A 72,089-nucleotide genomic window follows, 5' to 3' on the forward strand; every position below is an offset into this window, starting at 1 on the left:
CTGAAAAAAATAAATGAAAAATCACAAACGTCGGACGATTGCTCCCACAACGAAAGTGCCAGCCAGTCAAGCTCTTGCTGCTCCTCACCAGACTTTGGCAGTGCATCTACAGCACCACAGACATTGGGGTTCTGCGCTTTCCCTGAACAACAGGGCTTCGACGTTTACCACCAGCTGAACCTGGGTGCCCACTGAAAAAAAAACCCCAAAAATCACAAATGTCGGACGATTCCTGTCACACCTTAAATGCCAGCCTGTCAATCTCTTGCTGCTCCTCACCCGCCATTGGAGGCGCATCTACAGCACCACAGACATCGGGGCTCCGGGCTTTCCCTGACCAACAGGGCTTCAAAGTTTACCACCAGCTGCACCTGGGCGCCCACTGAAAAAAATAAACGAAAAATCACGAACATCGCACGATTGCTCCCACACCGAAAGTGCCAGCAACTCAAGCTCTTGCTGCTACTCACCTCCCATTCCCAGCGCATCTACAGCACCACAGACATCGGGGCTCCGGGCTTTCCCTGACGAACAGGGCTTCGACGTTTACCACCCGCTGCACCTGGGCTCCCACTGAAAAGAACACCGAAAAATCACAAACGTCGGACGATTGCTCCCACACCGAAAGTGCCAGCCAGTCAAGCTCTTGCTGCTCCTCACCGCCCATTGGCAGCGCATCTACAGCACCACAGACATCGGAGCTCCGGGCTTTCCATGACGAACCAGGCTTCGACATTTACCACCAGCTGCACCTGGGCTCCCACTGAAAAGAACCCCCGAAAAATCACGAACATCGGACGATTGCTCCCACACCGAAAGTGCCAGCAACACAAGCTCTTGCTGCTCCTCACCGGCCGTTCCCAGCACATCTACAGCACCACAGACATCGGGGCTCCGGGCTTTCCCTGACCAACAGGGCTTCGACGTTTACCACCAGCTGAACCTGGGCGCCCACTGAAAAAAATAAACGAAAAATCACGAAGATCAGACGATTGATCCCACAACGAAAGTGCCAGCCAGTCAAGCTCTTGCTGCTCCTCACCGCCCATTCCCAGCGCATCTACAGCACCACAGACATCGGGGCTCCGGGCTTTCCCTGACCAACAGGGCTTCGACATTTACCACCAGCTGAACCTGGGCGCACACTGAAATAAAACCCCGAAAAATCACGAACGTCGGACGATTGCTCCCACAACGAAAGTGCCAGGAACTCAAGCTCTTGCTGCTACTCACCGCCCATTGGCAGCGCATCTACAGCACCACAGACATCGGGGCTCCGGGCTTTCCCTGACCAACAGGGCTTCGACGTTTACCACCAGCTGCACCTGGGCGCCCACTGAAAAAAACCCCGAGAACTCACGAACGTCGGACGATTCCTCCCACACCGAAAGTGCCAGCATGTCAGCCTCTTGCTGCTTCTCACCGGCCATTCCCAGCGCATCTACAGCACCACAGACATCGGGGCTCCGGGCTTTCCCTGACCAACAGGGCTTCGACGTTTACCACCAGCTGCAACTGGGCGCCAACTGAAATAAAACCCCGAAAAATCACGAACGTCGGACGATTCCTCCCACACCGAAAGTGCCAGCAACTCAAGCTCTTGCTGCTACACACCGGACTTTGGCAGTGCATCTACAGCACCACAGACATTGGGGTTCTGCGCTTTCCCTGAACAACAGGGCTTCGACGTTTACCACCATCTGCACCTGGGTGCCCACTGAAAAAAACCGCGAAAAATCACAAACGTCGGACTATTGCTCCCACACTGAAAGTGCCAGCCAGTCAAGCTCTTGCTGCTCCTCACCAGCCATTGGCAGCGCATCTACAGCACCACAGACATCGCGGCTCTGGGCTTTCCCTGACCAACAGGCCTTCGACATTTACCACCAGCTGCACCTAGTTGGCCACTGAAAAAAAACCCTGAAAAATCGAAAACGTCGGACAATTGATCCCACACCCAAAGTGCCAGCCAGTCAAGCTCTTGCAGTTCCTCACCGGCCACTGGCAGCTCATGTACAGCACTACAGACATCGGAGCTCCGGGCTTTCCCTGACCAACAGGGCTTCGACGTTTACCACTCGCTGCACCTAGGTTCCCACTGAAAAGAACCCCGAAATATCACGAACGTCGGACGATTGCACCCACACCGAAAGTGCCAGCGACACAAGCTCTTGCTGCTCCTCACCGGCCATTCCCAGCGCATCTACAGCACCACAGACATCGGGGCTCCGGGCTTTCCCTGACCAACAGGGCTTCGATGTTTACCACCAGCTGCACCTGGGCGCCCACTGAAATAAAACCCTGAAAAATCACGAACGTCGGACGATTCCTCCCACACCGAAAGTGCCAGCCAGTCAAGCTCTTGCTGCTACTCACCGGACTTTGGCAGTGCATCTACAGCACCACAGACATCGGGGTTCTACGCTTTCCCTGACCAAGAGGGCTTCGACATTTACCATCACCTGCACCTGGGTGCCCACTGAAAAAAACCCCGAAAAATCACAAACGTCGGACTATTGCTCCCACACTGAAAGTGCCAGCCAGTCAAGCTCTTGCTGCTCCTCACCGCCCATTGGCAGCGCATCTACAGCACCACAGACATCGGGGCTCCGGGCTTTCCCTGACCAACAGGGCTTCGACATTTACCACCAGCTGAACCTGGGCGCCCACTTAAAAAAATAAAAGAAAAATCACGAACATCGGACAATTGCTCCCACACCAAAAGTGCCAGCCAGTCAAGCTCTTGCTGCTCCTCACCGGCCATTGCCAGCGCATCTACAGCACCACAGACATCGGGGCTCCGGGCTTTCCCTGACCAACAGGGCTTCGACGTTTACCACCAGCTGCACCTGGGCGCCCACTGAAATAAAACCCCCAAAAATCACGAACATCGGACAATTGCTCCCACACCAAAAGTGCCAGCCAGTCAAGCTCTTGCTGCTCCTCACCGGCCATTCCCAGCGCATCTACAGCACCACAGACATCGGGGCTCCGGGCTTTCCCTGACCAACAGGGCTTCGACGTTTACCACTCGCTGCACCTGGGCTCCCACTGAAAAGAACCCCGAAAAATCACGAACGTCGGACGATTGCACCCACACCGAAAGTGCCAGCAACACAAGCTCCTGCTGTTCCTCACCGGCCATTCGCAGCGCATCTACAGCACCACAGACATCGGGGCTCCGGGCTTTCCCTGACAAACAGGGCTTCGACGTTTACCACCAGCTGCACCTGGGCGCCCACTGGAAAAAAAACCCGAAAAATCACGAACGTCAGACGATTGCTCCCACACCGAAAGTGCCAGCAACTCAAGCTCTTGCTGCTCCTCACCGGACTTTGGCAGCGCATCTACAGCACCACAGACATCGGGGCTCCGGGCTTTCCCTGACCAACAGGGCTTCGACGTTTACCACCAGCTGCACCTGGGCGCCCACTGAAAAAAATAAACGAAAAATCACGAACGTCGGACGATTGCTCCCACAACGAAAGTGCCAGCCAGTCAAGCTCTTGCTGCTCCTCCCCGGCCACTCCCAGTGCATCTACAGCACCACAGACATCGGGGCTCTGGGCTTTCCCTGACGAACAGGGCTTCAACGTTTACCACCAGCTGCACCTGGGCGCCCACTGAAAAAAACCCCAAAAATCACGAACGTCGGACGATTGCTCCCACACCGAAAGTGCCAGCATGTCAGCCTCTTGCTGCTCCTCACCGACCATTGGCAGCGCATCTACAGCACCACAGACATCGGGGCTCTGGGCTTTCCCTGACCAACAGGGCTTCGACATTTACCACCAGCTGCACCTGGGCGCCCACTGAAATAAAACTCCGAAAAATCACGAACGTCGGACGATTGCTCCCACAACGAAAGTGCCAGCAACTCAAGCTCTTGCTGCTACTCACCAGACTTTGGCAGTGCATCTACAGCACCACATACATTGGGGTTCTGCGCTTTCCCTGACCAACAGGGCTTCGACGTTTACCACCAGCTGAACCTGGGCGCCCACTGAAAAAAATAAACTAAAAATCACGAACATCGGACGATTGCTCCCACACCGAAAGTGCCAGCCTGTCAAGCTCTTGCTGCTCCTCACTGGCCATTCCCAGCGCATCTACAGCACCACAGACATCGGGGCTCCGGGCTTTCCCTGACCAAAAGGGCTTCGACGTTTACCACTCGCTGCAGCTGGGCTCCCACTGAAAAGAACCCCGAAAAATCACGAACGTCGGACGATTGCTCCCACACCGAAAGTGCCAGCAACTCAAGCTATGCTGCTCCTCACCAGCCATTCCCAGCGCATCTACAGCACCACAGACATCGGGGCTCCGGGCTTTCCCTGACCAACAGGGCTTCGACATTTACCACCAGCTGCACCTGGGTGCCCCCTGAAAAAAAACCCCGAAAAATCACGAACGTCGGACGATTCCTGCCACACCTTAAATGCCAGCCTGTCATGCTCTTGCTGCTCCTCACCGGCCATTCCCAACGCATCTACAGCACCACAGACATCGGGGCTGTGGGCTTTCCCTGACCAACATGGCTTCGACATTTACCACCAGCTGCACCTGTGCGCCCACTGAAAGTAAAACCCCGAAAAATCACGAACGTTGGACGATTGCTCCCACAACGAAAGTGCCAGCCAGCCAAGCTCTTGCTGCTCCTCACCGGCCATTGGCAGGGCATCTACAGCACCACAGACATCGGGGCTCCGGGCTTTCCCTGACCAACAGGCCTTCGACATTTACCACCAGCTGCACCTGGGCGCCCACTGAAAAAAAACCCTGAAAAATGACGAACGTCGGACGATTGCTCCCACACCAAAAGTGCCAGCCAGTCAAGCTCTTGCTGCTCCTCACCGGACAGTGGCAGTGCATCTACAGCACCACAGACATTGGGGCTCCGGGCTTTCCCTGACCAACAGGCCTTCGACGTTTACCACTCGCTGAACCTGGGCTCCCACTGAAAAGAACCCCGAAAAATCACGAACGTCGGACGATTGCTCCCACACCAAAAGTGCCAGCCAGTCAAGCTCTTGCTGCTGAACACCGGCCATTCCCAGCGCATCTACATCACCACAGACATCGGGGCTCCGGGCTTTCCCTGACCAACAGGTCTTAGAAGTTTACCACCAGCTGAACCTGGGCGCCCACTGAAATAAAACCCCGAAAAATCACGAACGTCCGACGATTGCGCCCACACCCAAAGTGTCAGCCAGTCAAGCTCTTGCTGCTGCTCACCGGACTTTGGCAGTGCATCTACAGCACCACAGACATCGGGGCTCCGGGCTTTCCCTGACCATCAGGGCTTCGACATTTACCACCAGCTGCACCTCGGCTCCCACTGAAATAAAAGCCCGAAAAATCACGAACGTCGGACGATTGCTCCCACAACGAAAGTGCCAGCCAGTCAAGCTCTTGCTGCTCCTCACCGCCCATTCCCAGCGCATCTACAGCACCACAGACATCGGGGCTCCGGGCTTTCCCTGACAAACAGGGCTTCGACGTTTACCACCAGCTGAACCTGGGCGCCCACTGGAAAAAAAACGCGAAAAATCACGAACGTCGGACGATTGTTCCCACATTGAAAGTGCCAGCAACTCAAGCTCTTGCTGCTACACACCGGACTTTGGCAGTGCATCTACAGCACCACAGACATTGGGGTTCTGCGCTTTCCCTGAACAACAGGGCTTCGACGTTTACCACCATCTGCACCTGGGTGCCCACTGAAAAAAACCGCGAAAAATCACAAACGTCGGACTATTGCTCCCACACTGAAAGTGCCAGCCAGTCAAGCTCTTGCTGCTCCTCACCAGCCATTGGCAGCGCATCTACAGCACCACAGACATCGCGGCTCTGGGCTTTCCCTGACCAACAGGCCTTCGACATTTACCACCAGCTGCACCTAGTTGGCCACTGAAAAAAAACCCTGAAAAATCGAAAACGTCGGACAATTGATCCCACACCCAAAGTGCCAGCCAGTCAAGCTCTTGCAGTTCCTCACCGGCCACTGGCAGCTCATGTACAGCACTACAGACATCGGAGCTCCGGGCTTTCCCTGACCAACAGGGCTTCGACGTTTACCACTCGCTGCACCTAGGCTCCCACTGAAAAGAACCCCGAAATATCACGAACGTCGGACGATTGCACCCACACCGAAAGTGCCAGCGACACAAGCTCTTGCTGCTCCTCACCGGCCATTCCCAGCGCATCTACAGCACCACAGACATCGGGGCTCCGGGCTTTCCCTGACCAACAGGGCTTCGATGTTTACCACCAGCTGCACCTGGGCGCCCACTGAAATAAAACCCTGAAAAATCACGAACGTCGGACGATTCCTCCCACACCGAAAGTGCCAGCCAGTCAAGCTCTTGCTGCTACTCACCGGACTTTGGCAGCGCATCTACAGCACCACAGACATCGGGGCTCCGGGCTTTCCCTGACCAACAGGGCTTCGACATTTACCACCAGCTGAACCTGGGCGCCCACTTAAAAAAATAAAAGAAAAATCACGAACATCGGACAATTGCTCCCACACCAAAAGTGCCAGCCAGTCAAGCTCTTGCTGCTCCTCACCGGCCATTGGCAGCGCATCTACAGCACCACAGACATCGGGGCTCCGGGCTTTCCCTGACCAACAGGGCTTCGACGTTTACCACCAGCTGCACCTGGGCGCCCACTGAAATAAAACCCCCAAAAATCACGAACATCGGACAATTGCTCCCACACCAAAAGTGCCAGCCAGTCAAGCTCTTGCTGCTCCTCACCGTCCATTCCCAGCGCATCTACAGCACCACAGACATCGGGGCTCCGGGCTTTCCCTGACCAACAGGGCTTCGACGTTTACCACTCGCTGCACCTGGGCTCCCACTGAAAAGAACCCCGAAAAATCACGAACGTCGGACGATTGCACCCACACCGAAAGTGCCAGCAACACAAGCTCCTGCTGTTCCTCACCGGCCATTCGCAGCGCATCTACAGCACCACAGACATCGGGGCTCCGGGCTTTCCCTGACAAACAGGGCTTCGACGTTTACCACCAGCTGCACCTGGGCGCCCACTGGAAAAAAAACCCGAAAAATCACGAACGTCAGACGATTGCTCCCACACCGAAAGTGCCAGCAACTCAAGCTCTTGCTGCTCCTCACCGGACTTTGGCAGCGCATCTACAGCACCACAGACATCGGGGCTCCGGGCTTTCCCTGACCAACAGGGCTTCGACGTTTACCACCAGCTGCACCTGGGCGCCCACTGAAAAAAATAAACGAAAAATCACGAACGTCGGACGATTGCTCCCACAACGAAAGTGCCAGCCAGTCAAGCTCTTGCTGCTCCTCCCCGGCCACTCCCAGTGCATCTACAGCACCACAGACATCGGGGCTCTGGGCTTTCCCTGACCAACAGGGCTTCGACATTTACCACCAGCTGCACCTGGGCGCCCACTGAAATAAAACTCCGAAAAATCACGAACGTCGGACGATTGCTCCCACAACGAAAGTGCCAGCAACTCAAGCTCTTGCTGCTACTCACCAGACTTTGGCAGTGCATCTACAGCACCACATACATTGGGGTTCTGCGCTTTCCCTGACCAACAGGGCTTCGACGTTTACCACCAGCTGAACCTGGGCGCCCACTGAAAAAAATAAACTAAAAATCACGAACATCGGACGATTGCTCCCACACCGAAAGTGCCAGCCTGTCAAGCTCTTGCTGCTCCTCACTGGCCATTCCCAGCGCATCTACAGCACCACAGACATCGGGGCTCCGGGCTTTCCCTGACCAACAGGGCTTCGACGTTTACCACTCGCTGCAGCTGGGCTCCCACTGAAAAGAACCCCGAAAAATCACGAACGTCGGACGATTGCTCCCACACCGAAAGTGCCAGCAACTCAAGCTATGCTGCTCCTCACCAGCCATTCCCAGCGCATCTACAGCACCACAGACATCGGGGCTCCGGGCTTTCCCTGACCAACAGGGCTTCGACATTTACCACCAGCTGCACCTGGGTGCCCCCTGAAAAAAAACCCCGAAAAATCACGAACGTCGGACGATTCCTGCCACACCTTAAATGCCAGCCTGTCATGCTCTTGCTGCTCCTCACCGGCCATTCCCAACGCATCTACAGCACCACAGACATCGGGGCTGTGGGCTTTCCCTGACCAACATGGCTTCGACATTTACCACCAGCTGCACCTGTGCGCCCACTGAAAGTAAAACCCCGAAAAATCACGAACGTTGGACGATTGCTCCCACAACGAAAGTGCCAGCCAGCCAAGCTCTTGCTGCTCCTCACCGGCCATTGGCAGCGCATCTACAGCACCACAGACATCGTGGCTCCGGGCTTTCCCTGACCAACAGGCCTTCGACATTTACCACCAGCTGCACCTGGGCGCCCACTGAAAAAAAACCCTGAAAAATGACGAACGTCGGACGATTGCTCCCACACCAAAAGTGCCAGCCAGTCAAGCTCTTGCTGCTCCTCACCGGACAGTGGCAGTGCATCTACAGCACCACAGACATTGGGGCTCCGGGCTTTCCCTGACCAACAGGCCTTCGACGTTTACCACTCGCTGAACCTGGGCTCCCACTGAAAAGAACCCCGAAAAATCACGAACGTCGGACGATTGCTCCCACACCAAAAGTGCCAGCCAGTCAAGCTCTTGCTGCTGAACACCGGCCATTCCCAGCGCATCTACATCACCACAGACATCGGGGCTCCGGGCTTTCCCTGACCAACAGGTCTTAGAAGTTTACCACCAGCTGAACCTGGGCGCCCACTGAAATAAAACCCCGAAAAATCACGAACGTCCGACGATTGCGCCCACACCCAAAGTGTCAGCCAGTCAAGCTCTTGCTGCTGCTCACCGGACTTTGGCAGTGCATCTACAGCACCACAGACATCGGGGCTCCGGGCTTTCCCTGACCATCAGGGCTTCGACATTTACCACCAGCTGCACCTCGGCTCCCACTGAAATAAAAGCCCGAAAAATCACGAACGTCGGACGATTGCTCCCACAACGAAAGTGCCAGCCAGTCAAGCTCTTGCTGCTCCTCACCGCCCATTCCCAGCGCATCTACAGCACCACAGACATCGGGGCTCCGGGCTTTCCCTGACGAACAGGGCTTCGACGTTTACCACCAGCTGAACCTGGGCGCCCACTGGAAAAAAAACGCGAAAAATCACGAACGTCGGACGATTGTTCCCACATTGAAAGTGCCAGCCAGTCAAGCTCTTGCTGCTCCTCACCGGCCATTGGCAGCGCATCTACAGCACCACAGACATCGCGGCTCCGGGCTTTCCCTGACCATCAGGGCTTCGATATTTACCACCAGCTGCACCTGGGCGCCCACTGAAATAAAACCCCGAAAAATCACAAACGTCGGACGATTGCTCCCACAACGAAAGTGCCAGCAACTCAAGCTCTTGCTGCTCCTCACCGGAGAGTGGCAGCGCATCTACAGCACCACAGACATCGGGGCTCCGGGCTTTCCCTGACCAACAGGGCTTCGACGTTTACCACCAGCTGCACGTGGGCGCCCACTGAAAAAAATAAACGAAAAATCATGAATATCGGACGATTGCTCCCACACCGAAACTGCGAGCAACTCAAGCTCTTGCTGCTACTCACCGCCCATTGGCAGGGCATCTACAGCACCACAGACATCGGGGCTCCGGGCTTTCCCTGACCAACAGGGCTTCAACGTTTACCACCAGCTGCACCTGGGCGCCCACTGAAAGTAAAACCCCGAAAAATCACGAACATCGGACGATTGCTCCCACACCGAAAGTGCCAGCAACACAAGCTCTTGCTGCTCCTCACCGCCCATTCCCAGCGCATCTACAGCACCACAGACATCGCGGCTCCGGGCTTTCCCTCACCAACAGGGCTTCGACATTTACCACCAGCTGCACCTAGTTGGTCACTGAAAAAAAACCCTGAAAAATCAAAAACGTCGTACAATTGATCCGACACCGAAAGTGCCAGCCAGTCAAGCTCTTGCTGCTCCTCACCGGCCATTCCCAGCGCATCTACAGCACCACAGACATCGGAGCTCCGGGCTTTCCCTGACCAACAGGGCTTCGACGTTTACCACTCGCTGCACCTGGGCTCCCACTGAAAAAAACCCCAAAAAATCACGAACGTCGGACGATTGCACCCAAACCGAAATTGCCAGCAACACAATCTCTTGCTGCTCCTCACCGGCCATTCCCAGCGCATCTACAGCACCACAGACATCGGGGCTCCGGGCTTTCCCTGACCAACAGGGCTTCGACGTTTACCACCAGCTGAACCTGGGCGCCCACTGGAAAAAAAACCCAAAAAATCACGAACGTCGGACGATTGTTCCCACATTGAAAGTGCCAGCCAGTCAAGCTCTTGCTGCTCCTCACCGGGCATTGGCAGCGCATCTACAGCACCACAGACATCGGGACTCCGGGCTTTCCCTGACCAACTGGGCTTCGACGTTTACCACCAGGTGCACCTGGGCGCCCACTGAAAAAAATAAACGAAAAATCACGAACGTCGGACGATGGCTCCCACACCGAAAGTGCCAGCCAGTCAAGCTCTTGCTGCTCATCACCGGCCATTCCCAGCGCATCTACAGCACCACAGACATCGGGGCTCCGGGCTTTCCCTGACCAACAGGGCTTCGACGTTTACCACCAGCTGCACCTGGGTGCCGCCTGAAAAAAAAACTCCAAAAATCACAAATGTCGGACGATTCCTGCCACACCTTAAATGCCAGCCTGTCAAGCTCTTGCTGCTACTCACCGGACATTCCCAGCGCATCTATAGCACCACAGACATCAGGGCTCTGGAATTTCCCTGACGAACAGGGCTTCAACGTTTACCACCAGCTGCACCTGGGCGCCCACTGAAAAAAAAACCGCAAAAATCACGAACGTCGGACGATTGCACCCACAACGAAAGTGCCAGCATGTGAGCCTCTTGCTGCTCCTCACCGGCTATTGGCAGCGCATCTACAACACCACAGACATCGGGGCTCTGCGCTTTCCCTGACCAACAGGCCTTCGACGTTTACCACCAGTTGAACCTGGGCGCCCACTGAAAAAAATAAACGAAAAATCACGAACGTCGGACGATTGCTCCCACACCGAAAGTGCCAGCAAGTCAAGCTCTTGCTGCTCCTCATCGCCCATTGGCAGCGCATCTACAGCACCACAGACATCGGGGCTCTGGGCTTTCCCTGACCAACAGGGCTTCGACATTTACCACCAGCTGCACCTGGGTGCCCCCTGAAAAAAAAACCCCAAAAAACACAAATGTCGGACGATTCCTGCCACACCTTAAATGCCAGCCTGTCAAGCTCTTGCTGCTCCTCACCGGCCATTCCCAGCGCATCTACAGCACCACAGACATCAGGGCTCTGGACTTTCCCTGACGAACAGGGCTTCGACATTTACCACCAGCTGAACCTGGGCGCCCACTGGAAAAAAAACCCAAAAAATCACGAACGTCGGACGATTGTTCCCACATTGAAAGTGCCAGCCAGTCAAGCTCTTGCTGCTCCTCACCGGGCATTGGCAGCGCATCTACAGCACCACAGACATCGGGACTCCGGGCTTTCCCTGACCAACTGGGCTTCGACGTTTACCACCAGGTGCACCTGGGCGCCCACTGAAAAAAATAAACGAAAAATCACGAACGTCGGACGATGGCTCCCACACCGAAAGTGCCAGCCTGTCAAGCTCTTGCTGCTCCTCACCGCCCATTCCCAGCGCATCTACAGCACCACAGACATCGGGGCTCCGGGCTTTCCCTGACCAACAGGGCTTCGACGTTTACCACTCGCTGCAGCTGGGCTCCCACTGAAAAGAACCCCGAAAAATCACGAACGTCGGACGATTGCTCCCACACCGAAAGTGCCAGCCTGTCAAGCTCTTGCTGCTCCTCACCGGACTTTGGCAGTGCATCTACAGCACCACAGACATCGGGGCTCCGGGCTTTCCCTGACCAACAGGGCTTCGACATTTACCACCAGCTGCACCTGGGTGCCCCCTGAAAAAAAAACCCCAAAAATCACGAACGTCGGACGATTCCTGCCACACCTTAAATGCCAGCCTGTCAAGCTCTTGCTGCTCCTCACCGGCCATTCCCAGCGCATCTACAGCACCACAGACATCGGGGCTCTGGGCTTTCCCTGACCAACAGGGCTTCGATGTTTACCACCTACTGAACCTGGGCGCCCAGTGAATAAAAATCCCCAAAAATCACAAACGTCCGACGATTGCTCCCACACTGAAAGTGCCAGCAACTGAAGCTCCTGCTGCTCCTCACCGCCCATTCCCAGCGCATCTACAGCACCACAGACATCGGGGCTCCGGGCTTTCCCTGACCAACAGGGCTTCGACGTTTACCACTCGCTGAACCTGGGCTCCCACTGAAAAGAACCCCAAAAAATCACGAACGTCGGACGATTGCTCCCACACCAAAAGTGCCAGACAGTCAAGCTCTAGCTGCTGAACACCGGCCATTCCCAGCGCATCTACAGCACCACAGACATCGGGGCTCCGGGCTTTCCCTGACCAACAGGGCTTCGACGTTTACCACCAGCTGCACCTGGGCGCCCACTGAAATAAAACCCCGAAAAATCACGAACGTCCGACGATTGCTCCCACACCCAAAGTGCCAGCCAGTCAAGCTCTTGCTGCTCCTCACCGGCCATTGGCAGCGCATCTACAGCACCACAGATATCGGGGCTCCGAGCTTTCCCTGACCGACAGGGCTTCAACGTTTACCACCAGCTGCACCTCGGAGCCCGCTGAAAAAAACCCCGAAAAATCACGAACTTCGGACGATTCCTCCCACACCGAAAGTGCCAGCAACTCAAGCTCTTGCTGCTACTCACCGGCCATTCCCAGTGCATCTACAGCACCACAGACATCGGGGTTCTGCGCTTTCCCTGAACAACAGGGCTTCGACATTTACCACCAGCTGCACCTGGGTGCCCCCTGAAAAAAAAACCCCAAAAATCACAAATGTCAGACGATTCCTGCCACACCTTAAATGCCAGCCAGCCAAGCTCTTGCTGCTACTCACCGCCCATTGGCAGCGCATCTACAGCACCACAGACATCGCGGCTCCGGGCTTTCCCTGACCAACAGGGCTTCGACGTTTACCACCCGCTGCACCTGGGCGCCCACTGAAATAAAACCCCGAAAAATCACGAACGTCGGACGATTGCTCCCACACCTTAAATGCCAGCCTGTCAAGCTCTTGCTGCTACTCACCGCCCATTCCCAGCGCATCTACAGCACCACAGACATCAGGGCTCTGGACTTTCCCTGACCAACAGGGCTTCAACGTTTACCACCAGCTGAACCTGGGCGCCCACTGAAAAGAACCCCGAAAAATCACGAACGTCGGACAATTGCTCCCACACCGAAAGTGCCAGCAACTCAAGCTCTTGCTGCTCCTCAGCGGCCATTCCCAGCGCATCTACAGCACCACAGACATCGGGGCTCTACGCTTTCCCTGACCAACAGGGCTTCGACGTTTACCACCCGCTGCACCTGGGCGCCCACTGAAATAAAACCCCGAAAAATCACGAACGTCGGACGATTGCTCCCACACCGAAAGTGCCAGCAACTCAAGCTCTTGCTGCTACTCACCGGACTTTGACAGTGCATCTACAGCACCACAGACATCGGGGTTCTCCGCTTTCCCTGAACAACAGGGCTTCGACGTTTACCACCAGCTGCACCTGGGCGCCCACTGAAAAAAATAAATGAAAAATCACGAACGTCGGACGATTGCTCCCACACCAAAAGTGCCAGCCAGTCAAGCTCTTGCTGCTCCTCACCGGCCATTCCCAGCGCATCTACAGCACCACCGACACCGGGGCTCCGGGCGTTCCCTGACCAACAGGGCTTCGACGTTTACCACCAGCTGAACCTGGGCGCCCACTGAAATAAAAGCCCGAAAAATCACGAACGTCGGACGATTGCTCCCACACCGAAAGTGCCAGCCAGTCAAGCTCTTGCTGCTCCTGACCGGACTTTGGCAGCGCATCTACAGCACCACAGACATCGGGGTCCTGCGCTTTCCCTGACCAACAGGGCTTTGACGTTTACCACTAGCTGAACCTGGGCGCCCCCTGAAAAAAAACCCTGAAAAATGACGAACGTCGGACGATTGCTCCCACACCAAAAGTGCCAGCCAGTCAAGCTCTTGCTGCTCCTCACCGGACAGTGGCATTGCATCTACAGCACCACAGACATCGGGGCTCCGGGCTTTCCCTGACCAACAGGGCTTCGACGTTTACCACCAGCTGCACCTGGGCGCCCACTGAAATAAAACCCTGAAAAATGACGAACGTCGGACGATTGCTCCCATACCAGAATTGCCAGACAGTCAAGCTTTTGCTGCTCCTCCCCGGCCATTGGCAGCGCATGTACAGCACCACAGACATCGTGGCTCCGGGCTTTCCCTGACGAACAGGGCTTCGACATTTACCACCTGCTGCACCTGGGCACCCACTGAAATAAAACCCCGAAAAATCACGAACGTCGGACGATTGCTCCCACACCAAAAGTGCCAGCAACTCAAGCTCTTGCTGCTCCTCACCTCCCATTCCCAGCGCATCTACAGCACCACAGACATCGGGGCTCTGGGCTTTCCCTGACAAACAGGGCTTCGACGTTTACCACCAGCTGCACCTGGGCGCCCGCTGAAAAAAATAAAAGAAAAATCACGAACGTCGGACGATTGCTCCCACACCAAAAGTGCCAGCCAGTCAAGCTCTTGCTGCTCCTCACCGCCCATTCCCAGCGCATCTACAGCACCACAGACATCGCGGCTCCGGGCTTTCCCTGACCAACAGGGCTTCGACGTTTACCACCAGCTGCACCTGGTTGCCCACTGAAAAAAAAACCCTGAAAAATCAAAAACGTCGGACGATTGATCCCACACCGAAAGTGCCAGCCTGTCAAGCTCTTGCTGTTCCTCACCGGCCATTGGCAGCGCATCTACAGCACCACAGACATCGGGGCTCTGGGCTTTCCCGGACCAACAGGGCTTCGACGTTTACCACCAGCTGAGCCTGGGCGCCAACTGAAAAGAACCCCGAAAAATCACGAACATCGGACGATTGCTCCCACACCGAAAGTGCCAGCAACTCAAGCTCTTGCTGCTCCTCACCGGACTTTGGCAGCGCATCTACAGCACCACAGACATCGGGGCTCCGGGCTTTCCCTGACCAACAGGGCTTCGACGTTTACCACTCGCTGAACCTGGGCTCCCACTGAAAAGAACCCCGAAAAATCACGAACATCGGACAATTGCTCCCACACCGAAAGTTCCAGCAACTCAAGCTCTTGCTGCTCCTCACCGGCCACTGGCAGCGCATCTACAGCACCACAGACATCCGGGCTCTGGGCTTTCCCTGACAAACAGGGCTTCGATGTTTACCACCAGCTGAACCTGGGCGCCCACTGAAATAAAACCCCGAAAAATCACAAACGTCGGACGATTCCTCCCACACAGAAAGTGCCAGCAACTCAAGCTCTTGCTGTTCCTCACCGGACTTTGGCAGTGCATCTACAGCACCACAGACATCGCGGCTCCGGGCTTTCCCTGACCAACAGGGCTTCGACGTTTACCACCAGCTGCACCTGTGCGCCCACTGAAAAAAACCCCGAAAAATCACAAACGTCGGACGATTGCTCCCACACCAAAAGTGCCAGCCAGTCAAGCTCTTGCTGTTCCTCACCGGACTTTGGCAGTGCATCTACAGCACCACAGACATCGTGGCTCCAGGCTTTCCCTGACCAACAGGCCTTCGACATTTACCACCAGCTGCACCTGGGCGCCCACTGAAATAAAACCCCGAAAAATCACGAACGTCGGACGACTGCTCCCACACCCAAAGTGCCAGCCAGTCAAGCTCTTGCTGCTCCTCACCGGACAGTGGCAGTGCATCTACAACACCACAGACATCGGGGCTCCGGGCTTTCCCTGACCAACAGGGCTTCGACGTTTACCACTCGCTGAACCTGGGCTCCCACTGAAAATAACCCCGAAAAATCACGAACGTCGGACGATTGCTCCCACACCAAAAGTGCCAGCCAGTCAAGCTCATGCTGCTTCTAACCAGCCATTCCCAGCGCATCTACAGCGCCACAGACATCGGGGCTCCGGGCTTTCCCTGACCAACAGGGCTTCGACGTTTACCACCAGCTGCAGCTGGGCGCCCACTGAAATAAAACCCCGAAAAATCACGAACGTCGGACGATTGCTCCCACAACGAAAGTGCCAGCCAGTCAAGCTCTTGCTGCTCCTCACCGGCCATTCCCAGCGCATCTACAGCACCACAGACATCGGGGCTCCGGGCTTTCCCTGACCAACAGGGCTTCGACGTTTACCACCAGCTGCACATGGGCGCCCACTAAAAAAAATAAACGAAATATCACGAACATCAGACGATTCCTGCCACACCTTAAATGCCAGCCAGTCAAGCTCATGCTGCTTCTCACCAGCCGTTCCCAGCGCATCTACAGCACCACAGACATCGGGGCTCCGGGCTTTCCCTGACCAACAGGGCTTCGACGTTTACCACCAGCTGCACCTGGGCGCCCACTGAAATAAAACCCCGAAAAATCACGAACGTCGGACAATTGCTCCCACACCGAAAGTGCCAGACAGTCAACCTCTAGCTGCTCCTCACCGGGCATTACCAGCGCATCTACAGCACCACAGACATCGCGGCTCCGGGCTTTCCCTGACCAACAGGGCTTCGACATTTACCACCAGCTGCACATGGGCGCCCACTGAAAAAAAAACCCTAAAAAATCAAAAACGTCGGACAATTGCTCCCACACCGAAAGTGCCAGCCAGTCAAGCTCTTGCTGCTCCTCCCCAGCCATTGGCAGCGCATCTACAGCACCACAGACATCGGGGCTCCGGGCTTTCCCTGACCAACAGGGCTTCGACGTTTACCACCAGCTGAACCTGGGCGCCCACTGAAAAGAACCCCGAAAAATCACGAACGTCGGACGATTGCTCCCACACCGAAATTGCCAGCCAGTCAAGCTGTAGGTGCTCCTCACCTTCCATTCCCAGCGCATCTACAGCACCACAGACATCGGGGCTCCGGGCGTTCCCTGACCAACAGGGCTTAGAAGTTTATTACCAGCTGAACCTAGGCGCCCACTGGAAAAAAAATCCCCAAATATCATGAACGTCGGACGATTGCTCTCACACCAAAAGTGCCAGCCACTCAAGCTCTTGCTACCCCTCACCGGCCATTCCCAGCGCATCTACAGCACCACAGACATCGGGGCTCCGGGCTTTCCCTGACGAACAGGGCTTCGACGTTTACCACCAGCTGCACCTGGGCTCCCACTGAAATAAAACCCCGAAAAATCACGAACGTCGGACGATTGCTCCCACACCAAAAGTGCCAGCAACTCAAGCTCTTGCTACCCCTCACCGGCCATTCCCAGCGCATCTACAGCACCACAGACATCGGGGATCCGGGCTTTCCCTGACCAACAGGGCTTCGACGTTTACCACCAGTTGCACCTGGGCACCCACTGAAAAAAAAAACCCCCAAAATCACAAACATCAGACGATTGCTCCCACACCGAAACTGCCAGCCAGTCAAGCTCTTTGTGCTTCTCACCGGCCATTGGCGGCGCATCTACAGCACCACAGACATCGGGGCTCCGGGCTTTCCCTGACCAACAGGGCTTTGACGTTATACCACCCGCTGCACCTCGGCACCCACTGAAAAAAATAAACGAAAAATCATGAACATCGGACGATTGCTCCCACACCGAAAGTGCCAGCAACACAAGCTCTTCCTGCTCCTGACCGCCCATTCCCAGCGCATCTAGAGCACCACAGACATCGCGGCTCCGGGCTTTCCCTGACCAACAGGCCTTTGACATTTACCACCAGCTGCACCTGGTTGCCCACTGAAAAAAAACCCTGAAAAATCAAAAACGTCGGACGATTGCTCCCACACCAAAAGTGCCAGACAGTCAAGCTCTTGCTGCTAATCACCGCCCATTGGCAGCGCATGTACAGCACCACAGACATCACGGCTCCGGGCTTTCCCTGACCAACAGGGCTTCGACGTTTACCATCAGCTGCACCTGGGCGCCCACTGAAAAAAACCCCTAAAAATCAGGAACATCGGACGATTGCTCCCACATTGAAAGTGCCAGCAACACAAGCTCTTGCTGCTGCTCACTGCCCATACCCAGCGCATCTACAGCACCACAGACATCGGGGCTCCGGGCTTTCCATGACCAACAGGGCTTAGACGTTTACCAGCAGCTGCACCTGGGCACCCACTGAAAAAAAACCTTGAAAAATCACGAAGATCGGACGATTTCTCCCACACCGAAAGTGCCAGCCAGTCAGGCTCTTGCTGCTAATCACCGCCCATTCCCAGCGCATCTACAGTACCACAGACATTTGGGCTCCGGACTTTCCCTGACTAACAGCACTTCGACGTTTACCACCAGCTGAACATGGGTGCCCATTAAAAAAAAAACCCGAAAAAAACACAAACGTCGGACGATTGCTCCCACACCGAAAGTGCCAGCCAGTCAAGCTCTTGCTGCTCCTCACCGGCCATTGGAAGCGCATCTACAGCACCACAGACATCGGGGCTCCGGGCTTTCCCTGACCAACAGGGCTTCGACGTTTACCACCAGCTGCACCTGGGCTCCCACTGAAATAAAACCCCGAAAAATCACGAACGTCGGACGATTGCTCCCACACCAAAAGTGCCAGCAACTCAAGCTCTTGCTGCTCCTCACCTCCCATTCCCAGCGCATCTACAGCACCACAGACATCGGGGCTCTGGGCTTTCCCTGACAAACACGGCTTCGACATTTACCACCAGCTGCACCTGGGCGCCCACTGAAATAAAACCCCGAAAAATCACGAACATCGGACGATTGCTCCCACACCAAAAGTGCCAGCAACTTAAACTCTTGCTGCTACTCACAAGACTTTGGCAGTGCATCTACAGCACCACAGACATCGGGGTTCTGCGCTTTCCCTGACCAACAGGGCTTCGACGTTTACCACCAGCTGAAATTGGGCGCCCGCTGAAAAAAATAAAAGAAAAATCACGAACGTCGGACGATTCCTCCCACAGCAAAAGTGCCAGCCAGTCAAGCTCTTGCTGCTCCTCACCAGCCATTCCCAGCGCATCTACAGCGCCACAGACATCGCGGCTCCGGGCTTTCCCTGACCAACAGGGCTTCGACGTTTACCACCAGCTGCACCTGGTTGCCCACTGAAAAAAAAACCCTGAAAAATCAAAAACGTCGGACGATTGATCCCACACCGAAAGTGCCAGCCAGTCAAGCTCTTGCTGCTTCCAACCAGCCATTCCCAGCGCATCTACAGCGCCACAGACATCGGGGCTCCGGGCTTTCCCTGACGAACCGGGCTTCGACATTTACCACCAGCTGCACCTGGGTGCCCACTGAAAAAAAAACCCCGAAAAATCACGAACGTCGGACGATTGCTCCCACACCAAAAGTGCCAGCCAGTCAAGCTCTTGCTGCTCCTCACCGGAATTTGGCAGCCCATCTACAGCACCACAGACATCGGGGCTCCGGGCTTTCCCTGACCAACAGGGCTTCGACGTTTACCACCCGCTGCACATGGGCGCCCACTAAAAAAAATAAACGAAATATCACGAACATCAGAGTATTCCTGCCACACCTTAAATGCCAGCCAGTCAAGCTCATGCTGCTTCTCACCAGCCATTCCCAGCGCATCTACAGCACCACAGACATCGGGGCTCCGGGCTTTCCCTGACCAACAGGGCTTCGAAGTTTACCACCAGCTGCACCTGGGCGCCAACTGAAATAAAACCCCGAAAAATCACGAACGTCGGACAATTGCTCCCACACCGAAAGTGCCAGCCAGTCAAGCTCTTGCTGCTCCTCACCGGCCATTCCCAGCGCATCTACAGCACCACAGACATCAGGGCTCTGGACTTTCCCTGACGAACAGGGCTTCGACATTTACCACCCGCTGCACCTGGGCTCCCACTGAAAAGAACCCCCGAAAAATCACGAACATTGGACGATTGTTCCCACACCAAAAGTGCCAGCCAGTCAAGCTCTTGCTGCTCCTCCCCGGCCATTGGCAGCGCATCTACAGCACCACAGATATCGGGGCTCCGAGCTTTCCCTGACCAAGAGGGCTTCGACGTTTACCACCAGCTGCACCTGGGCGCCCAGTGAATAAAAATCCCCAAAAATCACAAACGTCCGACGATTGCTCCCACACCAAAAGTGCCAGCAACACAAGCTCTTGCTGCTCCTCACCGGCCATTGGCAGCGCATCTACAGCACCACAGACATCGGGGCTCCGGGCTTTCGCTGACAAACAGGGGTTCGACGTTTACCACCAGCTGCACATGGGCGCCCACTGAAAAAAAACCCCGAAAAATCACAAATGTTGGACGATTCCTGCCACACCTTAAATGCCAGCCTGTCAAGCTCTTGCTGCTCCTCACCGCCCATTCCCAGCGCATCTACAGCACCACAGACATCAGGGCTCTGGACTTTCCCTGACCAACAGGGCTTTGACTGTTACCACCAGCTGCACCTGGGCTCCCACTGAAAAAAAACCCCGAATAATCACAAACGTCGGACGATTGCTCCCACACCAAAAGTGCCAGCCAGTCAAGCTCTTGCTGCTCCTCACCGGCCATTGGCAGCGCATCTACAGCACCACAGACATCGGCGTTCTCCGCTTTCCCTGACCAACAGGGCTTCGACGTTTACCACCAGCTGAACCTGGGCACCCACTGAAAAAAATAAATGAAAAATCACGAACGTCGGACGATTGCTCCCACACCAAAAGTGCCAGCCAGTCAAGCTCTTGCTGCTCCTCACCGGCCATTCCCAGCGCATCTACAGCACCACAGATACCGGGACTCCGGGCTTTCCCTGACCAACAGGGCTTCGACGTTTACCACCAGCTGCACTTCGGCTCCCACTGAAAAAAAACCCCGAAAAATCACGAACGTCGGACGATTGCTCCCACACCAAAAGTGCCAGCCAGTCAAGCTCTTGCTGCTCCTCACCGGCCATTGGCAGCGCATCTACAGCACCACAGACATCGGGGCTCTGGGCTTTCCCTGACCAAAAGGGCTTCGACGTTTACCACCAGGTGTACCTGGTCGCCCACTGAAAAAATACCCCGAAAAATCACGAACGTCGGACGATTGCTCCCACACCGAATGTGCCAGCCTGTCAAGCTCTTGCTGCTCCTCACCGGCCATTCCCAGCGCATCTACAGCATCACAGACATCGGGGCTCCGGGCTTTCCCTGACCAACAGGGCTTCGACGTTTACCACCAGCTGCACCTGGGCGCCCACTGAAAAGAACCCCGAAAAATCAGAAACGTCGGACGATTGCTCCCACACCAAAAGTGCCAGCCAGTCAAGCTCTTGGTGCTTCTCACCAGCCATTCCCAGCGCATCTACAGCACCACAGATACCGGGGCTCCGGGCTTTCCCTGACCAACAGGGCTTCGACGTTTACCACCAGCTGCACCTGGGCGCCCACTGAAATAAAACCCCGAAAAATCACGAACGTCGGACGATTGCTCCCACACCAAAAGTGCCAGCAACTCAAGCTCTTGCTGCTCCTCACCGGCCATTCCCAGCGCATCTACAGCACCACAGACATCGCGGCTCTGGGCTTTCCCTGACCAACAGGGCTTCGACATTTACCACCAGGTGCACCTGGGCGCCCACTGAAAAAAATAAACGAAAAATAACAAAAGTCGGACGATTGCTCCCACAGCGAAAGTGCCAGCCAGTCAAGCTCTTGCTGCTCCTCACCGGCCATTGGAGGCGCATCTACAGCACCACAGACATCGGGGCTCCAGGCTTTCCCTGACCAACAGGTCTTCGACGTTTACCACCCGCTGCACCTGGGCTCCCACTGAAAAGAACCCCGAAAAATCACAAACGTCGGACGATTGCTCCCACACCAAAAGTGCCAGCCAGTCAAGCTCTTCCTGCTCCTCACCGGGCATTGGCAGCGCATCTACAGCACCACAGACATCGGGGCTCTGGGCTTTCCCGGACCAACAGGGCTTCGACGTTTACCACCAGCTGCAACTGGGCGCCAACTGAAAAGAACCCCGAAAAATCACGAACATCGGACGATTGCTCCCACACCGAAAGTGCCAGCAACTCAAGCTCTTGCTGCTCCTCACCGGCCACTGGCAGCGCATCTACAGCACCACAGACATCGGGGCTCTGGGCTTTCCCTGACAAACAGGGCTTCGATGTTTACCACCAGCTGAACCTGGGCGCCCACTGAAATAAAACCCCGAAAAATCACAAACGTCGGACGATTCCTCCCACACAGAAAGTGCCAGCAACTCAAGCTCTTGCTGTTCCTCACCGGACTTTGGCAGTGCATCTACAGCACCACAGACATCGCGGCTCCGGGCTTTCCCTGACCAACAGGGCTTCGACGTTTACCACCAGCTGCACCTGTGCGCCCACTGAAAAAAACCCCGAAAAATCACAAACGTCGGACGATTGCTCCCACACCAAAAGTGCCAGCCAGTCAAGCTCTTGCTGTTCCTCACCGGACTTTGGCAGTGCATCTACAGCACCACAGACATCGTGGCTCCGGGCTTTCCCTGACCAACAGGCCTTCGACATTTACCACCAGCTGCACCTGGGCGCCCACTGAAATAAAACCCCGAAAAATCACGAACGTCGGACGACTGCTCCCACACCCAAAGTGCCAGCCAGTCAAGCTCTTGCTGCTCCTCACCGGACAGTGGCAGTGCATCTACAACACCACAGACATCGGGGCTCCGGGCTTTCCCTGACCAACAGGGCTTCGACGTTTACCACTCGCTGAACCTGGGCTCCCACTGAAAATAACCCCGAAAAATCACGAACGTCGGACGATTGCTCCCACACCAAAAGTGCCAGCCAGTCAAGCTCATGCTGCTTCTAACCAGCCATTCCCAGCGCATCTACAGCGCCACAGACATCGGGGCTCCGGGCTTTCCCTGACCAACAGGGCTTCGACGTTTACCACCAGCTGCAGCTGGGCGCCCACTGAAATAAAACCCCGAAAAATCACGAACGTCGGACGATTGCTCCCACAACGAAAGTGCCAGCCAGTCAAGCTCTTGCTGCTCCTCACCGGCCATTCCCAGCGCATCTACAGCACCACAGACATCGGGGCTCCGGGCTTTCCCTGACCAACAGGGCTTCGACGTTTACCACCAGCTGCACCTGGGCGCCCACTGAAATAAAACCCCGAAAAATCACGAACGTCGGACAATTGCTCCCACACCGAAAGTGCCAGACAGTCAACCTCTAGCTGCTCCTCACCGGGCATTACCAGCGCATCTACAGCACCACAGACATCGCGGCTCCGGGCTTTCCCTGACCAACAGGGCTTCGACATTTACCACCAGCTGCACATGGGCGCCCACTGAAAAAAAAACCCTAAAAAATCAAAAACGTCGGACAATTGCTCCCACACCGAAAGTGCCAGCCAGTCAAGCTCTTGCTGCTCCTCCCCAGCCATTGGCAGCGCATCTACAGCACCACAGACATCGGGGCTCCGGGCTTTCCCTGACCAACAGGGCTTCGACGTTTACCACCAGCTGAACCTGGGCGCCCACTGAAAAGAACCCCGAAAAATCACGAACGTCGGACAATTGCTCCCACACCGAAATTGCCAGCCAGTCAAGCTGTAGGTGCTCCTCACCTTCCATTCCCAGCGCATCTACAGCACCACAGACATCGGGGCTCCGGGCGTTCCCTGACCAACAGGGCTTAGAAGTTTATTACCAGCTGAACCTAGGCGCCCACTGGAAAAAAAATCCCCAAATATCATGAACGTCGGACGATTGCTCTCACACCAAAAGTGCCAGCCACTCAAGCTCTTGCTACCCCTCACCGGCCATTCCCAGCGCATCTACAGCACCACAGACATCGGGGCTCCGGGCTTTCCCTGACGAACAGGGCTTCGACGTTTACCACCAGCTGCACCTGGGCTCCCACTGAAATAAAACCCCGAAAAATCACGAACGTCGGACGATTGCTCCCACACCAAAAGTGCCAGCAACTCAAGCTCTTGCTACCCCTCACCGGCCATTCCCAGCGCATCTACAGCACCACAGACATCGGGGATCCGGGCTTTCCCTGACCAACAGGGCTTCGACGTTTACCACCAGTTGCACCTGGGCACCCACTGAAAAAAAAAACCCCCAAAATCACAAACATCAGACGATTGCTCCCACACCGAAAGTGCCAGCCAGTCAAGCTCTTTGTGCTTCTCACCGGCCATTGGCGGCGCATCTACAGCACCACAGACATCGGGGCTCCGGGCTTTCCCTGACCAACAGGGCTTTGACGTTATACCACCCGCTGCACCTCGGCACCCACTGAAAAAAATAAACGAAAAATCATGAACATCGGACGATTGCTCCCACACCGAAAGTGCCAGCAACACAAGCTCTTCCTGCTCCTGACCGCCCATTCCCAGCGCATCTAGAGCACCACAGACATCGCGGCTCCGGGCTTTCCCTGACCAACAGGCCTTTGACATTTACCACCAGCTGCACCTGGTTGCCCACTGAAAAAAAACCCTGAAAAATCAAAAACGTCGGACGATTGCTCCCACACCAAAAGTGCCAGACAGTCAAGCTCTTGCTGCTAATCACCGCCCATTGGCAGCGCATGTACAGCACCACAGACATCACAACTCCGGGCTTTCCCTGACCAACAGGGCTTCGACGTTTACCACCAGCTGCACCTGGGCGCCCACTGAAAAAAACCCCTAAAAATCAGGAACATCGGACGATTGCTCCCACATTGAAAGTGCCAGCAACACAAGCTCTTGCTGCTGCTCACTGCCCATACCCAGCGCATCTACAGCACCACAGACATCGGGGCTCCGGGCTTTCCATGACCAACAGGGCTTAGACGTTTACCAGCAGCTGCACCTGGGCACCCACTGAAAAAAAACCTTGAAAAATCACGAAGATCGGACGATTTCTCCCACACCGAAAGTGCCAGCCAGTCAGGCTCTTGCTGCTAATCACCGCCCATTCCCAGCGCATCTACAGTACCACAGACATTTGGGCTCCGGACTTTCCCTGACTAACAGCACTTCGACGTTTACCACCAGCTGAACATGGGTGCCCATTAAAAAAAAAACCCGAAAAAAACACAAACGTCGGACGATTGCTCCCACACCGAAAGTGCCAGCCAGTCAAGCTCTTGCTGCTCCTCACCGGCCATTGGAAGCGCATCTACAGCACCACAGACATCGGGGCTCCGGGCTTTCCCTGACCAACAGGGCTTCGACGTTTACCACCAGCTGCACCTGGGCTCCCACTGAAATAAAACCCCGAAAAATCACGAACGTCGGACGATTGCTCCCACACCAAAAGTGCCAGCAACTCAAGCTCTTGCTGCTCCTCACCTCCCATTCCCAGCGCATCTACAGCACCACAGACATCGGGGCTCCGGGCTTTCCCTGACAAACACGGCTTCGACATTTACCACCAGCTGCACCTGGGCGCCCACTGAAATAAAACCCCGAAAAATCACGAACATCGGACGATTGCTCCCACACCAAAAGTGCCAGCAACTTAAACTCTTGCTGCTACTCACAAGACTTTGGCAGTGCATCTACAGCACCACAGACATCGGGGTTCTGCGCTTTCCCTGACCAACAGGGCTTCGACGTTTACCACCAGCTGAAATTGGGCGCCCGCTGAAAAAAATAAAAGAAAAATCACGAACGTCGGACGATTCCTCCCACAGCAAAAGTGCCAGCCAGTCAAGCTCTTGCTGCTCCTCACCAGCCATTCCCAGCGCATCTACAGCGCCACAGACATCGCGGCTCCGGGCTTTCCCTGACCAACAGGGCTTCGACGTTTACCACCAGCTGCACCTGGTTGCCCACTGAAAAAAAAACCCTGAAAAATCAAAAACGTCGGACGATTGATCCCACACCGAAAGTGCCAGCCAGTCAAGCTCTTGCTGCTTCCAACCAGCCATTCCCAGCGCATCTACAGCGCCACAGACATCGGGGCTCCGGGCTTTCCCTGACGAACCGGGCTTCGACATTTACCACCAGCTGCACCTGGGTGCCCACTGAAAAAAAAACCCCGAAAAATCACGAACGTCGGACGATTGCTCCCACACCAAAAGTGCCAGCCAGTCAAGCTCTTGCTGCTCCTCACCGGAATTTGGCAGCCCATCTACAGCACCACAGACATCGGGGCTCCGGGCTTTCCCTGACCAACAGGGCTTCGACGTTTACCACCCGCTGCACATGGGCGCCCACTAAAAAAAATAAACGAAATATCACGAACATCAGAGTATTCCTGCCACACCTTAAATGCCAGCCAGTCAAGCTCATGCTGCTTCTCACCAGCCATTCCCAGCGCATCTACAGCACCACAGACATCGGGGCTCCGGGCTTTCCCTGACCAACAGGGCTTCGAAGTTTACCACCAGCTGCACCTGGGCGCCAACTGAAATAAAACCCCGAAAAATCACGAACGTCGGACAATTGCTCCCACACCGAAAGTGCCAGCCAGTCAAGCTCTTGCTGCTCCTCACCGGCCATTCCCAGCGCATCTACAGCACCACAGACATCGGGGCTCTGGACTTTCCCTGACGAACAGGGCTTCGACGTTTACCACCCGCTGCACCTGGGCTCCCACTGAAAAGAACCCCCGAAAAATCACGAACATTGGACGATTGCTCCCACACCAAAAGTGCCAGCCAGTCAAGCTCTTGCTGCTCCTCCCCGGCCATTGGCAGCGCATCTACAGCACCACAGATATCGGGGCTCCGAGCTTTCCCTGACCAAGAGGGCTTCGACGTTTACCACCAGCTGCACCTGGGCGCCCAGTGAATAAAAATCCCCAAAAATCACAAACGTCCGACGATTGCTCCCACACCAAAAGTGCCAGCAACACAAGCTCTTGCTGCTCCTCACCAGCCATTGGCAGCGCATCTACAGCACCACAGACATCGGGGCTCCGGGCTTTCGCTGACAAACAGGGGTTCGACGTTTACCACCAGCTGCACATGGGCGCCCACTGAAAAAAAACCCCGAAAAATCACAAATGTTGGACGATTCCTGCCACACCTTAAATGCCAGCCTGTCAAGCTCTTGCTGCTCCTCACCGCCCATTCCCAGCGCATCTACAGCGCCACAGACATCGCGGCTCCGGGCTTTCCCTGACCAACAGGGCTTCGACGTTTACCACCAGCTGCACCTGGTTGCCCACTGAAAAAAAAACCCTGAAAAATCAAAAACGTCGGACGATTGATCCCACACCGAAAGTGCCAGCCAGTCAAGCTCTTGCTGCTTCCAACCAGCCATTCCCAGCGCATCTACAGCGCCACAGACATCGGGGCTCCGGGCTTTCCCTGACGAACCGGGCTTCGACATTTACCACCAGCTGCACCTGGGTGCCCACTGAAAAAAAAACCCCGAAAAATCACGAACGTCGGACGATTGCTCCCACACCAAAAGTGCCAGCCAGTCAAGCTCTTGCTGCTCCTCACCGGAATTTGGCAGCCCATCTACAGCACCACAGACATCGGGGCTCCGGGCTTTCCCTGACCAACAGGGCTTCGACGTTTACCACCCGCTGCACATGGGCGCCCACTAAAAAAAATAAACGAAATATCACGAACATCAGAGTATTCCTGCCACACCTTAAATGCCAGCCAGTCAAGCTCATGCTGCTTCTCACCAGCCATTCCCAGCGCATCTACAGCACCACAGACATCGGGGCTCCGGGCTTTCCCTGACCAACAGGGCTTCGAAGTTTACCACCAGCTGCACCTGGGCGCCAACTGAAATAAAACCCCGAAAAATCACGAACGTCGGACAATTGCTCCCACACCGAAAGTGCCAGCCAGTCAAGCTCTTGCTGCTCCTCACCGGCCATTCCCAGCGCATCTACAGCACCACAGACATCGGGGCTCTGGACTTTCCCTGACGAACAGGGCTTCGACGTTTACCACCCGCTGCACCTGGGCTCCCACTGAAAAGAACCCCCGAAAAATCACGAACATTGGACGATTGCTCCCACACCAAAAGTGCCAGCCAGTCAAGCTCTTGCTGCTCCTCCCCGGCCATTGGCAGCGCATCTACAGCACCACAGATATCGGGGCTCCGAGCTTTCCCTGACCAAGAGGGCTTCGACGTTTACCACCAGCTGCACCTGGGCGCCCAGTGAATAAAAATCCCCAAAAATCACAAACGTCCGACGATTGCTCCCACACCAAAAGTGCCAGCAACACAAGCTCTTGCTGCTCCTCACCAGCCATTGGCAGCGCATCTACAGCACCACAGACATCGGGGCTCCGGGCTTTCGCTGACAAACAGGGGTTCGACGTTTACCACCAGCTGCACATGGGCGCCCACTGAAAAAAAACCCCGAAAAATCACAAATGTTGGACGATTCCTGCCACACCTTAAATGCCAGCCTGTCAAGCTCTTGCTGCTCCTCACCGCCCATTCCCAGCGCATCTACAGCACCACAGACATCAGGGCTCTGGACTTTCCCTGACCAACAGGGCTTTGACTGTTAGCACCAGCTGCACCTGGGCTCCCACTGAAAAAAAACCCCGAATAATCACAAACGTCGGACGATTGCTCCCACACCAAAAGTGCCAGCCAGTCAAGCTCTTGCTGCTCCTCACTGGCCATTGGCAGCGCATCTACAGCACCACAGACATCGGCGTTCTCCGCTTTCCCTGACCAACAGGGCTTCGACGTTTACCACCAGCTGAACCTGGGCGCCCACTGAAAAAAATAAATGAAAAATCACGAACGTCGGACGATTGCTCCCACACCAAAAGTGCCAGCCAGTCAAGCTCTTGCTGCTCCTCACCGGCCATTCCCAGCGCATCTACAGCACCACAGATACCGGGGCTCCGGGCTTTCCCTGACCAACAGGGCTTCGACGTTTACCACCAGCTGCACTTCGGCTCCCACTGAAAAAAAACCCCGAAAAATCACGAACGTCGGACGATTGCTCCCACACCAAAAGTGCCAGCCAGTCAAGCTCTTGCTGCTCCTCACCGGCCATTGGCAGCGCATCTACAGCACCACAGACATCGGGGCTCTGGGCTTTCCCTGACCAAAAGGGCTTCGACGTTTACCACCAGGTGTACCTGGTCGCCCACTGAAAAAATACCCCGAAAAATCACGAACGTCAGACGATTGCTCCCACACCGAATGTGCCAGCCTGTCAAGCTCTTGCTGCTCCTCACCGGCCATTCCCAGCGCATCTACAGCATCACAGACATCGGGGCTCCAGGCTTTCCCTGACCAACAGGGCTTCGACGTTTACCACCAGCTGCACCTGGGCGCCCACTGAAAAGAACCCCGAAAAATCAGAAACGTCTAACGATTGCTCCCACACCAAAAGTGCCAGCCAGTCAAGCTCTTGGTGCTTCTCACCAGCCATTCCCAGCGCATCTACAGCACCACAGATACCAGGGCTCCGGGCTTTCCCTGACCAACAGGGCTTCGACGTTTACCACCAGCTGCACCTGGGCGCCCACTGAAATAAAACCCCGAAAAATCACGAACGTCGGACGATTGCTCCCACACCAAAAGTGCCAGCAACTCAAGCTCTTGCTGCTCCTCACCGGCCATTCCCAGCGCATCTACAGCACCACAGACATCGCGGCTCTGGGCTTTCCCTGACCAACAGGGCTTCGACATTTACCACCAGCTGCACCTGGGCGCCCACTGAAAAAAATAAACGAAAAATAACAAAAGTCGGACGATTGCTCCCACAGCGAAAGTGCCAGCCAGTCAAGCTCTTGCTGCTCCTCACCGGCCATTGGAGGCGCATCTACAGCACCACAGACATCGGGGCTCCAGGCTTTCCCTGACCAACAGGTCTTCGACGTTTACCACCCGCTGCACCTGGGCTCCCACTGAAAAGAACCCCGAAAAATCACAAACGTCGGACGATTGCTCCCACACCAAAAGTGCCAGCCAGTCAAGCTCTTCCTGCTCCTCACCGGGCATTGGCAGTGCATCTACAGCACCACAGATATCAGGGCTCCGGGCTTTCCCTGACTAACAGGGATTCGACGTTTACCACCCGCTGCACCTGGGCTCCCACTGAAAAGAACCCCGAAAAATCACGAACATCGGACGATTACTCCCACACCGAAAGTGCCAGCAACTCAAGCTCTTGCTGCTACTCACCGGCCATTCCCAGCGCATCTACAGCACTACAGACATCGGGGCTCCGGGCTTTCCCTGACCAACAGGGCTTCGACGTTTACCACCAGCTGCAGCTGGGCGCACACTGAAAAAAAACCCTGAAACATCAAAAACGTCGGACGATTGCTCCCACACCGAAAGTGCCAGCCTGTCAAGCTCTTGCTGCTCCTAACCAGCCATTCCCAGCGCATCTACAGCACCACAGACATCGGGGCTCCGGGCTTTCCCTGACCAACAGGGCTTCGACGTTTACCACCAGCTGCAGCTGGGCGCACACTGAAAAAAAACCCTGAAACATCAAAAACGTCGGACGATTGCTCCCACACCGAAAGTGCCAGCCTGTCAAGCTCTTGCTGCTCCTCACCAGCCATTCCCAGCGCATCTACAGCACCACAGACATCGGGGCTCCGGGCCTTCCCTGACCAACAGGGCTTCGACGTTTACCACCAGCTGCACCTGGGCGCCCACTGAAAAAAAACCCTGAAAAATCAAAAACGTCGGACGATTGCTCCCACACCGAAAGTACCAGCAACACAAGCTCTTGCTGCTCCTCACGGGCCATTCCCAGCGCATCTACAGCACAACAGACATCGGGGCTCCGGGCTTTCCCTGACCAACAGGGCTTAGACGTTTACCACCAGCTGAACCGGGGCGCCCAGTGAAATAAAACCCCGAAAAATCACGAACGTCGGACGATTGCTCCCACACCGAAAGTGCCAGCAACATAAGCTCTTGCTTCTCCTCACCGGCCATTCCCAGCGCATCTACAGCACCACAGACATCGGGGCTCCGGGCTTTCCCTGACCAACAGGGCTTCGACGTTTACAACTAGCTAAACCTGGGCTCCCACTGGAAAAAATAAACGAAAAATCACGAACATCGGACTATTACTCCCACACCGAAAGTGCCAGCCTGTCAAGCTCTTGCTGCTCCTCACCGGCCATTCCCAGCGCATCTACAGCATCACAGATATCGGGGCTCCGACCTTTCCCTGACCAACAGGGCTTCGACGTTTACCACCAGCTGCACCTGGGCGCCCACTGAAATAAAACCCCGAAAAATCACGAACGTCCGACGATTGCTCGCACACCCAAAGTGCCAGCCAGTCAAGCTCTTGCTGCTCCTCACCGGCCATAGGCAGCGCATCTACAGCACCACAGATATCGGGGCTCCGGGCTTTCCCTGACCAACAGGGCTTCGACGTTTACCACCAGCTGCACCTGGGCACCCACTGAAAAAAACCCCTAAAAATCAGGAACATCGGACGATTGCTCCCACACCGAAAGTGCCAGCCAGTCAAGCTCTTGCTGCTCCTCACTGGCCATTCCCAGCGCATCTACAGCAGCACAGACATCGGGGCTCCGGGCATTCCCTGACCAACAGGGCTTCAACGTTTACCACCAGCTGAACCTGGGCGCCCAGTGAATAAAAATCCCCAAAAATCACAAACGTCCTAAGATTGCTCCCACACCGAAAGTGCCAGACAGTCAAGCTCTTGCTGCTCCTCACCGTCCATTGGCAGCGCATCTACAGCACCACAGACATCGGGGCTCCGGGATTTACCTGACCAACAGGGCTTCGACATTTACCACCAGCTGCACCTGGGCGCCCACTGAAATAAAACCCCGAAAAATCACGAACGTCGGACGATTGCTCCCACACTGAAAGTTCCAGCAACTCAAGCTCTTGCTGCTACTCACCTCCCATTCCCAGCGCATCTACAGCACCACAGACATCGGGGCTCCGGGCTTTCCCTGACCAACTGGGCTTCGACGTTTACCACCAGCTGAACCTGGGCCCCCACTGAAATAAAACCCCCAAAAATCATGAACGTCGGACGATTGATCGCACACCGAAAGTGCCAGCCAGTCAAGCTCTTGCTGCTACTCACCTCCCATTCCCAGCGCATCTACAGCACCACAGACATCGGGGCTCCGGGCTTTCCCTGACCAACAGGGCTTCGACGTTTACCACCAGCTGCACCTGGGCGCCCACTGAAATAAAACGCCGAAAAATAACAAACGTCGGACGATTGCTCCCACACCGAAAGTGCCAGCCAGTCAAGCTCTTGCTGCTCCTCACCGGCCATTGGCAGCGCATCTACAGCACCACAGACATCGGGGCTCCGAGCTTTCCCTGACCAACAGGGCTTCGACGTTTACCACCAGCTGCACCTGGGCTCCCACTAAAAAAAAACCCCGAATAATCACAAACATCGGACGATTGCTCCCACACCAAAAGTGCCAGCCAGTCAAGCTCTTGCTGCTCCTCACCGGCCATTGGCAGCGCATCTACAGCACCACAGACATCGGGGCTCCGAGCTTTCCCTGACCAACAGGGCTTCGACGTTTACCACTCGCTGAACCTGGGCACCCACAGAAAGTAAAACCCCGAAAAATCACGAACGTCGGACGATTGCTCCCACACCGAAAGTGCCAGCCTGTCAAGCTCTTGCTGCTCCTCACCGGCCATTGGCCGCGCATCTACAGCACGACAGACATCGGGGCTCCGGGCTTTCCCTGACCAACAGGGCTCAGAAGTTTACCACCAGCTGAACCTGGGCGCCCACTGAAAAAAAACCCTGAAAAATTAAAAACGACGGACGATTGCTCCCACACCGAAAGGGCCAGCCAGTCAAGCTCTTGCTGCTGCTCACCGGCCATTGGCAGCGCATGTACAGCACCACAGACATCGGGGCTCCGGGCTTTCCCTGACCAACAGGCCTTCGACATTTACCATCAGCTGCACCTGGGCGCCCACTGAAAAAAATAACGAAATATCACGAACATCAGACGATTGCTCCCACACCGAAAGTGCCAGCAACTCAAGCTCATGCTGCTTCTCACCGGACTTTGGCAGTGCATCTACAGCACCACAGACATCGCGGCTCCGGGCTTTCCCTGACCAACAGGGCTTCGACGTTTACCACCAGGTGCACCTGCGCTCCCACTGAAAAAAAACCCCGAAAAATCACGAACGTCGGACGATTACTCCCACACCGAAAGTGCCAGCAACTCAAGCTCATGCTGCTTCTCACCGGACTTTGGCAGTGCATCTACAGCACCACAGACATCGGGGCTCCGGGCTTTCCCTGACCAACAGGGCTTTGACTGTTACCACCAGCTGCACCTGGGCTCCCACTGAAAAAAAACCCCGAATAATCACAAACGTCGGACGATTGCTCCCACACCCAAAGTGCCAGCCAGTCAAGCTCTTGCTGCTCCTCACCGGCCATTCCCAGCGCATCTACAGCACCACAGACATCGGGGCTCTACGCTTTCCCTGACCAACAGGGCTTCGACGTTTACCACCCGCTGCACCTGGGCGCCCACTGAAATAAAACCCCGAAAAATCACGAACGTCGGACAATTGCTCCCACACCGAAAGTGCCAGCAACTCAAGCTCTTGCTGCTACTCACCGGACTTTGGCAGTGCATCTACAGCACCACACACATCGGGGTTCTCCGCTTTCCCTGAACAACAGGGCTTCGACGTTTACCACCAGCTGCACCTGGGCGCACACTGAAAAAAATAAATGAAAAATCACGAACGTCGGACGATTGCTCCCACAACGAAAGTGCCAGCCTCTCAAGGTCTTGCTGCTCCTCACCGCCCATTGGCAGCGCATCTACAGCACCACAGACATCGGGGCTCCGGGCTTTCCCTGACCAACAGGGCTTCGACATTTACCACCAGCTGCACCTGGGCGCCCACTGAAAGTAAAACCCCGAAGAATCACGAACGTCGGACGATTGCTCGCACACCGAAAGTGCCAGCCAGTCAAGCTCTTGCTGCTCCTTACCGGCCATTGCCAGCCCATCTACAGCACCACAGACATCGGGGCTCCGGGCTTTCCCTGATGAACAGGGCTTCGACATTTACCATCAGCTGCACCTGGGCGCCCACTGAAAGTAAAACCCCGAAAAATCACGAACGTCGGACGACTCCTCCCACACCGAAAGTGCCAGCAACTCAAGCTCTTGCTGCTACTCACCGGACTTTGGCAGTGCATCTACAGCACCACAGACATCGGGGCTCCGGGCTTTCCCTGAACAACAGGGCTTCAACGTTTACCACCAGCTGCACCTGGGCGCCCACTGAAAAAAATAAACGAAAAATCACGAACATCGCACGATTGCTCCCACACCGAAAGTGCCAGCAAATCAAGCTCTTGCTGCTCCTCACCGGCCATTCCCAGCGCATCTACAGCACCACAGACATCGCGGCTCCGGGCTTTCCCTGACCAACAGGGCTTCGACATTTACCACCAGCTGCACCTGGTTACACACTGAAAAAAAACCCTGAAAAATCACAAACGTCGGACGATTGCTCCCACACCGAAAGTGCCAGCAACTCAAGCTCTTGCTGCTCCTCACCGGCCATTGGCAGCGCAACTACAGCACCACAGACATCGGGGCTCCGGGCTTTCCCTGACCAACAGGGCTTCGACATTTACCACCAGCTGCACCTGGTCACCCACTGAAATAAAACCCCCAAAAATCACGAACGTCGGACGATTGCTCCCACACCCAAAGTGCCAGCCAGTCAAGCTCTTGCTGCTCCTCACCGGACTTTGGCAGTGCATCTACAGCACCACAGACATCGGGGCTCCGGGCTTTCCCTGACCAACAGGGCTTCGACGTTTACCACCCGCTGCACCTGGGCGCCCACGGAAAAAAAACCCCGAAAAATCACGAACGTCGGACGATTCCTCCCACACCGAAAGTGCCAGCAACTCAAGCTCTTGCTGCTACTCACCGGACTTTGGCAGTGCATCTACAGCACCACAGACATCAGGGTTCTGCGCTTTCCCTGACCAACAGGGCTTCGACGTTTACCACCAGATGAACCTGGGCGCCCACTGAAAAAAATAAACGAAAAATCACGAACATCGGACGATTGCTCCCACACCGAAAGTGCCAGACAGTCAAGCTCTTGCTGCTACTCACCGCCCATTGGCAGGGCATCTACAGCACCACAGACATCAGGGCTCCGAGCTTTCCCTGACCAACAGGGTTTCAACGTTTACCACCAGCGGCACCTGGGCGCCCACTGAAATAAAACCCCGAAAAATCACGAACGTCGGACGATTGCTCCCACACCGAAAGTGCCAGCAACTCAAGCTCTTGCTGCTCCTCACCGGCCATTGGCAGCACATCTACAGCACCACAGACATCGGGGCTCCGGGCTTTCCCTGACCAACAGGCCTTCGACGTTTACCACCAGCTGAACCTGGGCGCCCACTGAAAAAAAACCCTGAAAAATGACGAACGTCGGACGATTGCTCCCACACCAAAAGTGCCAGACAGTCAAGCTCTAGCTGCTGAACACCGGCCATTCCCAGCGCATCTACAGCACCACAGACATCGGGGCTCCGGGCTTTCCCTGACCAACAGGGCTTCGACATTTACCACCAGCTGCACCTGGGCGCCCACTGAAAAAAATAAAAGAAAAATCACGAACATCGGACGATTGCTCCCACACCAAAAGTGCCAGCAACTCAAGCTCTTGCTGCTCCTCACCGGACTTTGGCAGCGCATCTACAGCACCACAGACATCGAGGGTCCGGGCTTTCCCTGACCAACAGGGCTTCGACGTTTACCACCAGCTGCACCTGGGCGCCCACTGAAATAAAACCCCGAAAAATCACGAACGTCGGACGATTGCTCCCACACCCGAAGTGCCAGCCAGTCATGCTCTTGCTGCTCCTCACCGGACTTTGGCAGTGCATCTACAGCACCACAGACATCGGGGCTCCGGGCTTTCCCTGACCAACAGGGCTTCGATATTTACCACCAGCTGCACCTGGGCGCCCACTGAAATAAAACCCCCAAAAATCACGAACGTCGGACGATTCCTCCCACACCGAAAGTGCCAGCCAGTCAAGCTCTTGCTGCTCCTCACCGGACTTTGGCAGTGTATCTACAGCACCACAGACATCGGGGCTCCGGGCTTTCCCTGACCAACAGGGCTTCGACGTTTACCACCAGCTGCACCTGGGCGCCCACTGAAAAAAAACCCCGAATAATCACAAACATCGGACGATTGCTCCCACACCAAAAGTGCCAGACAGTCAACCTCTTGCTGCTCCTCACTGGCCATTGGCAGCGCATCTACAGCACCACAGACATCGGGGCTCCGGGCGTTCCCTGACCAACAGGGCTTCGACGTTTACCACCAGCTGCACCTGGGTGCCCACTGAAAAAAACCCCGAAAAATCACGAACGTCGGACGATTGCTCCCACACCAGAAGTGCCAGCCAGTCAAGCTCTTGCTGCTCCTCACCGGCCATTGGCAGCGCATCTACAGCACCACAGACATCGCGGCTCTGGGCTTTCCCTGACCAACAGGCCTTCGACATTTACCACCAGCTGCACCTAGTTGGCCACTGAAAAAAAACCCTGAAAAATCAAAAACGTCGGACAATTGATCCAACACCGAAAGTGCCAGCCAGTCAAGCTCTTGCTGCTCCTCACCGGACTTTGGCAGTGCATCTACAGCACCACAGACATCGGAGCTCCGGGCTTTCCCTGACCAACAGGGCTTCGACGTTTACCACTCGCTGCACCTGGGCTCCCACTGAAAAGAACCCCGAAAAATCACGAACGTCGGACGATTGCTCCCACACCGAAAGTGCCAGCAACACAAGCTCTTTCTGCTCCTCACCGGCCATTCCCAGCGCATCTACAGCACCACAGACATCGGGGCTCCGGGCTTTCCCTGACCAACAGGGCTTCGACGTTTACCACCAGCTGAACCTGGGCGCCCACTGGAAAAAAAACCCGAAAAATCACGAACGTCGGACGATTGTTCCCACATTGAAAGTGCCAGCCAGTCAAGCTCTTGCTGCTCCTCACCGGCCATTCCCAGCGCATCTACAGCACCACAGATATCGGGGTTCTGCGCTTTCCCTGACCAACAGGGCTTCGACGTTTACCACCAGCTGAACCTGGGCGCCCGCTGAAAAAAATAAAAGAAAAATCACGAACATCGGACGATTGCTACCACACCGAAAGTGCCAGACAGTAAAGCTCTTGCTGCTCCTCACCGGCCATTGGCAGCTCATCTACAGCACCACAGACATCGGGGCTCCGGGCTTTCCCTGACCAACAGGGCTTCGACGTTTACCACCAGCTGCACCTGGTTACCCACTGAAAAAAAACCCTGAAAAATCACGAACGTCGGACGATTGCTCCCACACCGAAAGTGCCAGCCAGTCAAGCTCTTGCTGCTCCTCACCGGCCATTCCCAGCGCATCTACAGCACCACAGACATCGGGGCTGTGGGCTTTCCCTGACCAACAGGGCTTCGACATTTACCACCAGCTGAACCTGGTTACCCACTGAAATAAAACCCTGAAAAATCAAAAACGTCGGACGATTGCTCCCACACCGAAAGTGCCAGCAACTCAAGCTCTTGCTGCTCCTCACCGGCCATTCCCAGCGCATCTACAGCACCACAGACATCGGGGCTCCGGGCTTTCCCTGACCAACAGGGCTTCGACGTTTACCACCAGCTGCACCTGGGCGCCCACTGAAAAAAATAAAAGAAAAATCACGAACATCGGACGATTGCTCCCACACCAAAAGTGCCAGCAACTCAAGCTCTTGCTGCTCCTCACCGGACTTTGGCAGCGCATCTACAGCACCACAGACATCGGGGCTCCGGGCTTTCCCTGACCAACAGGGCTTCGACGTTTACCACCAGCTGCACCTGGGCGCCCACTGAAATAAAACCCCGAAAAATCACGAACGTCGGACGATTGCTCCCACAACGAAAGTGCCAGCCAGTCAAGCTCTTGCTGCTCCTCACCGGCCATTCCCAGCGCATCTACAGCACCACAGACATCGGGGCTCCGGGCTTTCCCTGACCAACAGGGCTTCGACATTTACCACCAGCTGAACCTGGGCTCCCACTGAAATAAAACCCCCAAAAATCACGAACGTCGGACGATTGCTCCCACACCGAAAGTGCCAGCCAGTCAAGCTCTTGCTGCTCCTCACCGGACTTTGGCAGTGCATCTACAGCACCACAGACATCGGGGCTCCGGGCTTTCCCTGACCAACAGGGCTTCGACATTTACCACCAGCTGCACCTGGGCGCCCACTGAAATAAAACCCCGAAAAATCACGAACGTCGGACGATTGCTCCCACAACGAAAGTGCCAGCAACTCAAGCTCTTGCTCCTACTCACCGGACTTTGGCAGCGCATCTACAGCACCACAGACATCGGGGCTCTGGGCTTTCCCTGACCAACAGGGCTTCGACGTTTACCACCAGCTGCACCTGGGCGCCCACTGAAAAAAATAAAAGAAAAATCACGAACATCGGACGATTGCTCCCACACCAAAAGTGCCAGCAACTCAAGCTCTTGCTGCTCCTCACCGGACTTTGGCAGCGCATCTACAGCACCACAGACATCGGGGCTCCGGGCTTTCCCTGACCAACAGGGCTTCGACGTTTACCACCAGCTGCACCTGGGCGCCCACTGAAATAAAACCCCGAAAAATCACGAACGTCGGACGATTGCTCCCACAACGAAAGTGCCAGCCAGTCAAGCTCTTGCTGCTCCTCACCGGCCATTCCCAGCGCATCTACAGCACCACAGACATCGGGGCTCCGGGCTTTCCCTGACCAACAGGGCTTCGACATTTACCACCAGCTGAACCTGGGCTCCCACTGAAATAAAACCCCCAAAAATCACGAACGTCGGACGATTGCTCCCACACCGAAAGTGCCAGCCAGTCAAGCTCTTGCTGCTCCTCACCGGACTTTGGCAGTGCATCTACAGCACCACAGACATCGGGGCTCCGGGCTTTCCCTGACCAACAGGGCTTCGACATTTACCACCAGCTGCACCTGGGCGCCCACTGAAATAAAACCCCGAAAAATCACGAACGTCGGACGATTGCTCCCACAACGAAAGTGCCAGCAACTCAAGCTCTTGCTCCTACTCACCGGACTTTGGCAGCGCATCTACAGCACCACAGACATCGGGGCTCTGGGCTTTCCCTGACCAACAGGGCTTCGACGTTTACCACCAGCTGCACCTGGGCGCCCACTGAAAAAAAACCCCGAAAAACCACGAACGTCGGACGATTGTTCCCACACCGAAAGTGCCAGCAACACAAGCTCTTGCTGCTCCTCACCGGCCATTCCCAGCGCATCTACAGCACCACAGACATCGGGGCTCCGGGCTTTCCCTGACCAACAGGCCTTCGACATTTACCACCAGCTGCACCTGGTTACCCACTGAAAAAAAACCCTGAAAAATCAAAAACGTCGGACGATTGCTCCCACACCGAAAGTGCCAGCAACTCAAGCTCTTGCTGCTCCTCACCGGCCACTGGCAGCGCATCTACAGCACCACAGACATCGGGGCTCCGGGATTTCCCTGACCAACAGGGCTTCAACATTTACCACCAGCTGCACCTGGGCGCCCACTGAAATAAAACCCCGAAAAATCACGAACGTCGGACGATTGCTCCCACACTGAAAGTGCCAGCAACTCAAGCGCTTGCTGCTACTCACCGGCCATTCCCAGCGCATCTACAGCACCACAGACATCGGGGCTCCGGGCTTTCCCTGACCAACTGTGCTTCGACGTTTACAACCAGCTGAACCTGGGCGCCCACTGAAATAAAACTTCCAAAAATCACGAACGTCGGACGATTGCTCCCACACCAAAAGTGCCAGCCAGTCAAGCTCTTGCTGCTCCTCACCGGACTTTGGCAGCGCATCTACAGCACCACAGACATCGGGGCTCCGGGCTTTCCCTGACCAACAGGGCTTCGACGTTTACCACCAGCTGCACCTGGGCTCCCACTGAAAAAACACCCCGAATAATCACAAACATCGGACTATTGCTCCCACACCAAAAGTGCCAGACAGTCAACCTCTTGCTGCTCCTCACCGGCCATTGGCAGCGCATCTACAGCACCACAGACATCGGGGCTCCGGGCTTTCCCTGACCAACAGGGCTTCGACGTTTACCACCAGCTGAACCTGGGCGCCCACTGAAAAAAATAAACTAAAAATCACGAACATCGGACGATTGCTCCCACACCGAAAGTGCCAGCCAGTCAAGCTCTTGCTGCTCCTCACCGGCCATTGGCAGCGCATCTACAGCACCACAGACATCGGGGCTCCGGGATTTCCCTGACCAACAGGGCTTCGACATTTACCACCAGCTGCACCTGGGCGCCCACTGAAATAAAACCCCGAAAAATCACGAACGTCGGACGATTGCTCCCACACCGAAAGTGCCAGCAACTCAAGCTCTTGCTGTTCCTCACCGGCCATTCCCAGCGCATCTACAGCACCACAGACATCGGGGCTCCGGGCTTTCCCTGACCAACAGGGCTTCGACGTTTACCACCAGCTGCACCTGGGCGCCCACTGAAAAAAAACCCCGAAAAATCACGAACATCGCACGATTGCTCCCACACCGAAAGTGCCAGCCAGTCAAGCTCTTGCTGCTCCTCACCGGCCATTCCCAGCGCATCTACAGCACCACAGACATCGCGGCTCTGGGCTTTCCCTGACCAACAGGCCTTCGACATTTACCACCAGCTGCACCTAGTTGGCCACTGAAAAAAAACCCTGAAAAATCAAAAACGTCGGACAATTGATCCAACACCGAAAGTGCCAGCCAGTCAAGCTCTTGCTGCTCCTCACCGGACTTTGGCAGTGCATCTACAGCACCACAGACATCGGAGCTCCGGGCTTTCCCTGACCAACAGGGCTTCGACGTTTACCACTCGCTGCACCTGGGCTCCCACTGAAAAGAACCCCGAAAAATCACGAACGTCGGACGATTGCTCCCACACCGAAAGTGCCAGCAACACAAGCTCTTTCTGCTCCTCACCGGCCATTCCCAGCGCATCTACAGCACCACAGACATCGGGGCTCCGGGCTTTCCCTGACCAACAGGGCTTCGACGTTTACCACCAGCTGAACCTGGGCGCCCACTGGAAAAAAAACCCGAAAAATCACGAACGTCGGACGATTGTTCCCACATTGAAAGTGCCAGCCAGTCAAGCTCTTGCTGCTCCTCACCGGCCATTCCCAGCGCATCTACAGCACCACAGATATCGGGGTTCTGCGCTTTCCCTGACCAACAGGGCTTCGACGTTTACCACCAGCTGAACCTGGGCGCCCGCTGAAAAAAATAAAAGAAAAATCACGAACATCGGACGATTGCTACCACACCGAAAGTGCCAGACAGTAAAGCTCTTGCTGCTCCTCACCGGCCATTGGCAGCTCATCTACAGCACCACAGACATCGGGGCTCCGGGCTTTCCCTGACCAACAGGGCTTCGACGTTTACCACCAGCTGCACCTGGTTACCCACTGAAAAAAAACCCTGAAAAATCACGAACGTCGGACGATTGCTCCCACACCGAAAGTGCCAGCCAGTCAAGCTCTTGCTGCTCCTCACCGGCCATTCCCAGCGCATCTACAGCACCACAGACATCGGGGCTGTGGGCTTTCCCTGACCAACAGGGCTTCGACATTTACCACCAGCTGAACCTGGTTACCCACTGAAAAAAAACCCTGAAAAATCAAAAACGTCGGACGATTGCTCCCACACCGAAAGTGCCAGCAACTCAAGCTCTTGCTGCTCCTCACCGGCCATTCCCAGCGCATCTACAGCACCACAGACATCGGGGCTCCGGGCTTTCCCTGACCAACAGGGCTTCGACGTTTACCACCAGCTGCACCTGGGCGCCCACTGAAAAAAATAAAAGAAAAATCACGAACATCGGACGATTGCTCCCACACCAAAAGTGCCAGCAACTCAAGCTCTTGCTGCTCCTCACCGGACTTTGGCAGCGCATCTACAGCACCACAGACATCGGGGCTCCGGGCTTTCCCTGACCAACAGGGCTTCGACGTTTACCACCAGCTGCACCTGGGCGCCCACTGAAATAAAACCCCGAAAAATCACGAACGTCGGACGATTGCTCCCACAACGAAAGTGCCAGCCAGTCAAGCTCTTGCTGCTCCTCACCGGCCATTCCCAGCGCATCTACAGCACCACAGACATCGGGGCTCCGGGCTTTCCCTGACCAACAGGGCTTCGACATTTACCACCAGCTGAACCTGGGCTCCCACTGAAATAAAACCCCCAAAAATCACGAACGTCGGACGATTGCTCCCACACCGAAAGTGCCAGCCAGTCAAGCTCTTGCTGCTCCTCACCGGACTTTGGCAGTGCATCTACAGCACCACAGACATCGGGGCTCCGGGCTTTCCCTGACCAACAGGGCTTCGACATTTACCACCAGCTGCACCTGGGCGCCCACTGAAATAAAACCCCGAAAAATCACGAACGTCGGACGATTGCTCCCACAACGAAAGTGCCAGCAACTCAAGCTCTTGCTCCTACTCACCGGACTTTGGCAGCGCATCTACAGCACCACAGACATCGGGGCTCTGGGCTTTCCCTGACCAACAGGGCTTCGACGTTTACCACCAGCTGCACCTGGGCGCCCACTGAAAAAAATAAAAGAAAAATCACGAACATCGGACGATTGCTCCCACACCAAAAGTGCCAGCAACTCAAGCTCTTGCTGCTCCTCACCGGACTTTGGCAGCGCATCTACAGCACCACAGACATCGGGGCTCCGGGCTTTCCCTGACCAACAGGGCTTCGACGTTTACCACCAGCTGCACCTGGGCGCCCACTGAAATAAAACCCCGAAAAATCACGAACGTCGGACGATTGCTCCCACAACGAAAGTGCCAGCCAGTCAAGCTCTTGCTGCTCCTCACCGGCCATTCCCAGCGCATCTACAGCACCACAGACATCGGGGCTCCGGGCTTTCCCTGACCAACAGGGCTTCGACATTTACCACCAGCTGAACCTGGGCTCCCACTGAAATAAAACCCCCAAAAATCACGAACGTCGGACGATTGCTCCCACACCGAAAGTGCCAGCCAGTCAAGCTCTTGCTGCTCCTCACCGGACTTTGGCAGTGCATCTACAGCACCACAGACATCGGGGCTCCGGGCTTTCCCTGACCAACAGGGCTTCGACATTTACCACCAGCTGCACCTGGGCGCCCACTGAAATAAAACCCCGAAAAATCACGAACGTCGGACGATTGCTCCCACAACGAAAGTGCCAGCAACTCAAGCTCTTGCTCCTACTCACCGGACTTTGGCAGCGCATCTACAGCACCACAGACATCGGGGCTCTGGGCTTTCCCTGACCAACAGGGCTTCGACGTTTACCACCAGCTGCACCTGGGCGCCCACTGAAAAAAAACCCCGAAAAACCACGAACGTCGGACGATTGTTCCCACACCGAAAGTGCCAGCAACACAAGCTCTTGCTGCTCCTCACCGGCCATTCCCAGCGCATCTACAGCACCACAGACATCGGGGCTCCGGGCTTTCCCTGACCAACAGGCCTTCGACATTTACCACCAGCTGCACCTGGTTACCCACTGAAAAAAAACCCTGAAAAATCAAAAACGTCGGACGATTGCTCCCACACCGAAAGTGCCAGCAACTCAAGCTCTTGCTGCTCCTCACCGGCCACTGGCAGCGCATCTACAGCACCACAGACATCGGGGCTCCGGGATTTCCCTGACCAACAGGCCTTCGACATTTACCACCAGCTGCACCTGGGCGCCCACTGAAATAAAACCCCGAAAAATCACGAACGTCGGACGATTGCTCCCACACTGAAAGTGCCAGCAACTCAAGCGCTTGCTGCTACTCACCGGCCATTCCCAGCGCATCTACAGCACCACAGACATCGGGGCTCCGGGCTTTCCCTGACCAACTGTGCTTCGACGTTTACAACCAGCTGAACCTGGGCGCCCACTGAAATAAAACTTCCAAAAATCACGAACGTCGGACGATTGCTCCCACACCAAAAGTGCCAGCCAGTCAAGCTCTTGCTGCTCCTCACCGGACTTTGGCAGCGCATCTACAGCACCACAGACATCGGGGCTCCGGGCTTTCCCTGACCAACAGGGCTTCGACGTTTACCACCAGCTGCACCTGGGCTCCCACTGAAAAAACACCCCGAATAATCACAAACATCGGACTATTGCTCCCACACCAAAAGTGCCAGACAGTCAACCTCTTGCTGCTCCTCACCGGCCATTGGCAGCGCATCTACAGCACCACAGACATCGGGGCTCCGGGCTTTCCCTGACCAACAGGGCTTCGACGTTTACCACCAGCTGAACCTGGGCGCCCACTGAAAAAAATAAACTAAAAATCACGAACATCGGACGATTGCTCCCACACCGAAAGTGCCAGCCAGTCAAGCTCTTGCTGCTCCTCACCGGCCATTGGCAGCGCATCTACAGCACCACAGACATCGGGGCTCCGGGATTTCCCTGACCAACAGGGCTTCGACATTTACCACCAGCTGCACCTGGGCGCCCACTGAAATAAAACCCCGAAAAATCACGAACGTCGGACGATTGCTCCCACACCGAAAGTGCCAGCAACTCAAGCTCTTGCTGTTCCTCACCGGCCATTCCCAGCGCATCTACAGCACCACAGACATCGGGGCTCCGGGCTTTCCCTGACCAACAGGGCTTCGACGTTTACCACCAGCTGCACCTGGGCGCCCACTGAAAAAAAACCCCGAAAAATCACGAACATCGCACGATTGCTCCCACACCGAAAGTGCCAGCCAGTCAAGCTCTTGCTGCTCCTCACCGGCCATTCCCAGCGCATCTACAGCACCACAGACATCGGGTCTCTGGGCTTTCCCTGACCAACAGGGCTTCGACATTTACCACCAGCTGCACCTGGTTACCCACTGAAAAAAAACCCTGAAAAATCAAAAACGTCGGACGATTGCTCCCACACCAAAAGTGCCAGCAACTCAAGCTCTTGCTGCTCCTCACCGCCCATTCCCAGCGCATCTACAGCACCACAGACATCGCGGCTCCGGGCTTTCCCTGACCATCAGGGCTTCGACATTTACCACCAGCTGAACCTGGGCCCCCACTGAAATAAAACCCCGAAAAATCACGAACGTCGGACGATTGCTCCCACAACGAAAGTGCCAGCAACTCAAGCTCTTGCTGCTACTCACCGGACCTTGGCAGCGCATCTACAGCACCACAGACATCGGGGCTCCGGGCTTTCCCTGACCAACAGGGCTTCGACGTTTACCACCAGCTGAACCTGGGCGCCCACTGAAAGTAAAACCCCGAAAAATCACGAACGTCGGACGATTGCTCCCACACCGAAAGTGCCAGCCAGTCAAGCTCTTGCTGCTCCTCACCGGCCATTGGCAGCGCATCTACAGCACCACAGACATCGGGGCTCCGGGCTTTCCCTGACCAACAGGGCTTCGACGTTTACCACCAGCTGAACCTGGGCGCCCACTGAAAGTAAAACCCCGAAAAATCACGAACATCGGACGATTGCTCCCACACCGAAAGTGCCAGCAACACAAGCTCTTGCTGCTCCTCACCGCCCATTCCCAGCGCATCTACAGCACCACAGACATCGGGGCTCCGGGCTTTCCCTGACGAACAGGGCTTCGACGTTTACCACCAGCTGCACCTGGGCGCCCACTGAAAAAAATAAACGAAAAATCATGAACATCGGACGATTGCTCCCACACCGAAAGTGCCAGCAACTCAAGCTCTTGCTGCTACTCACCGCCCATTGGCAGGGCATCTACAGCACCACAGACATCGGGGCTCCGAGCTTTCCCTGACCAACAGGGCTTCAACGTTTACCACCAGCTGCACCTGGGCGCCCACTGAAATAAAACCCCGAAAAATCACAAACGTCGGACGATTGCTCCCACAACGAAAGTGCCAGCCAGTCAAGCTCTTGCTGCTCCTCCCCGGACACTCCCAGTGCATCTACAGCACCACAGACATCGGGGCTCCGAGCTTTCCCTGACCAACAGGGCTTCAACGTTTACCACCAGCTGCACCTGGGCGCCCACTGAAAAAAACCCCAAAAATCACGAACGTCGGACGATTGCTCCCACACCGAAAGTGCCAGACAGTCAAGCTCTTGCTGCTCCTCACCGGCCATTGGCAGCGCATCTACAGCACCACAGACATCGGGGCTCCGGGCTTTCCCTGACCAACAGGGCTTCGACATTTACCACCAGCTGCACCTGGGCGCCCACTGAAATAAAACTCCGAAAAATCACGAACGTCGGACGATTGCTCCCACAACGAAAGTGCCAGCAACTCAAGGTCCTGCTGCTACTCACCGGACTTTGGCAGCGCATCTACAGCACCACAGACATCGGGGTTCTGCGCTTTCCCTGACCAACAGGGCTTCAACGTTTACCACCAGCTGAACCTGGGCGCCCACTGAAAAAAATAAACGAAAAATCACGAACATCGCACGTTTGCTCCCACACCGAAAGTGCCAGCCAGTCAAGCTCTTGCTGCTCCTCACCGGCCATTCCCAGCGCATCTACAGCACCACAGACATCGGGGCTCCGGGCTTTCCCTGACCAACAGGCCTTCGACGTTTACCACTCGCTGAACCTGGGCTCCCACTGAAAAGAACCCCGAAAAATCACGAACGTCGGACGATTGCTCCCACACCAAAAGTGCCAGCCAGTCAACCTCTTGCTGCTCCTCACCGGCCATTGGCAGCGCATCTACAGCACCACAGACATCGGGGCTCCGGGCTTTCCCTGACCAACAGGGCTTCGACGTTTACCACCAGCTGAACCTGGGAGCCCAGTGAAATAAAACCCCGAAAAATCACGAACGTCGGACGATTCCTCCCACACCGAAAGTGCCAGCCAGTCAAGCTCTTGCTGCTCCTCACCGGCCATTCCCAGCGCATCTACAGCACCACAGACATCGGGGCTCTGGGCTTTCCCTGACCAACAGGCCTTCGACGTTTACCACCAGCTGCACCTGGGCTCCCACTGAAAAGAACCCCGAAAAATCACGAACGTCGGACGATTGCTCCCACACCAAAAGTGCCAGACAGTCAAGCTCTAGCTGCTGAACACCGGCCATTCCCAGCGCATCTACAGCACCACAGACATCGGGGCTCCGGGCTTTCCCTGACCAACTGGGCTTCGACGATTACCACCAGCTGAACCTGGGCGCCCACTGAAATAAAACCCCGAAAAATCACGAACGTCCGACGATTGCTCCCACACCCAAAGTGCCAGCCAGTCAAGCTCTTGCTGCTCCTCAGCGGCGATTGGCAGCACATCTACAGCACCACAGACATCGGGGCTCCGGGCTTTCCCTGACCAACAGGGCTTCGACGTTTACCACCAGCTGAACCTGGGCGCCCACTGAAATAAAACCCCGAAAAATCACGAACGTCGGACGATTGCTCCCACAACGAAAGTGCCAGCAACTCAAGCTCTTGCTGCTACTCACTGCCCATTGGCAGGGCATCTACAGCACCACAGACATCGGGGCTCCGAGCTTTCCCTGACCAACTGGGCTTCAACGTTTACCACCCGCTGCACCTGGGCGCCCACTGAAAAAAATAAACGAAAAATCACAAACGTCGGACGATTGCTCCCACACCGAAAGTGCCAGCCAGTCAAGCTCTTGCTGCTCCTCACCGGCCATTGGCAGCGCATCTACAGCACCACAGACATCGCGGCTCCGGGCTTTCCCTGACCAACAGGGCTTCGACATTTACCACCAGCTGCACCTGGGCTCCCACTGAAAAGAACCCCGAAAAATCACGAACGTCGGACGATTGCTCCCACACCGAAAGTGCCAGCAACACAAGCTCTTGCTGCTCCTCACCGGCCATTCCCAGCGCATCTACAGCACCACAGACATCGGGGCTCCGGGCTTTCCCTGACGAACAGGGCTTCGACGTTTACCACCAGCTGAACCTGGGCGCCCACTGGAAAAAAAACCCGAAAAATCACGAACGTCGGATGAATGTTCCCACATTGAAAGTGCCAGCCAGTCAAGCTCTTGCTGCTCCTCACCGGCCATTGGCAGCGCATCTACAGCACCACAGACATCGCGGCTCCGGGCTTTCCCTGACCATCAGGGCTTCGACATTTACCACCAGCTGAACCTGGGCGCCCACTGAAAGTAAAACCCCGAAAAATCACGAACGTCGGACGATTGCTCCCACACCGAAAGTGCCAGCAACTCAAGCTCTTGCTGCTACTCACCGGACTTTGGCAGCGCATCTACAGCACCACAGACATCGGGGCTCCGGGCTTTCCCTGACCAACAGGGCTTCGACGTTTACCACCAGCTGAACCTGGGCGCCCACTGAAAGTAAAACCCCGAAAAATCACGAACATCGGACGATTGCTCCCACACCGAAAGTGCCAGCAACACAAGCTCTTGCTGCTCCTCACCGCCCATTCCCAGCGCATCTACAGCACCACAGACATCGGGGCTCCGGGCTTTCCCTGACGAACAGGGCTTCGACGTTTACCACCAGCTGCACCTGGGCGCCCACTGAAAAAAATAAACGAAAAATCACGAACGTCGGACGATTGCTCCCACAGCAAAAGTGCCAGCCAATGAAGCTCTTGCTGCTCCTCACCGGCCATTCCCAGCGCATCTACAGCACCACAGACATCGCGGCTCCGGGCTTTCCCTGACCAACAGGGCTTCGACATTTACCACCAGCTGCACGTGGGCGCCCACTGAAAAAAATAAACGAAAAATCACGAACGTCCGACGATTGCTCCCACACCAAAAGTGCCAGACAGTCAAGCTCTTGCTGCTCCTCACCGGCCATTCCCAGCGCATCTACAGCACCACAGACATCGGGGCTCCGGGCTTTCCCTGACCAACAGGGCTTCGACGTTTACCACCAGCTGAACCTGGGCGCCCACTGGACAAAAAACCCGAAAAATCACGAACGTCGGACGATTGCTCCCACAACGAAAGTGCCAGCAACTCAAGCTCTTGCTGCTCCTCACCGGCCATTGGCAGCACATCTACAGCACCACAGACATCGGGGCTCCGGGATTTCCCTGACCAACAGGGCTTCGACATTTACCACCAGCTGCACCTGGGCGCCCACTGAAATAAAACCCCGAAAAATCACGAACGTCGGACGATTGCTCCCACAACGAAACTGCCAGCAACTCAAGCTCTTGCTGCTACTCACCGGACTTTGGCAGTGCATCTACAGCACCACAGACATCGGGGCTCCAGGCTTTCCCTGACGAACAGCGTTCGACGTTTACCACCAGCTGCACCTGGGCGCCCACTGAAAAAAATAAACGAAAAATCATGAATATCGGACGATTGCTCCCACACCGAAACTGCCAGCAACTCAAGCTCTTGCTGCTACTCACTGCCCATTGGCAGGGCATCTACAGCACCACAGACATCGGGGCTCCGAGCTTTCCCTGACCAACTGGGCTTCAACGTTTACCACCAGCTGCACCTGGGCGCACACTGAAATAAAACTCCGAAAAATCACGAACGTCAGACGATTGCTCCCACAACGAAAGTGCCAGCAACTCAAGCTCTTGCTGCTACTCACCAGACTTTGGCAGTGCATCTACAGCACCACAGACATCGGGGCTCCGGGCTTTCCCTGACCAACAGGGCTTCGACGTTTACCACCAGCTGAACCTGGGCGCCCACTGAAAAAAATAAACGAAAAATCACGAACATCGCACGTTTGCTCCCACACCGAAAGTGCCAGCCAGTCAAGCTCTTGCTGCTCCTCACCGGCCATTCCCAGCGCATCTACAGCACCACAGACATCGGGGCTCCGGGCTTTCCCTGACCAACAGGCCTTCGACGTTTACCACTCGCTGAACCTGGGCTCCCACTGAAAAGAACCCCGAAAAATCACAAACGTCGGACGATTGCTCCCACACCAAAAGTGCCAGCCAGTCAACCTCTTGCTGCTCCTCACCGGACTTTGGCAGCGCATCTACAGCACCACAGACATCGGGGCTCCGGGCCTTCCCTGACCAACAGGGCTTCGACGTTTACCACCAGCTGAACCTGGGAGCCCAGTGAAATAAAACCCCGAAAAATTACGAACGTCGGACGATTGCTCCCACACCGAAAGTGCCAGCAACTCAAGCTCTTGCTGCTCCTCACCGGCCATTCCCAGCGCATCTACAGCACCACAGACATCGGGGCTCTGGGCTTTCCCTGACCAACAGGCCTTCGACGTTTACCACCAGCTGCACCTGGGCTCCCACTGAAAAGAACCCCGAAAAATCACGAACGTCGGACGATTGCTCCCACACCAAAAGTGCCAGACAGTCAAGCTCTAGCTGCTGAACACCGGCCATTCAGAGCGCATCTACAGCACCACAGACATCGGGGCTCCGGGCTTTCCCTGACCAACTGGGCTTCGACGATTACCACCAGCTGAACCTGGGCGCCCACTGAAATAAAACCCTGAAAAATCACGAACGTCCGACGATTGCTCCCACACCCAAAGTGCCAGCCAGTCAAGCTCTTGCTGCTCCTCAGCGGCGATTGGCAGCACATCTACAGCACCACAGACATCGGGGCTCCGGGCTTTCCCTGACCAACAGGGCTTCGACGTTTACCACCAGCTGAACCTGGGCGCCCACTGGAAAAAAAACCCGAAAAATCACGAACGTCGGACGATTGCTCCCACAACGAAAGTGCCAGCAACTCAAGCTCTTGCTGCTCCTCACCGGCCATTGGCAGCACATCTACAGCACCACAGACATCGGGGCTCCGGGCTTTCCCTGACCATCAGGGCTTCGACATTTACCACCAGCTGCACCTGGGCTCCCACTGAAATAAAACCCCGAAAAATCACGAACGTCGGACGATTGCTCCCACAACGAAACTGCCAGCAACTCAAGCTCTTGCTGCTACTCACTGCCCATTGGCAGGGCATCTACAGCACCACAGACATCGGGGCTCCGAGCTTTCCCTGACCAACTGGGCTTCAACGTTTACCACCCGCTGCACCTGGGCGCCCACTGAAAAAAATAAACGAAAAATCACAAACGTCGGACGATTGCTCCCACACCGAAAGTGCCAGCCAGTCAAGCTCTTGCTGCTCCTCACCGGCCATTGGCAGCGCATCTACAGCACCACAGACATCGCGGCTCCGGGCTTTCCCTGACCAACAGGGCTTCGACATTTACCACCAGCTGCACCTGGGCTCCCACTGAAAAGAACCCCGAAAAATCACGAACGTCGGACGATTGCTCCCACACCGAAAGTGCCAGCAACACAAGCTCTTGCTGCTCCTCACCGGCCATTCCCAGCGCATCTACAGCACCACAGACATCGGGGCTCCGGGCTTTCCCTGACGAACAGGGCTTCGACGTTTACCACCAGCTGAACCTGGGCGCCCACTGGAAAAAAAACCCGAAAAATCACGAACGTCGGATGAATGTTCCCACATTGAAAGTGCCAGCCAGTCAAGCTCTTGCTGCTCCTCACCGGCCATTGGCAGCGCATCTACAGCACCACAGACATCGCGGGTCCGGGCTTTCCCTGACCATCAGGGCTTCGACATTTACCACCAGCTGAACCTGGGCGCCCACTGAAAGTAAAACCCCGAAAAATCACGAACGTCGGACGATTGCTCCCACACCGAAAGTGCCAGCCAGTCAAGCTCTTGCTGCTCCTCACCGGCCATTGGCAGCGCATCTACAGCACCACAGACATCGGGGCTCCGGGCTTTCCCTGACCAACAGGGCTTCGACGTTTACCACCAGCTGAACCTGGGCGCCCACTGAAAGTAAAACCCCGAAAAATCACGAACATCGGACGATTGCTCCCACACCGAAAGTGCCAGCAACACAAGCTCTTGCTGCTCCTCACCGCCCATTCCCAGCGCATCTACAGCACCACAGACATCGGGGATCCGGGCTTTCCCTGACGAACAGGGCTTCGACGTTTACCACCAGCTGCACCTGGGCGCCCACTGAAAAAAATAAACGAAAAATCATGAACATCGGACGATTGCTCCCACACCGAAAGTGCCAGCAACTCAAGCTCTTGCTGCTACTCACCGCCCATTGGCAGCGCATCTACAGCACCACAGACATCGGGGCTCCGGGCTTTCCCTGACCAACAGGGCTTCGACATTTACCACCAGCTGCACCTGGGCGCCCACTGAAATAAAACTCCGAAAAATCACGAACGTCGGACGATTGCTCCCACAACGAAAGTGCCAGCAACTCAAGGTCCTGCTGCTACTCACCGGACTTTGGCAGCGCATCTACAGCACCACAGACATCGCGGCTCCGGGCTTTCCCTGACCAACAGGGCTTCGACGTTTACCACCCGCTGAACCTGGGCGCCCACTGAAAAAAATTAAAGAAAAATCACGAACGTCGGACGATTGCTCCCACAGCAAAAGTGCCAGCCAATGAAGCTCTTGCTGCTCCTCACCGGCCATTCCCAGCGCATCTACAGCACCACAGACATCGGGGCTCCGGGCTTTCCCTGACCAACTGGGCTTCGACGATTACCACCAGCTGAACCTGGGCGCCCACTGAAATAAAACCCCGAAAAATCACGAACGTCCGACGATTGCTCCCACACCAAAAGTGCCAGACAGTCAAGCTCTTGCTGCTCCTCACCGGCCATTCCCAGCGCATCTACAGCACCACAGACATCGGGGCTCCGGGCTTTCCCTGACCAACAGGGCTTCGACGTTTATCACCAGCTGAACCTGGGCGCCCACTGGACAAAAAACCCGAAAAATCACGAACGTCGGACGATTGCTCCCACAACGAAAGTGCCAGCAACTCAAGCTCTTGCTGCTCCTCACCGGCCATTGGCAGCACATCTACAGCACCACAGACATCGGGGCTCCGGGATTTCCCTGACCAACAGGGCTTCGACATTTACCACCAGCTGCACCTGGGCGCCCACTGAAATAAAACCCCGAAAAATCACGAACGTCGGACGATTCCTCCCACAACGAAACTGCCAGCAACTCAAGCTCTTGCTGCTACTCACCGGACTTTGGCAGTGCATCTACAGCACCACAGACATCGGGGCTCCAGGCTTTCCCTGACGAACAGCGTTCGACGTTTACCACCAGCTGCACCTGGGCGCCCACTGAAAAAAATAAACGAAAAATCATGAATATCGGACGATTGCTCCCACACCGAAACTGCCAGCAACTCAAGCTCTTGCTGCTACTCACTGCCCATTGGCAGGGCATCTACAGCACCACAGACATCGGGGCTCCGAGCTTTCCCTGACCAACTGGGCTTCAACGTTTACCACCAGCTGCACCTGGGCGCACACTGAAATAAAACTCCGAAAAATCACGAACGTCAGACGATTGCTCCCACAACGAAAGTGCCAGCAACTCAAGCTCTTGCTGCTACTCACCAGACTTCGGCAGTGCATCTACAGCACCACAGACATCGGGGCTCCGGGCTTTCCCTGACCAACAGGGCTTCGACATTTACCACCAGCTGCACCTGGGCGCCCACTGAAATAAAACTCCGAAAAATCACGAACGTCGGACGATTGCTCCCACAACGAAAGTGCCAGCAACTCAAGGTCCTGCTGCTACTCACCGGACTTTGGCAGCGCATCTACAGCACCACAGACATCGCGGCTCCGGGCTTTCCCTGACCAACAGGGCTTCGACGTTTACCACCCGCTGAACCTGGGCGCCCACTGAAAAAAATTAAAGAAAAATCACGAACGTCGGACGATTGCTCCCACAGCAAAAGTGCCAGCCAATGAAGCTCTTGCTGCTCCTCACCGGCCATTCCCAGTGCATCTACAGCACCACAGACATCGGGGCTCCGGGCTTTCCCTGACCAACAGGCCTTCGACGTTTACCACTCGCTGAACCTGGGCTCCCACTGAAAAGAACCCCGAAAAATCACGAACGTCGGACGATTCCTCCCACACCAAAAGTGCAAGCCAGTCAACCTCTTGCTGCTCCTCACCGGCCATTGGCAGCGCATCTACAGCACCACAGACATCGGGGCTCCGGGCTTTCCCTGACCAACAGGGCTTCGACGTTTACCACCAGCTGAACCTGGGAGCCCAGTGAAATAAAACCCCGAAAAATCACGAACGTCGGACGATTCCTCCCACACCGAAAGTGCCAGCAACTCAAGCTCTTGCTGCTCCTCACCGGCCATTCCCAGCGCATCTACAGCACCACAGACATCGGGGCTCTGGGCTTTCCCTGACCAACAGGCCTTCGACGTTTACCACCAGCTGCACCTGGGCTCCCACTGAAAAGAACCCCGAAAAATCACGAACGTCGGACGATTGCTCCCACACCAAAAGTGCCAGACAGTCAAGCTCTAGCTGCTGAACACCGGCCATTCCCAGCGCATCTACAGCACCACAGACATCGGGGCTCCGGGCTTTCCCTGACCAACTGGGCTTCGACGATTACCACCAGCTGAACCTGGGCGCCCACTGAAATAAAACCCCGAAAAATCACGAACGTCCGACGATTGCTCCCACACCCAAAGTGCCAGCCAGTCAAGCTCTTGCTGCTCCTCAGCGGCGATTGCCAGCACATCTACAGCACCACAGACATCGGGGCTCCGGGCTTTCCCTGACCAACAGGGCTTCGACGTTTACCACCAGCTGAACCTGGGCGCCCACTGGACAAAAAACCCGAAAAATCACGAACGTCGGACGATTGCTCCCACAACGAAAGTGCCAGGAACTCAAGCTCTTGCTGCTCCTCACCGGCCATTGGCAGCACATCTACAGCACCACAGACATCGGGGCTCCGGGATTTCCCTGACCATCAGGGCTTCGACATTTACCACCAGCTGCACCTGGGCTCCCACTGAAATAAAACCCCGAAAAATCACGAACGTCGGACGATTGCTCCCACAACGAAACTGCCAGCAACTCAAGCTCTTGCTGCTACTCACCGGACTTTGGCAGTGCATCTACAGCACCACAGACATCGGGGCTCCAGGCTTTCCCTGACGAACAGCGTTCGACGTTTAGCACCAGCTGCACCTGGGCGCCCACTGAAAAAAATAAACGAAAAATCATGAATATCGGACGATTGCTCCCACACCGAAACTGCCAGCAACTCAATCTCTTGCTGCTACTCACTGCCCATTGGCAGGGCATCTACAGCACCACAGACATCGGGGCTCCGAGCTTTCCCTGACCAACTGGGCTTCAACGTTTACCACCAGCTGCACCTGGGCGCACACTGAAATAAAACTCCGAAAAATCACGAACGTCAGACGATTGCTCCCACAACGAAAGTGCCAGCAACTCAAGCTCTTGCTGCTACTCACCAGACTTCGGCAGTGCATCTACAGCACCACAGACATCGGGGCTCCGGGCTTTCCCTGACCAACAGGGCTTCGACGTTTACCACCAGCTGAACCTGGGCGCCCACTGAAAAAAATAAACTAAAAATCACGAACATCGGACGATTGCTCCCACACCGAAAGTGCCAGACAGTCAAGCTCTTGCTGCTCCTCACCGGCCATTGGCAGCTCATCTACAGCATCACAGATATCGGGGCTCCGGGCTTTCCGTGACCAACAGGGCTTCGACGTTTACCACCAGCTGAACCTGGGCGCCCACTGAAAGTAAAACCCCGAAAAATCACGAACATCGGACGATTGCTCCCACACCGAAAGTGCCAGCAACACAAGCTCTTGCTGCTCCTCACCGCCCATTCCCAGCGCATCTACAGCACCACAGACATCGGGGCTCTGGGCTTTCCCTGACCAACAGGGCTTCGACGTTTACTACCAGCTGAACCTGGGCGCCCACTGAAAAAAAACCCCGAAAAATCACAAACGTCGGACGATTGCTCCCACACCGAAAGTCCCAGCCAGTCAAGCTCTTGCTGCTACTCACCGGACTTTGGCAGTGCATCTACAGCACCACAGACATCGGGGCTCCGGGCTTTCCCTGACCAAGAGGGCTTCGACATTTACCACCAGCTGCACCTGGGCGCCCACTGAAAAAAATAAATGAAAAATCATGAATATCGGACGATTGCGCCCACACCGAAACTGCCAGCAACTCAAGCTCTTGCTGCTACTCACCGCCCATTGGCAGGGCATCTACAGCACCACAGACATCGCGGCTCCGAGCTTTCCCTGACCAACAGGGCTTCAACGTTTACCACCAGCTGCACCTGGGCGCCCACTGAAAAAGAAAACCCAAAAATCACAAATGTCGGACGATTCCTGCCACACCTTAAATGCCAGCCTGTCAAGCTCTGGCTGCCCCTCACCGCCCATTCCCAGCGCATCTACAGCACCACAGACATCGGGGCTCCGGGCTTTCCCTGACCAACAGGGCTTCGACGTTTACCACCAGCTGCACCTGGGCTCCCACTGAAAAGAACCCCCGAAAAATCATGAACATCGGTCGATTGCTCCCACACCGAAAGTGCCAGCAACACAAGCTCTTGCTGCTCCTCACTGGGCGTTCCCAGCGCATCTACAGCACCACAGACATCGGGGCTCCGGGCTTTCCCTGACCAACAGGGCTTAGACGTTTACCACCAGCTGAACCTGGGCGCCCAGTGAATAAAAATCCCCAAAAATCACAAACGTCCGACGATTGCTCCCACACCAAAAGTGCCAGCAACACAAGCTCTTGCTGCTCCTCACCGCCCATTGGCAGCGCATCTACAGCACCACAGACATCGGGGCTCCGGGCTTTCCCTGACGAACAGGGCTTAGAAGTTTACCACCAGCTGAACCTGGGCGCCCACTGAAAGTAAAACCCCGAAGAATCACGAACGTCGGACGATTGCTCCCACAACGAAAGTCCCAGTCAGTCAAGCTCTTGCTGCTCCTCACCGGCCATTGGCACCGCATCTACAGCACCACAGACATCACGGCTCCGGGCTTTCCCTGACCAACAGGGCTTCGACATTTACCACCAGCTGCACCTGGTTACCCACTGAAAAAAAACCCTGAAAAATCAAAAACGTCGGACGATTGCTCCCACACCAAAAGTGCCAGCCAGTCAAGCTCTTGCTGCTCCTCACCGGCCATGGGCAGTGAATCTACAGCACCACAGACATCGGGGCTCCGGGCTTTCCCTGATGAACAGGGCTTCGACATTTACCACCAGCTGCACCTGGGCGCACACTGAAATAAATAAACGAAAAATCACAAACGTCGGACGATTGCTCCCACACCTGAAGTGCCAGCCAGTCAAGCTCTTGCTGCTCCTCACCGGCCATTGGCAGCGCATCTACAGCACCACAGACATCGGGGCTCCGGGCTTTCCCTGACCAACAGGGCTTCGACGTTTACCACCAGCTGCACCTGGGCGCCCGCTGAAAAAAACCCCGAAAAATCACAAACGTCGGACGATTGCTCCCACAACGAAAGTGCCAGCCAGTCAAGCTCTTGCTGCTACTCACCGGACTTTGGCAGTGCATCTACAGCACCACAGACATCGGGGCTCCGGGCTTTCCCAGACCAACAGGGCTTCGACATTTACCACCAGCTGCACCTGGGCGCCCACTGAAATTAAAACCACGAAAAATCACGAACGTAGGACGATTGCTCCCACACCAAAAGTCCCAGTCAGTCAAGCTCTTGCTGCTACTCACGGGCCATGGGCAGCGCATCTACAGCACCACAGACATCGTGGCTCCGGGCTTTCCCTGACCAACAGGGCTTCGACATTTACCACCAGCTGCACCTGGGTGCCCCCTGAAAAAAAAACCCCAAAAATCACAAATGTCGGACGATTCCTGCCACACCTTAAATGCCAGCCTGTCAAGCTCTTGCTGCTCCTCACCGGCCATTGGAGGCGCATCTACAGCACCACAGACATCGGGGCTCCGGGCTTTCCCTGACCAACAGGGCTTCAACGTTTACCACCAGCTGCACCTGGGCGCCCACTGAAAAAAATAAACGAAAAATCACGAACATCGCACGATTGCTCCCACATCGAAAGTGCCAGCAACTCAAGCTCTTGCTGCTACTCACCTCCCATTCCCAGCGCATCTACAGCACCACAGACATCGGGGCTCCGGGCTTTCCCTGACGAACAGGGCTTCGACGTTTACCACCAGCTGAACCTGGGCGCGCACTGGAAAAAAAACCCGAAAAATCACGAACGTCGGACGATTGTTCCCACATTGAAAGTGCCAGCCAGTCAAGCTCTTGCTGCTATTCACCGGCCATTGGCAGCGCATCTACAGCACCACAGACATCATGGCTCCGGGCTTTCCCTGACCAACAGGGCTTCGACGTTTACCACCCGCTGCACCTGGGCTCCCACTGAAAAGAACACCGAAAAATCACAAACGTCGGACGATTGCTCCCACACCGAAAGTGCCAGCCAGTCAAGCTCTTGCTGCTCCTCACCGCCCATTGGCAGCGCATCTACAGCACCACAGACATCGGAGCTCCGGGCTTTCCATGACGAACCAAGCTTCGACATTTACCACCAGCTGCACCTGGGCTCCCACTGAAAAGAACCCCCGAAAAATCACGAACATCGGACGATTGCTCCCACAACGAAAGTGCCAGCAACACAAGCTCTTGCTGCTCCTCACCGGCCTTTCCCAGCACATCTACAGCACCACAGACATCGGGGCTCCGGGCTTTCCCTGACCAACAGGGCTTCGACGTTTACCACCAGCTGAACCTGGGCGCCCACTGAAAAAAATAAACGAAAAATCACGAAGATCAGACGATTGATCCCACAACGAAAGTGCCAGCCAGTCAAGCTCTTGCTGCTCCTCACCGCCCATTCCCAGCGCATCTACAGCACCACAGACATCGGGGCTCCGGGCTTTCCCTGACCAACAGGGCTTCGACATTTACCACCAGCTGCACCTGGGCGCACACTGAAATAAAACCCCGAAAAATCACGAACGTCGGACGATTGCTCCCACAACGAAAGTGCCAGGAACTCAAGCTCTTGCTGCTACTCACCGGCCATTGGCAGCGCATCTACAGCACCACAGACATCGGGGCTCCGGGCTTTCCCTGACCAACAGGGCTTCGACGTTTACCACCAGCTGCACCTGGGCGCCCACTGAAAAAAACCCCGAAAACTCACGAACGTCGGACGATTCCTCCCACACCGAAAGTGCCAGCATGTCAGCCTCTTGCTGCTCCTCACCGGCCATTGGCAGCGCATCTACAGCACCACAGACATCGGGGCTCCGGGCTTTCCCTGACCAACAGGGCTTCGACGTTTACCACCAGCTGAACCTGGGCGCCCACTGAAAAAAAACCCCGAAAAATCACGAACGTCGGACGATTGCTCCCACACTGAAAGTGCCAGCCAGTCAAGCTCTTGCTGCTCCTCACCGGCCATTGGCAGCGCATCTACAGCACCACAGACATCGCGGCTCTGGGCTTTCCCTGACCAACAGGCCTTCGACATTTACCACCAGCTGCACCTAGTTGGCCACTGAAAAAAAACCCTGAAAAATCGAAAATGTCCGACAATTGATCCCACACCCAAAGTGCCAGCCAGTCAAGCTCTTGCAGTTCCTCACCGGCCACTGGCAGCTCATGTACAGCACTACAGACATCGGAGCTCCGGGCTTTCCCTGACCAACAGGGCTTCGACGTTTACCACTCGCTGCACCTAGGCTCCCACTGAAAAGAACCCCGAAATATCACGAACGTCGGACGATTGCACCCACACCGAAAGTGCCAGCAACACAAGCTCTTGCTGCTCCTCACCGGCCATTCCCAGCGCATCTACAGCACCACAGACATCGGGGCTCCGGGCTTTCCCTGACCAACTGGGCTTCAACGTTTACCACCAGCTGAACCTGGGCGCCCACTGAAATAAAACCTCCAAAAATCACGAACGTCGGACGATTGCTCCCACACCGAAAGTGCCAGACAGTCAAGCTCTTGCTGCTCCTCACCGGCCATTGGCAGCGCATCTACAGCACCACAGACATCGGGGTTCTGCGCGTTCCCTGACCAACAGGGCTTCGACGTTTACCACCAGCTGAACCTGGGCGCCCACTGAAAAAAATAAAAGAAAAATCACGAACATCGGACAATTGCTCCCACACCAAAAGTGCCAGCCAGTCAAGCTCTTGCTGCTCCTCACCGGCCATTCCCAGCGCATCTACAGCACCACAGACATCGGGGCTCCGGGCTTTCCCTGACCAACAGGGCTTCGACATTTACCACCAGCTGCACCTGGGCGCCCACTGAAATAAAACTCCGAAAAATCACGAACGTTGGACGATTGCTCCCACAACGAAAGTGCCAGCAACTCAAGCTCTTGCTGCTCCTCACCAGACTTTGGCAGTGCATCTACAGCACCACATACATTGGGGTTCTGCGCTTTCCCTGACCAACAGGGCTTCGACGTTTACCACCAGCTGAACCTGGGCGCCCACTGAAAAAAATAAACTAAAAATCACGAACATCGGACGATTGCTCCCACACCGAAAGTGCCAGACAGTCAAGCTCTTGCTGCTCCTCACCGCCCATTCCCAGCGCATCTACAGCATCACAGATATCGGGGCTCCGGGCTTTCCGTGACCAACAGGGCTTCGACGTTTACCACCAGCTGAACCTGGGCGCCCACTGAAAGTAAAACCCCGAAAAATCACGAACATCGGACGATTGCTCCCACACCGAAAGTGCCAGCAACACAAGCTCTTGCTGCTCCTCACCGGCCATTCCCAGCGCATCTACAGCACCACAGACATCGGGGCTCTGAGCTTTCCCTGACGAACAGGGCTTCGACGTTTACCACCAGTTGAACCTGGGCGCCCACTGAAAAAAATAAACGAAAAATCACGAACATCGGACGATTGCTCCCACACCGAAAGTGCCAGCCTGTCAAGCTCTTGCTGCTCCTCACCGGCCATTCCCAGCGCATCTACAGCACCACAGACATCGGGGCTCCGGGCTTTCCCTGACCAACAGGGCTTCGACGTTTACCACTCGCTGCAGCTGGGCTCCCACTGAAAAGAACCCCGAAAAATCACGAACGTCGGACGATTGCTCCCACACCGAAAGTGCCAGCCAGTCAAGCTCTTGCTGCTCCTCACCGGCCATTCCCAGCGCATCTACAGCACCACAGACATCGGGGCTCCGGGGTTTCCCTGACCAACCGGGCTTCGACATTTACCACCCGCTGCACCTGGGTGCCCCCTGAAAAAAAAACCCCAAAAATCACGAACGTCGGACGATTCCTGCCACACCTTAAATGCCAGCCAGTCAAGCTCTTGCTGCTCCTCACCGGACTTTGGCAGCGCATCTACAGCACCACAGACATCGGGGCTCCGGGCTTTCCCAGACCAACAGGGCTTTGACATTTACCACCAGCTGCACCTGGGCGCCCACTGAAAAAAAACCCTGAAAAATGACGAACGTCGGACGATTGCTCCCACACCAAAAGTGCCAGCCAGTCAAGCTCTTGCTGCTCCTCACCGGACAGTGGCAGTGCATCTACAGCACCACAGACATTGGGGCTCCGGGCTTTCCCTGACCAACAGGCCTTCGACGTTTACCACTCGCTGAACCTGGGCTCCCACTGAAAAGAACCCCGAAAAATCACGAACGTCGGACGATTGCTCCCACACCAAAAGTGCCAGACAGTCAAGCTCTAGCTGCTGAACACCGGCCATTCCCAGCGCATCTACAGCACCACAGACATCGGGGCTCCGGGCTTTCCCTGACCAACAGGTCTTAGAAGTTTACCACCAGCTGAACCTGGGCGCCCACTGAAATAAAACCCCGAAAAATCACGAACGTCCGACGATTGCGCTTACACCCAAAGTGTCAGCCAGTCAAGCTCTTGCTGCTGCTCACCGGACTTTGGCAGTGCATCTACAGCACCACAGACATCGGGGCTCCGGGCTTTCCCTGACCATCAGGGCTTCGACATTTACCACCAGCTGCACCTCGGCTCCCACTGAAATAAAAGCCCGAAAAATCACGAACGTCGGACGATTGCTCCCACAACGAAAGTGCCAGCCAGTCAAGCTCTTGCTGCTCCTCACCGCCCATTCCCAGCGCATCTACAGCACCACAGACATCGGGGCTCCGGGCTTTCCCTGACGAACAGGGCTTCGACGTTTACCACCAGCTGAACCTGGGCGCCCACTGGAAAAAAAACCCGAAAAATCACGAACGTCGGACGATTGTTCCCACATTGAAAGTGCCAGCCAGTCAAGCTCTTGCTGCTCCTCACCGGCCATTGGCAGCGCATCTACAGCACCACAGACATCGCGGCTCCGGGCTTTCCCTGACCATCAGGGCTTCGACATTTACCACCAGCTGCACCTGGGCGCCCACTGAAATAAAACCCCGAAAAATCACAAACGTCGGACGATTGCTCCCACAACGAAAGTGCCAGCAACTCAAGCTCTTGCTGCTCCTCACCGGAGAGTGGCAGCGCATCTACAGCACCACAGACATCGGGGCTCCGGGCTTTCCCTGACCAACAGGGCTTCGACATTTACCACCAGCTGCACCTGGGCTCCCACTGAAATAAAACCCCGAAAAATCACGAACGTCGGACGATTGCTCCCACAACGAAAGTGCCAGCAACTCAAGCTCTTGCTGCTACTCACCGGACTTTGGCAGTGCATCTACAGCACCACAGACATCGGGGCTCCGGGCTTTCCCTGACCAACAGGGCTTCGACGTTTACCACCAGCTGCACCTGGGCGCCCACTGAAAAAAATAAACGAAAAATCATGAATATCGGACGATTGCTCCCACACCGAAACTGCGAGCAACTCAAGCTCTTGCTGCTACTCACCGCCCATTGGCAGGGCATCTACAGCACCACAGACATCGGGGCTCCGGGCTTTCCCTGACCAACAGGGCTTCAACGTTTACCACCAGCTGCACCTGGGCGCCCACTGAAAGTAAAACCCCGAAAAATCACGAACATCGGACGATTGCTCCCACACCGAAAGTGCCAGCAACTCAAGCTCTTGCTGCTACTCACCGGACTTTGGCAATGCATCTACAGCACCACAGACATCGGGGTTCTGCGCTTTCCCTGACCAACAGGGCTTCGACGTTTACCACTCGCTGCACCTGGGCTCCCACTGAAAAGAACCCCGAAAAATCACGAACGTCAGACGATTGCTCCCACACCGAAAGTGCCAGCAACACAAGCTCTTGCTGCTCCTCACCGGACTTTGGCAGCGCATCTACAGCACCACAGACATCGGGGCTCCGGGCTTTCCCTGACCAACAGGGCTTCGACGTTTACCACCAGCTGAACCTTGGCGCCCACTGAAATAAAACCCCCAAAAATCACGAACGTCGGACGATTGCTCCCACAACGAAAGTGCCAGCCAGTCAAGCTCTTGCTGCTCCTCACCGCCCATTCCCAGCGCATCTACAGCACCACAGACATCGGGGCTCCGGGCTTTCCCTGACCAACAGGGCTTCGACGTTTACCACTCGCTGCACCTGGGCTCCCACTGAAAAGAACCCCGAAAAATCACGAACATCGGACGATTGCTCCCACACCGAAAGTGCCAGCAACACAAGCTCTTGCTGCTGCTCACCGGACTTTGGCAGTGCATCTACAGCACCACAGACATCGGGGCTCCAGGCTTTCCCTGACGAACAGGGCTTCGACGTTTACAACCAGCTGCACCTGGGCGCCCACTGAAATAAAACTCCGAAAAATCACGAACGTCGGACGATTGCTCCCACAACGAAAGTGCCAGCAACTCAAGGTCCTGCTGCTACGCACCGGACTTTGGCAGCGCATCTACAGCACCACAGACATCGCGGCTCCGGGCTTTCCCTGACCAACAGGGCTTCGACGTTTACCACCCGCTGAACCTGGGCGCCCACTGAAAAGAACCCCGAAAAATCACGAACGTCGGACGATTGCTCCCACACCAAAAGTGCCAGCCAGTCAACCTCTTGCTGCTCCTCACCGGCCATTGGCAGCGCATCTACAGCACCACAGACATCGGGGCTCCGGGCTTTCCCTGACCAACAGGGCTTCGACGTTTACCACCAGCTGAACCTGGGAGCCCAGTGAAATAAAACCCCGAAAAATCACGAACGTCGGACGATTCCTCCCACACCGAAAGTGCCAGCAACTCAAGCTCTTGCTGCTCCTCACCGGCCATTGGCAGCGCATCTACAGCACCACAGACATCGGGGCTCTGGGCTTTCCCTGACCAACAGGCCTTCGACGTTTACCACCAGCTGCACCTGGGCTCCCACTGAAAAGAACCCCGAAAAATCACGAACGTCGGACGATTGCTCCCACACCAAAAGTGCCAGACAGTCAAGCTCTAGCTGCTGAACACCGGCCATTCCCAGCGCATCTACAGCACCACAGACATCGGGGCTCCGGGCTTTCCCTGACCAACAGGGCTTCGACATTTACCACCAGCTGCACCTGGGCGCCTACTGAAATAAAACCCCGAAAAATCACGAACGTCCGACGATTGCTCCCACACCCAAAGTGCCAGCCAGTCAAGCTCTTGCTGCTCCTCAGCGGCGATTGGCAGCACATCTACAGCACCACAGACATCGGGGCTCCGGGCTTTCCCTGACCAACAGGGCTTCGACGTTTACCACCAGCTGAACCTGGGCGCCCACTGGACAAAAAACCCGAAAAATCACGAACGTCGGACGATTGCTCCCACAACGAAAGTGCCAGCAACTCAAGCTCTTGCTGCTCCTCACCGGCCATTGGCAGCACATCTACAGCACCACAGACATCGGGGCTCCGGGCTTTCCCTGACCATCAGGGCTTCGACATTTACCACCAGCTGCACCTGGGCGCCCACTGAAATAAAACCCCGAAAAATCACGAACGTCGGACGATTGCTCCCACAACGAAACTGCCAGCAACTCAAGCTCTTGCTGCTACTCACCGGACTTTGGCAGTGCATCTACAGCACCACAGACATCGGGGCTCCAGGCTTTCCCTGACGAACAGCGTTCGACGTTTACCACCAGCTGCACCTGGGCGCCCACTGAAAAAAATAAACGAAAAATCATGAATATCGGACGATTGCTCCCACACCGAAACTGCCAGCAACTCAAGCTCTTGCTGCTACTCACTGCCCATTGGCAGGGCATCTACAGCACCACAGACATCGGGGCTCCGAGCTTTCCCTGACCAACTGGGCTTCAACGTTTACCACCAGCTGCACCTGGGCGCCCACTGAAATAAAACTCCGAAAAATCACGAACATCAGACGATTGCTCCCACAACGAAAGTGCCAGCAACTCAAGCTCTTGCTGCTACTCACCAGACTTTGGCAGTGCATCTACAGCACCACAGACATCGGGGCTCCGGGCTTTCCCTGACCAACAGGGCTTCGACGTTTACCACCAGCTGAACCTGGGCGCCCACTGAAAAAAATAAACTAAAAATCACGAACATCGGACGATTGCTCCCACACCGAAAGTGCCAGACAGTCAAGCTCTTGCTGCTCCTCACCGGCCATTGGCAGCTCATCTACAGCATCACAGATATCGGGGCTCCGGGCTTTCCGTGACCAACAGGGCTTCGACGTTTACCACCAGCTGAACCTGGGCGCCCACTGAAAGTAAAACCCCGAAAAATCACGAACATCGGACGATTGCTCCCACACCGAAAGTGCCAGCAACACAAGCTCTTGCTGCTCCTCACCGCCCATTCCCAGCGCATCTACAGCACCACAGACATCGGGGCTCTGGGCTTTCCCTGACCAACAGGGCTTCGACGTTTACTACCAGCTGAACCTGGGCGCCCACTGAAAAAAAACCCCGAAAAATCACAAACGTCGGACGATTGCTCCCACACCGAAAGTCCCAGCCAGTCAAGCTCTTGCTGCTCCTCACCGGCCATTCCCAGCGCATCTACAGCACCACAGACATCGCGGCTCCGGGCTTTCCCTCACCAACAGGGCTTCGACGTTTACCACCAGCTGCACCTGGTTACCCACTGAAAAAAAACCCTGAAAAATCCAAAACGTCAGACGATTGCTCCCACACTGAAAGTGCCAGCAACTCAAGCTCTTGCTGCTCCTCACCGGCCATTGGCAGCGCATCTACAGCACCACAGACATCGGGGCTCCGGGCTTTCCCTGACCAACAGGGCTTCGACGTTTACCACCAGCTGAACCTGGGAGCCCAGTGAAATAAAACCCCGAAAAATCACGAACGTCGGACGATTCCTCCCACACCGAAAGTGCCAGCAACTCAAGCTCTTGCTGCTCCTCACCGGCCATTCCCAGCGCATCTACAGCACCACAGACATCGGGGCTCTGGGCTTTCCCTGACCAACAGGCCTTCGACGTTTACCACCAGCTGCAGCTGGGCTCCCACTGAAAAGAACCCCGAAAAATCACGAACGTCGGACGATTGCTCCCACACCAAAAGTGCCAGACAGTCAAGCTCTAGCTGCTGAACACCGGCCATTCCCAGCGCATCTACAGCACCACAGACATCGGGGCTCCGGGCTTTCCCTGACCAACAGGGCTTCGACATTTACCACCAGCTGCACCTGGGCGCCCACTGAAATAAAACCCCGAAAAATCACGAACGTCCGACGATTGCTCCCACACCCAAAGTGCCAGCCAGTCAAGCTCTTGCTGCTCCTCAGCGGCGATTGGCAGCACATCTACAGCACCACAGACATCGGGGCTCCGGGCTTTCCCTGACCAACAGGGCTTCGACGTTTACCACCAGCTGAACCTGGGCGCCCACTGGACAAAAAACCCGAAAAATCACGAACGTCGGACGATTGCTCCCACAACGAAAGTGCCAGCAACTCAAGCTCTTGCTGCTCCTCACCGGCCATTGGCAGCACATCTACAGCACCACAGACATCGGGGCTCCGGGCTTTCCCTGACCATCAGGGCTTCGACATTTACCACCAGCTGCACCTGGGCGCCCACTGAAATAAAACCCCGAAAAATCACGAACGTCGGACGATTGCTCCCACAACGAAACTGCCAGCAACTCAAGCTCTTGCTGCTACTCACCGGACTTTGGCAGTGCATCTACAGCACCACAGACATCGGGGCTCCAGGCTTTCCCTGACGAACAGCGTTCGACGTTTACCACCAGCTGAACCTGGGCGCCCACTGAAAAAAATAAACTAAAAATCACGAACATCGGACGATTGCTCCCACACCGAAAGTGCCAGACAGTCAAGCTCTTGCTGCTCCTCACCGGCCATTGGCAGCTCATCTACAGCATCACAGATATCGGGGCTCCGGGCTTTCCGTGACCAACAGGGCTTCGACGTTTACCACCAGCTGAACCTGGGCGCCCACTGAAAGTAAAACCCCGAAAAATCACGAACATCGGACGATTGCTCCCACACCGAAAGTGCCAGCAACACAAGCTCTTGCTGCTCCTCACCGCCCATTCCCAGCGCATCTACAGCACCACAGACATCGGGGCTCTGGGCTTTCCCTGACCAACAGGGCTTCGACGTTTACTACCAGCTGAACCTGGGCGCCCACTGAAAAAAAACCCCGAAAAATCACAAACGTCGGACGATTGCTCCCACACCGAAAGTCCCAGCCAGTCAAGCTCTTGCTGCTCCTCACCGGCCATTCCCAGCGCATCTACAGCACCACAGACATCGGGGCTCCGACCTTTCCCTGACCAACAGGGCTTCGACATTTACCACCAGCTGCACCTGGTTAACCACTGAAAAAAAACCCTGAAAAATCCAAAACGTCAGACGATTGCTCCCACACTGAAAGTGCCAGCAACTCAAGCTCTTGCTGCTCCTCACCGGCCATTGGCAGCGCATCTACAGCACCACAGACATCGCGGCTCTGGGCTTTCCCTGACCAACAGGCCTTCGACATTAACCACCAGCTGCACCTAGTTGGCCACTGAAAAAAAACCCTGAAAAATCAAAAACGTCGGACAATTGATCCCACACCGAAAGTGCCAGCCAGTCAAGCTCTTGCAGTTCCTCACCGGCCACTGGCAGCTCATCTACAGCACCACAGACATCGGAGCTCCGGGCTTTCCCTGACCAACAGGCCTTCGACGTTTACCACCAGCTGCACCTGGGCTCCCACTGAAAAGAACCCCGAAAAATCACGAACGTCGGACGATTGCTCCCACAACGAAAGTGCCAGCAACTCAAGCTCTTGCTGCTACTCACCGGACTTTGGCAGTGCATCTACAGCACCACAGACATCGCGGCTCCGGGCTTTCCCTGACCAACAGGGCTTCGACGTTTACCACCAGCTGCACCTGGGCGCCCACTGAAAAAAATAAACGAAAAATCATGAATATCGGACGATTGCTCCCACACCGAAAATGCCAGCAACTCAAGCTCTTGCTGCTACTCACCGCCCATTGGCAGGGCATCTACAGCACCACAGACATCGGGGCTCCGAGCTTTCCCTGACCAACAGGGCTTCGACGTTTACCACCAGCTGCACCTGGGCGCCCACTGAAATAAATCTCCGAAAAATCACGAACGTCAGACGATTGCTCCCACAACGAAAGTGCCAGCAACTCAAGCTCTTGCTGCTACTCACCAGACTTTGGCAGCGCATCTACAGCACCACAGACATAGGGGCTCCGGGCTTTCCCTGACCAACAGGCCTTCGACGTTTACCACCAGCTGCACCTGGGCGCCCACTGAAATAAAACCCCGAAAAATCACGAACGTCGGACGATTGCTCCCACAACGAAAGTGCCAGCAACTCAAGCTCTTGCTGCTACTCACCGGACTTTGGCAGTGCATCTACAGCACCACAGACATCAGGGCTCCGAGCTTTCCCTGACCAACAGGGCTTCAACGTTTACCACCAGCTGCACCTGGGCGCCCACTGAAAAAGAAAACCCAAAAATCACAAATGTCGGACGATTCCTGCCACACCTTAAATGCCAGCCTGTCAAGCTCTGGCTGCCCCTCACCGCCCATTCCCAGCGCATCTACAGCACCACATACATCGGGGCTCCGGGCTTTCCCTGACCAACAGGGCTTCGACGTTTACCACCAGCTGCACCTGGGCTCCCACTGAAAAGAACCCCCGAAAAATCATGAACATCGGTCGATTGCTCCCACACCGAAAGTGCCAGCAACACAAGCTCTTGCTGCTCCTCACCGGGCGTTCCCAGCGCATCTACAGCACCACAGACATCGGGGCTCCGGGCTTTCCCTGACCAACAGGGCTTAGAAGTTTACCACCAGCTGAACCTGGGCGCCCACTGAAAGTAAAACCCCGAAGAATCACGAACGTCGGACGATTGCTCCCACAACGAAAGTGCCAGCCAGTCAAGCTCTTGCTGCTCCTCACCGGCCATTCCCAGCGCATCTACAGCACCACAGACATCGGGGCTCCGGGCTTTCCCTGACCAACAGGGCTTAGAAGTTTACTACCAGCTGAACTTGGGCGCCCACTGGAAAAAAAATCCCCAAATATCACAAACGTCGGACGATTGCTCCCACACCGAAAGTCCCAGTCAGTCAAGCTCTTGCTGCTCCTCACCGGCCATTGGCACCGCATCTACAGCACCACAGACATCACGGCTCCGGGCTTTCCCTGACCAACAGGGCTTCGACATTTACCACCAGCTGCACCTGGTTACCCACTGAAAAAAAACCCTGAAAAATCAAAAACGTCGGACGATTGCTCCCACACCAAAAGTGCCAGCCAGTCAAGCTCTTGCTGCTCCTCACCGGCCATGGGCAGTGAATCTACAGCACCACAGACATCCCGGCTCCGGGCTTTCCCTGACAAACAGGGCTTCGACATTTACCACCAGCTGCACCTGGGCGCCCACTGAAATAAATAAACGAAAAATCACAAACGTCGGACGATTGCTCCCACACCTGAAGTGCCAGCCAGTCAAGCTCTTGCTGCTCCTCACCGGACCTTGGCAGCGCATCTACAGCACCACAGACATCGGGGCTCCGGGCTTTCCCTGACCAACAGGGCTTCGACGTTTACCACCAGCTGCACCTCGGAGCCCGCTGAAAAAAACCCCGAAAAATCACAAACGTCGGACGATTGCTCCCACACCGAAAGTGCCAGCAACTCAAGCTCTTGCTGCTACTCACCGGACTTTGGCAGTGCATCTACAGCACCACAGACATCGGGGTCCTGCGCTTTCCCTGAACAACAGGGCTTCAACGTTTACCACCAGCTGCACCTGGGCGCCCGCTGAAAAAAACCCCGAAAAATCACAAACGTCGGACGATTGCTCCCACACCGAAAGTGCCAGCCAGTCAAGCTCTTGCTGCTACTCACCGGACTTTGGCAGTGCATCTACAGCACCACAGACATCGGGGCTCCGGGCTTTCCCAGACCAACAGGGCTTCGACATTTACCACCAGCTGCACCTGGGCGCCCACTGAAATTAAAACCACGAAAAATCACGAACATAGGACGATTGCTCCCACACCAAAAGTCCCAGTCAGTCAAGCTCTTGCTGCTACTCACGGGCCATGGGCAGCGCATCTACAGCACCACAGACATCGTGGCTCCGGGCTTTCCCTGACCAACAGGGCTTCGACATTTACCACCAGCTGCACCTGGGTGCCCCCTGAAAAAAAAACCCCAAAAATCACAAATGTCGGACGATTCCTGCCACACCTTAAATGCCAGCCTGTCAAGCTCTTGCTGCTCCTCACCGGCCATTGGAGGCGCATCTACAGCACCACAGACATCGGGGCTCCGGGCTTTCCCTGACCAACAGGGCTTCAACGTTTACCACCAGCTGCACCTGGGCGCCCACTGAAAAAAATAAACGAAAAATCACGAACATCGCACGATTGCTCCCACATCGAAAGTGCCAGCAACTCAAGCTCTTGCTGCTACTCACCTCCCATTCCCAGCGCATCTACAGCACCACAGACATCGGGGCTCCGGGCTTTCCCTGACGAACAGGGCTTCGACGTTTACCACCAGCTGAACCTGGGCGCGCACTGGAAAAAAAACCCGAAAAATCACGAACGTCGGACGATTGTTCCCACATTGAAAGTGCCAGCCAGTCAAGCTCTTGCTGCTATTCACCGGCCATTGGCAGCGCATCTACAGCACCACAGACATCGGGGCTCCGGGCTTTCCCTGACCAACAGGGCTTCGACGTTTACCACCCGCTGCACCTGGGCTCCCACTGAAAAGAACACCGAAAAATCACAAACGTCGGACGATTGCTCCCACACCGAAAGTGCCAGCCAGTCAAGCTCTTGCTGCTCCTCACCGCCCATTGGCAGCGCATCTACAGCACCACAGACATCGGAGCTCCGGGCTTTCCATGACGAACCAAGCTTCGACATTTACCACCAGCTGCACCTGGGCTCCCACTGAAAAGAACCCCCGAAAAATCACGAACATCGGACGATTGCTCCCACACCGAAAGTGCCAGCAACACAAGCTCTTGCTGCTCCTCACCCGCCGTTCCCAGCACATCTACAGCACCACAGACATCGGGGCTCCGGGCTTTCCCTCACCAACAGGGCTTCGACATTTACCACCAGCTGAACCTGGGCGCCCACTGAAAAAAATAAACGAAAAATCACGAAGATCAGACGATTGATCCCACAACGAAAGTGCCAGCCAGTCAAGCTCTTGCTGCTCCTCACCGCCCATTCCCAGCGCATCTACAGCACCACAGACATCGGGGCTCCGGGCTTTCCCTGACCAACAGGGCTTCGACATTTACCACCAGCTGCACCTGGGCGCACACTGAAATAAAACCCCGAAAAATCACGAACGTCGGACGATTGCTCCCACAACGAAAGTGCCAGGAACTCAAGCTCTTGCTGCTACTCACCGCCCATTGGCAGCGCATCTACAGCACCACAGACATCGGGGCTCCGGGCTTTCCCTGACCAACAGGGCTTCGACGTTTACCACCAGCTGCACCTGGGCGCCCACTGAAAAAAACCCCGAAAACTCACGAACGTCGGACGATTCCTCCCACACCGAAAGTGCCAGCAACTCAAGCTCTTGCTGCTACTCACCGGCCATTGGCAGCGCATCTACAGCACCA

The sequence above is a fragment of the Chlamydotis macqueenii genome, unplaced genomic scaffold, assembly GCF_036417535.1.
Source record: "Chlamydotis macqueenii isolate bChlMac1 unplaced genomic scaffold, bChlMac1.mat HAP1_SCAFFOLD_210, whole genome shotgun sequence".
NCBI lineage: Eukaryota > Metazoa > Chordata > Aves > Otidiformes > Otididae > Chlamydotis > Chlamydotis macqueenii.